The 72,089-nt window shown below is 35.5% G+C and overlaps 1 pseudogene; it reads right to left on the bottom strand.

The window, feature by feature from the left end:
* Positions 1–22,701: 22,701 nt before the first annotated feature.
* LOC150055075 (peptidyl-prolyl cis-trans isomerase A pseudogene) lies at positions 22,702–52,940 on the bottom strand (annotated as a pseudogene).
* Between the last annotated feature and the right edge of the window lie 19,149 nt (positions 52,941–72,089).

The raw sequence follows: 72,089 nt of genomic DNA on the forward strand, positions 1-72,089 counted from the left end.
TATATTTGTAAAATACATGTATAGAGCGAATAAAACTATATATGTGTAAAAAAATGGGAGTGGAAGTGTACCTCCTTTCTAGCAAGCAGGATATCTTTAGCTAAAAGTTCAGTATTCTACTCTCAAAAGGAAAAAGTGCTACATACTATTTCTTTTTTTATTTTTTTATTTTTTGTGTTTTATTCTTTCCACATAATTTTTATTGTAATTAATAGAAGGGTTAAATTGCATTCGCCAGATGGAAGGTGCATTACTTCACATACATTGATACTCTTTCTCATGTCTTGGTCCCCATTTCCCTCCCCCCCCCACCCTCATCTTCCCCCCTTTCCTATCCAATTTCAAATAACCAAATACGCATATATCCAATATATCAGATAACAAAGTGAAATACTGGAACAATATGAGATAACCAAGGGAAAGCAAAAGACATGAGAGATAACATAGTACATTAAGGAAAACAATCACACATTATATGGCTTTTGTTTCTATATCCTAGATGTCCTTTCATTTAGCGTTGTACTATATGACCTTATGTATCTAAGTTTTGCTCTATTGCAAATCTCTGCTAGGAGAGCCCACTCATAGTATACCACACTATTACACCTAGGTCAAAATAGTGACAGAAGCTATAGGTAGGGTTAAAGGGGAAAATATAGAAGTCCAAGGTAGAAAGCTTTAGTTACACTGATAAAGAAGTTTTAGAGGCAGAAGTTTTAGAGGCCTGTAGTTAACTATGCTGTATTGCATACTAAAAAAATTGCTAAGGAATTACACTTTACATTAAGTATTTCTACCAAAAAGTGGTAAAAAATGAAAGGGTGCATAGATTTATGGTATAGATTGTGGCCATGGTTTCATGGTTGTACACTTATATTCAAATCAAGTTGTGTGCATTAAAGGGTGATTTGTTTAACAATAAAAAAGGCAAAATTAAAACTGCAAAGGCTAAAGCACTATCTGAAGTGCATATCATCCTGGGTATTCAGTCAAAGAAATGGTTGCATCTGCATGATGGAGTAAAGATTGTTTAGTGAAGAATATATTAGACATAGCTCTTGAAGCTGGTGGGAAGGAACGTATGGCAAAGGCGTTTTTTTTTTCTTTTTTAAGAAGTTATTGGCTTATGTAAAAATATATGTTGGGAGGGAGGCCAGAAGTAAATATAGGAGACAATCCAATTTAAATATAAGCTATTATAGAAGAGTGTAAAGTATCCCATTAGGTAAATTTCTAAGTATAATTTGGGGCAACATTATTTGATGTATTAAGCTGTAAAATAGGAAATTTGCATGTTTTCTGCTACATCAACAAGGCATGGGTATTCTCTAAACATGTATTATAAGCTGAGTGATGCCGTTCTAACAGCATTATTGAAAATGGATCAAGCAACTTTTCACAGAGCAAGACCGAAAAAAGGCAGAAATAATGAAGACAGTTCAGTTAAGGGTCTTTCTCAACTTCTCTACTTCCTCTAAAATTCCCCTGTGCCTTTGGTGAAAAGTAACAGCCTTGCAGCATTTTTTTTTCATTAAAGATTTTTTATTGTGATTAATAGAAGGGTTACATTAGATTCACCAGATAAAAGGTGCATAACTTCACAAACATTGATACCCTTTCTCATGACATGGTCCCCATTTCCCTCCCCCTTCCCCCTGCTCATCTTGATTTCCCCCCTTCCCTTTCCAATTTCAAATAATCAATTAAGCACATATAAAATATATCAGATAACAAGGTGAAATATTGTAACAAAATGAGATAACCAAGTGATGGCAAAACAGATGAGAAATAACATAGTACATTAAGAACAACAGTCATTCATTATATGGCTTTTGTTTCCTTTTCCTGGAGGTCCTTACATTTAGTGTCATACTATTTGGCCTAATGTCTCTAGATTTTTGTTCTATTGTAAATCTCTGCTAGGAGAGCCCAAGGTTTCTACTGATTATGACAAATGAAGGAGACTATTGGGCCTATGTTCCTTTGAATCTGGCTTACTTCACTTAATATGATTTTTTTCTAAGTCTTTCCATTTCCTTACAAATGGGGTGAACCGGATGTCCCTCAGTTGATGAGTGGATAAACAAGATGTGGTATTTATACACAATGGAATTCTATGCTGCATTCAGAAAGAAAGACATCACCCCTTGCAGCATTTTTATGGAGCTAAATGGCATGCGGAAAATAATGGAGTTCACAGAGTAAACAGTAAATTTGAGGATTCCTGTAATTTATCAACAATTAGGAAAGTTTGGTAAAACTACAAAGTGCAGTTTATTTTGTGAACTTGAAGGTTGTTTAAAGGGAAAAAAATAAAAGTAACATCTGTTAGTGAGGTTATAAGCAATGAAGCTGTCAAGAATCGCATGAGGGTATAAATATTTTATTTCTAATCTTAAGAATAGGTAAGTAGAAACATACTATTAGAGAAAAAATGTCTTAGTTAAATGCTACTAGCCAGTAAAGAAGAGCATTTGTATTAAGGAAGCAAAGCTTCAGATTCTGTGTTTTATTAATGTTGAGATGTTCCGTTGAAACATAAAATTTTGAAAACCAGAAGGACAAGGAAAGTGATACAGATTAGGGAATTATCCACAAGTGTGTCATTTCAGTCTTTATAAATGGATGGGCTCCTTGAGGATAGAGTAGATTAAAAGATTAAAAGATTGAAAGCAAAATTTAAAGATTTTTTTCTGTATCATGAGATGAGATTATAAAAAGGAGTCAGAGAAGGCCTCAGAGAGATGGAGCAATTACTGAAGTTCAGAAATCCCCCAACACAGCTGTTCAGTTAGCATGCACATCCAGCATACCAGCAGTAGCTCTGCACAATTACTGTATAGCACAGTTTAAAATATAGTTAGAGATCACTGCCAAGTTAAGAGAGACAAACATGAAAACAGTCACCACTCTGCCTTATACTCTATACCAGAGGGGTTTATTCAGATAGAAGATATTATAAGGAATAGGTAGTACCTAATCTCCCAAAACATTCTGAGAAGGCTCCAAAGATTCCAGTGCATACCTCATTGCACATTATGTGCTCAGTTGCTCAAAACAGAGTGGTCCATAGTGGTAGAAAGATTACCATTTGCTAAAGAAAGAGAATGAAGGCAGTCATGCAGTCTTGAAGCAATTCAAATCTTAGAAAATATATGTGAAATTTTTAAAAATGCCCAGCACTAGATATAACACATAAAATATTAGCCAGTCAGTAAACTGAGGACACAAGGATCATTATTCATGATTATCTAGGTATGAAATGTCCCAATATTCTATCACCAAAAATAACAGCAAAAAAGCCAAAAGGTGTTGTGATTCAATTAGTATAGCTCCAGGTGAGTGAGCTTGAAGCCCTGAGTTCAAGTACCTATAGCATGGGAATGGAAAGACATTCAAAAACGTCAGCCAAACAAATTCATCTGACAGTAATAAACATGAGCATTCAATGTCAGATATTAACATATAATTGATTCATTTTTCATCACAATTCTATTACATGAATGTCGCCATTTAAAGAATACAAATACTACAGTGTTAAATGGCTTCAAGAAGTTGCTTCACTGTTGCCTTTGAAATCAGGACTGGTTGAATGCAGGTTCCCTACCATTATCCCTGAAAAATATTGTCAAAATGAGAGAAATCTAAGGCCCTATATTTAAGCAATTAATGGATAGTGAGAAAGAGAACAAGCTCTTTCCTGCAAAGAGAATAATTTCTGGTAAAAATTACCCAAGAGAGTGAAATAAAAACAGAGAATATGAGTGAGCTGTCACAGAAAAACAGAGGTAAGGGTAATGAATAAATATATTCACCCTTAATATGTAAATTACAAAGGAGGCTCAGAATGTAATCACCCATCAATGGGGTCAATACATTCATGGAAGCTGTAGGCTGTGCATGAACCCTGTAATATTTCTTCTTACCTACTCAACTCTGAGATGTAATTTTGAAAGATAACACATCACATGGGATTACTATCATTTTTTCTGAAAAAAATTATTATCATTTTTTTCTGTCTGTGGATATTAATGTCTTCCCTGTGGTGTGACTATACAGGGAACTGTGAAACCCTGAATTGTCTTATGAACTTCTCTTCTTTAGCGGTGTGTAGCTTATTACTTATTTATTTACTTATTTGTGTATTTATTTTATTTAGTCCTCATTCTAAGGCTTGAAATAAAGAGTTTGGTCACTCTCCTTTAGCTCATCCATTTAAGGCTGGTGCTCTAACATTTGAATCACATCTTCACTTCCAGCTTTTTCCTGGTTACTTGGAATCTCACAGAATTTTCTGTTCAGGCTGAGTTCAAGCCTGGACCTTCAAATTTTAGCATTCTATGTAGCTAGGATTATACTTTGCTTGTTCAGATAGATAGATAGATAGATAGATAGATAGATAGATAGATAGATAGATACATAGATAGATAGATAGATAGATAGATTTCCTCAAGGCTTAATTTATTCAAATGCAAAACTGGTGTCTGATTCTTTCTATAATAGCATGATATATGGATATCATGGATATGGATATATGGAGTGTGGAATAATTTTCAGCCCAATTATAGATCTTCTTTGAGAACTTTTTCTTGAAATAATATTTTACATGTACCAGCCTTGTAAGTATGATGTGTTACATGCATAATATGTATAAGACATTGCATGTGCCTTTAAAAACAAGGCTAACTGGGATGGAGTAAAATCTCAGTTATTTTAATTTGCATTTCTTTTTTTTTTCCTTTTTTTGCCAGTCCTGGGCTTAAGCTCAGGGCCTGAGCACTGTCCTTGGATTTTTCTCAAGGCTAGAGCTCTACCATTTGAGCCTCAGCACCACTTCTGGCTTTTTCTAAGTATGTGGTACCAAGAAATCGAACCTGGGTCTTCATGCATGCTAGGCAAGCACTCTACCACTAGGCCAAACTCCCGGCCCCAATTTGCATTTCTTTTATGGCTAGAGATGTTGAGCATTTTTTCATGTGTCTATTAGCCATTCTTACATCCTCTTCAGAGAAATCTCTCTTTAAGTATTTAGCGCACCTTTTTAATGGGATTGTTGTTTCTTTTTTTTTATTGTAATTAGTAAAAGGGTTACATGATATTTGCCAGAGAGAAGGTGCATTAATTCACATACATTGATACCCATTCACATGTCTTGGTACCCGTTTCCCTCCCCCCCACACCCCCCACCCGTCTTGGTTTTCCCCCCTTCCCTATCAAATTTCAAATATCCAAATACAAATAAGTTCAATATATCAGATAACAAAGTGAGATACTATACAAATATGAGATAACCAAGGGACAGCAAAGGAGATGAGAGACAACATAGTACATTAAGGACAACAATCATTCATTATATGGCTTTTGTTTCACTATCCTGGAGGTCCTTTCAATTAGCTTCACATTATATGTCCTTATGTATCAAGAGTTTGCTCTATTGCAAATCTCTGCTACTAGAGCCCAAGGTTTCTACTGATTATGACAAATGAGGGAAACCATTGAGCCTAAGTTCCTTTGAGTCTGGCTTACTTCACTTAATATGATTTTTTCTAAGTCTTTCCATTTCCTAACAAATGGGGCAATGTCATTCTTTCTGACAGCAGCATAGAATTCCATTGTGTACAAATACCACAACTTGTTGATCCACTCATCAACTGAGGGACATCTGGGTTGGTTCCATATCTTTGCTATGGTGAATAGTGCTGCAATGAACATTGTTGTGCTAGTGGGTTTAGTATGTCCTTGTTTCTGGGTGGTTGGGTAAATGCCAAGTAGGGAATTGCTGGGTCATAGGGGAGTTCTATGTTTAGCCTTTTGAGGCACTGCCACACTGCTTTCCATAGTGGTTGAACGAGTTTGCACTCCCACCAACAGTGTAGTAGTGATCCCTCCTGGCCACATCCCCTCCAGCACCTGTTGTCATTCGTTTTCCTGATCTTGGCCATTCTAGCTGGAGTGAGGTGGAATCTTAGAGTTGTTTTGATTTGCATTTCTTTTATGACCAGAGATGTTGAGCATTTCTTCATGTGTCTATAGGCCATTTTTGTTTCTTCTTCAGAGAAGACTCTCTTTAAGTCTTTGGCCCATTTTTTAATGGGATGGTTGTTACTTTGGAGGTTAGTTTTGTAGTGATTCAATTTTTTGAGTTGTTGATATATTTTAGATATGAGGCCTTTGTCCGTTGTTTGGTTGGTGAAGATCTTCTCCCACTCTGTAGGCTTCCTGATTAGTTTACTAGCTATGTCCTTTGCCATACAAAAGCTCTGCAGTTTAATGCAGTCCCACTTATCCAGCCTTTCTCTGATTTGTTGTGATTCTTGGTCTTTATTAAGAGAGTTTCGACCTGTGCCAAGGAGGCCTAGTGTATCTCCTATTCCTTCCTGTAGAGTTTTCAGTGTGTCAGCTTTTACCTCCAGGTCTTTGATCCATTTGGAGTTAATTCTAGTGCAAGGTGACAAAGAAGGATCCAGCTTTAGTTTTCTGCAGGTGCTTAACCAGTTCTGCCAGCACAACTTGTTGAAGAGGCTGTCTTTCTTCCATTCTATTTTTTTGGCTCCCTTGTCAAAGATTAGGTGGCCATAGGTCTGTGGTTTAATATCTGGGTCCTCAGTTCTATTCCATTGGTCTTCAGGCCTGTTCCTGTGCCAGTACCAAGCTGTTTTGAGAATTATAGCTCTGTAATGGAGTCTAAAGTTTGGAATTGAAATTCCTCCAGCGCTGTTCTTTCTGCTAACAAGTGTTTTTGCTATACGGGGTCTTTTATTATTCCATATGAAATTTTGGATTGCCTCTTCTATTTCTTTAAAGAATGACATTGGGATATTGATGGGTATTGCATTGAATTTGTAGATAGCTCTTGGCAAGATTGTCATTTTCACAATGTTGATTCTTCCAATCCAGGAGCATGGGAGGTTTTTCCATTTCCTTAGTTCTGCTTTAATTTCCTTTTTTAGGGTTTTAAAGTTTTCATCAAAAAGGTCCTTTACATTCTTAGTTAAGCTAATTCCTAGGTACTTTATTTTCTTTGAGGCTATTGTGAAAGGAGTTTCTTTCCTGATTATTGCCTCGTTCCTCTCACTGTTGGCATAAAGGAAGGCAGTTGATTTTTGAGGGTTGATTTTATAGCCTGCTACTCTTCCAAAGCTTTGAATCAGCTCAAGGAGCTTGGGAGTAGAGTCTATAGGATTCTTTAAATACAGAATCATGTCATCTGCAAAAAGGGATAGTTTTATTTCCTCTTTCCCTACTTGGATCCCCTTTATGCTTGCTTCTTGCCTTATTGCACTGGCTAGGAATTCTAGTACTATGTTAAAGAGTAGTGGAGAGAGGGGGCATCCTTGTCTCGTTCCTGATTTTAGAGGGAATGGCTTTAGATTTTCACCATTAAGTGTAATACTAGCAGTAGGTTTCTCATACACAGCCTTTATTACATTGAGGAATGTTCCATGGATTCCTAGTTTCTCCAGAGCTTTTAGCATAAAGGGGTGTTGGATCTTGTCAAATGCCTTTTCTGCGTCTATTGAGACAATCATGTGATTTTTGTCCTTGCTCCTGTTGATGTGTTGAATTATATTAATTGATTTGCGTATGTTGAACCAGCTTTGCCTCCCTGTGATGAATCCAGTTTGATCATAGTGTATAATTTTTTTGATGAGTTGTTGTAGACGGTTGGCCAGTATTTTGTTGAGAAGTTTTTCATCGACGTTCATCAAAGATATAGGTCTATAGTTCTCTTTCTTTGATGAATCTCTGTCTGGTTTGGGGATCAGGGTTATACTGGCTTCATAGAATGAGTTTGGTAAGGAACCTTCATTTTCAATTTCGTTGAAGAGCTTGAGGAGTATTGGTGTGAGCTCTGCTTTGAAGACCTTATAGAATTCAGCTGTGAATCCATCTGGCCCTGGGCTTTTCTTAGGTGGAAGTTCTCTAATTGCCATTTCTATTTCAGAGCTTGAAATAGGCCTGTTGAGTTGGCTTAGTTCTTCTTGGTTCAGTGTGGGTATGTTAATATTGGCTAGGAATTCATCCATTTCATCTAGATTCTCAAATTTGTTGGCATAAAGGTTTGAGAAGTATTCCCTCATGATATTCTGGATCTTGGTAATTTCTGTCGTGATATTACCATTTTCATCTGTGATTTTATTTATTTCGATATGCTCTCTTCTTTTTTTGGTAAGATTTGCTAAGGGCTTATCAATTTTGTTAATTCTTTCAAAGAACCAACTCCTTGTTTTGTTGATTCTTTCTATAGTTTTTTTGGATTCCAAATCATTTAATTCTGCTTTGATTTTAATTATTTGCTTTCTTCTACTGGGATCACAACAAATCAGAGAAAGGCTGGATAAGTGGGACTGCATTAAACTGCAGAGCTTTTGTATGGCAAAGGACATAGCTAGTAAACTAATCAGGAAGCCTACAGAGTGGGAGAAGATCTTCACCAACCAAACAACGGACAAAGGCCTCATATCTAAAATATATCAACAACTCAAAAAATTGAATTACTACAAAACTAACCTCCAAAGTAACAACCATCCCATTAAAAAATGGGCCAAAGACTTAAAGAGAGTCTTCTCTGAAGAAGAAACAAAAATGGCCTATAGACACATGAAGAAATGCTCAACATCTCTGGTCATAAAAGAAATGCAAATCAAAACAACTCTAAGATTCCACCTCACTCCAGCTAGAATGGCCAAGATCAGGAAAACGAATGACAACAGGTGCTGGAGGGGATGTGGCCAGGAGGGATCACTACTACACTGTTGGTGGGAGTGCAAACTCGTTCAACCACTATGGAAAGCAGTGTGGCAGTGCCTCAAAAGGCTAAACATAGAACTCCCCTATGACCCAGCAATTCCCTACTTGGCATTTACCCAACCACCCAGAAACAAGGACATACTAAACCCACTAGCACAACAATGTTCATTGCAGCACTATTCACCATAGCAAAGATATGGAACCAACCCAGATGTCCCTCAGTTGATGAGTGGATCAACAAGTTGTGGTATTTGTACACAATGGAATTCTATGCTGCTGTCAGAAAGAATGACATTGCCCCATTTGTTAGGAAATGGAAAGACTTAGAAAAAATCATATTAAGTGAAGTAAGCCAGACTCAAAGGAACTTAGGCTCAATGGTTTCCCTCATTTGTCATAATCAGTAGAAACGTTGGGCTCTAGTAGCAGAGATTTGCAATAGAGCAAACTCTTGATACATAAGGACATATAATGTGAAGCTAATTGAAAGGACCTCCAGGATAGTGAAACAAAAGCCATATAATGAATGATTGTTGTCCTTAATGTACTATGTTGTCTCTCATCTCCTTTGCTGTCCCTTGGTTATCTCATATTTGTATAGTATCTCACTTTGTTATCTGATATATTGAACTTATTTGTATTTGGATATTTGAAATTTGATAGGGAAGGGGGGAAAACCAAGACGGGTGGGGGGTGTGGGGGGGGAGGGAAACGGGTACCAAGACATGTGAAAGGGTATCAGTGTATGTGAATTAATGCACCTTCTATCTGGCAAATATCATGTAACCCTTTTACTAATTACAATAAAAAATGCAAAAAAAAAAAAGATTAGGTGGCTGTAGGTCTGTGAGTTGATTTCTGGGTCCTCAGTTCTATTACATTGGTCCTCGAGCCTGTTCTTGTGCCAGTACTAAGCTATTTTTATTTCTGTAGGTTTGTAGAAGAGTTTGAAGTTTGGTATTGAAATTCCTCCTGCTCTGTTCTTTCTGCTAAGAATTGTTTTTGCTATATGGGGTCTGTTATTATTCCATGTGAATTTTTGGATTACTTCCTCTTTTCCACTAAAGTATGACATTGGAATATTGATGGGTATTGCATTGAATTTGTAGATAAGCTTTGGCAGTATTGCCATTTTCAAGATCTTAATTCTTCCAATCTAGGATCATGGAGATTATTCTACTTTCTTATATCTGCCTTAATTTCCTTTTTCAGTTTTTTAAAGTTTTCTTAATAAGTCCTTTACTTACTTGGGTTAGTTAATTCCAAAGTATTTTATTTTCTTTGAGGCTATTAGAAAAGGAGTTGCTTTCCTGATTTCAGCCTGTTGTTGGCATACAGGAAAGCCATTTATTTTTTTGCCAGTCCTGAGGCTTGAACTCAGGGCCTGATCACTGGGCTTTTTCAAAGCTAGAACTCTGCTGGAGCCAGCCAGCAGCAAGGCAGGATACCTGATTAGGGGGTGAGGATGAGTAAAGAAAAAGACAAGTCAAGTAATAGATGGGATAGGGAGGGCTACAGCCCAAGATTACAGCCTAAGGCAGTAAGCTTAAGACCACAGCAGTCATTTATTTCCTGTTCTGGTCTTATATAGTCTCTACAAAACAAGAACCGGTCAAGTGTTACTTGGGAGTGGATTCCTTAGGGCTCTTTACATACAGAATCAAGTCTTCTGAAAAGAGGGACAGTTTTACTTCCTCTTTCCCTATTTAGATCCCTTTTATGTTTACTTCTTACCTTATTGCTCTAGCTGGGAATTCTAAATCTATGTTGAAGAGGAGGGGAGAAAGTGTAAACTTGTCCAACCACTCTGGAAAGCAGTATGGAGGTTCTTCAAAGACTAAACATAGAATTCCCCTACAACCCAGCAATCCCACTTCTGGGCATTCACATAAGTGTGCAGAAACACCACCATACTAAAGCTAAAATGATGTTCATTGCAGCATTATTTACCATAGATAAGATATGGAAACAACACAGATGACCCTTAGTGGATAAATGGATCAAGAAGATATGGTATATTTACACCATGGAATTCTATGCTGCCATCAGATAGAATGGCATTGCCCCTTTTGTAAGGAAATTGAAAGGCTTGGAAAAAATCATATTAAGTAGAGTAAGCCAGACCCAAAGAAACAGGCTCCATGGTTTCCCTCATTTGTTTAGGATTTTCCTAACAGAGGACCATAATTGCTCAAAAGCTATATACATCTGTCCGTATATGATGAGACTAAGCAAAATGAACTCCAGGATATCTTTGTGATTGTTGTTCTTAATGAACTATGTGAATTTATTTCTTTTTTCTTATTTTCCCTTTAAGGTTTATCTCATGTTGTTACTTTATCTGACTTTGATATGTTTATTAGTGCATTTGAAAATTGGAAGGTAAGGGAAAAACAAGATGACTGGGAGGGGGGAAAGGGAAAAGTGGGAGAAAAAATATGAATGGGTAACAGTGTTCAAGAAGTAATGTACCCATTACCTAATAAATGTAACTGCAACCCCTCTGTACATCACTTCAACAATAAATTAAATTAAAAAACAGACAGTTAATATCTCCTTGGCTCCCCCCACACCCATCAATCACAGCGATCAGAAAGAAGCAAATCACCTTCACTGAATTCTCTGTAATTAAAAAGACACTGCCAAGAACAGAATTCAGTCCTGAAGGAAAGTTTCTAAGTGTCTACAAAAGCATGTCAACACCGACAATAACAGACTGTAACATGTGAATTGCTTGGGGTAAAGTGGATTCAAATTGTGTCTCCGACATCAAAAAAAAAAAAGCTGCAGAAATATGTTAGAGCTGGTAATTAACCTGCTGCTAAAGTTGGCATTCAATCTCTGCAATCTATTCCTTTTCCTCAAACCCCTAACAGAAACTGTCTGTGAAGAATGCTCCTTTTCTGCTGGGTAAAACACAGCAAGAGTCAGTGCTTTCACAGTTCATCAGAAGGATTGCATCCCTTTCCTTTTTGGAAGGCGTCCAGGCATCATCATGAAGGTGCCTCTCATTGTTAGACTGCAGAAAGCAACATATGGCAGGATGGCTCTAAACAGCTAAAATGGGCTTTGTGCTCAGAAACTTCATTATGGGATAAATAAAATGTGTTTGTGTGTACAAGGTACAGAGTCAAAGAAATCGACCAACTGTGAATGCGTGAACCAATACTAAGTATAATTTTTATTTTTACAGCCAAAATTTTACATAAATTATAATCAATAGAAGCAATCAGATTATTTAATAAATATATTGAGAATAATATGGGTTATATATGACCAAGGAGCCAACCAAAATTGGGCAAATAAAACTACTATATTCCATTAAATAAAGTACAACCATCCACTCAAAGTTTTACTAATGAAAAAAAGGGGACCACCATTACCTGAAAGTTTTATTTATATAACATTATTATGAACTGCATTAACTACTGACACATGATAAATATTATCAAAAACCAATCATCAGTTACAGGGAGCCACTCATCGGTTTATAAGATCAATGAATTTAAAGGGCATGGTTCTGGTTGTCTCTGTCTCTGATCTCTGCTACTGAAACTAGTGTCTCTTTGTTCTAAGCATTTAGAATTATGATATATTTTGGTGGCCAAGTAAATGATAATGTCGTTCTGAACTGCAGGCACATTGCCTCATATGGGCATCAAATTTTTGCTTTTCTCTTTAAATGCCTTTGTTGGCAGGACAGATGAGTGGGGAAAGGAATAAAGGGTGCTCTGCATCCTGTTATAGCAATCAATGTATTTGTGTGTAAATGGCGCCAGTAATGTGCGGGAAAGAGTGGGATTGGGACAGATGAGTATGATGGAAGCTGTGACAGTCGGCAACAGGCAATGTACACATAAATTGGTATGTTGAATCGAAGCTTTCTCATGCAATTACATAAATATAATCAAACGCATTTGCAATAGTGAATTCAGAACTGTTCTCAAACAGTGCATGAAATAAATACATGCCTATATCCATCCCTCTTTCTTGTGCAGGGAAAAAATTAATCATACAATTCATAAAGTCAGATGATGTGTTTTTATTTGGATGCATGGTGACTGGTACCAAAGAACTGAAGCAAAATCATGGCTGCCATAGACTGACACTGTTAACTCATTCAGTGTAACCACCTGTGGTGTAACGAATTGGCCTAGGAATGAACACTGATATTTAACATTGCTCCTCCCTATTGATATAACTAAATATTGTAGTATTGGTTGATTAGAGATAATGACTGGTGGTTTAATCTCTAAGTTGAAATGGAAGTATTTATCTGTAACCCCTCTGTATATCACCTTGACAACAGAATTAAAGATAATGGAAATATTTATTTAGGTATTGTATAAATGTTGAAATGGATATTTTGGCAATGAATCTTAAGATTTCTCACAACTACATATTGATAACTTTAACACAAAACAGAAGTTTAAATAAATGATAGCAGATAAATTAGAAAAGCTGGAAAATATGGAATTGTAGGTAAAGACATTTATATTAATTGTTAGAACACCTCTATGATGACAATTTAAAGAACCAGGAAACAACCCAAAGAAAATTTGCTCTTATCAATAGTTTAATGAGTGACTTTTCTGTTTGTTGCTTTCAAGCCATTGAAGGGCCTGGCATGTAATAATATGTGTTAGTATTTCCCTGGAAGAAAAATACAGTAACAGCAGAAACCACACAGATATAAACACACACATTTGTTAATATCATTTGAACAAATTTATCAACTTAATAGTTGACAGCATTTTAACTTATAGTTATATAATTGAACAAAGTTTTCATAGATCTAGTGTCTTTTCTTCACCATGTATAATGGTGCTCTTTGATTATATTTTTGATAGCATGAGGAAACAAGATAAATTGGACTCCAGAGCACACACACAATAGCAGCCACACTGTTTAAAAATAAGTGACCCCTTGGGGCTCGGAGCTTGGCCTAGTGGTAGAGTGCTTGCCTAGCATGCACGAAGACCCAACTTCAATTCCTTGGTACCACATACATAGAAAAAAGCTGGAAGTGGTGCTGAGGCTCAAGTGGTAGAGCTCTAGCTTTGAGAAAGTCCAAGGACAGTGTTCAGGCCCTGAGCTCAAGCCCAGGAATGGCAAAAAAAATAAGTGAGCCTGAAGTTTGGTCTAGTAGTAGAGTGCTTTCCTAGCATGCACACAAACCCAGGATCAATTCCTCAGTACCACATACATAGAAAAAACCAGAAGTGGTGCTGTGGCTCAAGTGGTAGAGCTCCATCCTTGAGAAAGCCCAAGGACAGTGCTCAGACCCTGAGTTCAAGGCCCTGGACTGGAAAAAAATTAATAAGTGGGGTCATTATAGCATTTTCATTCCTTATAGCCTAAAAATGTCTTCTCTGAGATACTTTCTCCACAGTTCCTAAAGGGCCAATAAATGAGGAGCACTCAACAGATCTAAACTTATCTAGTACAGGTTTGATTGTGCTCTTGTGCACTATTACTTAAAAATATCTTTCTCAGTGTATGTTCATGCTATTCATTACTTGAAGCAAAGGACATTATAAGTAATGAAACTTTTAAAGATATATTTAAAGTGAACTCATTCTACCTTGTTTTTGTATAAATATTTGAAAGCCAAAAACTATTGGTAAGCAGATGTCTTTTATACTTCTTAAACTTTTTCCAGAGTCAGACTGCACATTTCTATCAATACTTATCCACCTTGCATCAGATTCTGCATGACAAAATGTCCAGTCTTCTCAACTCAAGGCTTCCAAGCCACTGAATACCTGAGACACTGCACTGAGGGTCCTTGTGTTATCTATCTTCTTTAAAATGGGAATCCCAAGAAGGCAGAAGATAAGGAATTTAGAACTCTGCCTATAGCCTGCCTGCAACAGATCCCCATCAGGGATGTTCATCAGAATCCCACCTGTGATGCTAGATGCTCATTGCCAAACTCTTAGCCGAAGATTCCTTTGGAATTATATCCACAGTTGCTCTTGTGATAGAAAATGGCTTCAGAAGCTGTCTTATTGTATTAAAACATTCATAAGAACAATCCATAGTCTGCAGCTGATTTATCATTATTTGACCACCTAAAAAGGATCATAAAATTATCCAACTGAGCATACATCCTTAGCTAAATGATTCACATTCGTAAGAATAAACATCACAAACAAGAGGAAGTGTTCTGAGTTTTTCTTTTTGTACTTATTTGCTTATTTATGAAAAGAATAGTGTCAGAGTTTATTATCTATAGCCTGAAGAAAATGCATGTGAAAAAAAAAAAACAGTTAACAAGAGCAAAAAAATTACAGGCAAACCAGATCACTCAAAAGAACATTTTCCTTCTGAGCCTGGATGTACTAATCTGCCTTTATTGACTCACACCATATGCAGTCTCCATCATTTCTTGTGTGGGTCTGTGTTGTTTACACAAGAACTGAAATGGCAGAGAGCACTTGCAAACCTCAACCAAATTGAATTTCCAATTAGCAGAATTATTTGTAGCAGATTGTTTATGTTTTGTTAATAACACATTTAGTAAAACAATCATTTATATAGTCTTCTTTAAATAATTATGTTTGGCTATTATGCTTTTGTGCTATTTTAAAGCAAAACTATACAGATATTTTCAGCACTTTTCATATCAAACAGGATATTCTGTCAAATTACTTCCTTTTTAGTATTTCAGGATAAGGGAAAACAGGAGAGAGTATCACTAAAATTAATAACTACTCAAGAACTCGTTGAAGGGAACGTAGTTAACCCTTATAAATTACACCTGTTTGTAGAAGCTACTGCTGACACAAAGGCAAGATTTTGTTACATGACTGTATTACCCGTTAATCAAAATTAGACTAAACAGGTAGAAAATGAACTGCAAATATGTGTAGGAGAGAGGGAGGGAAAAAACTGAGTGGAAAAAAAGAAATGCACTCATCACCTGAATTACATAACTGTAACCCCTCTGTATATCACCTGTGCAATAAAAACAAAGATGAGTACATAAATTCAAAAAAATCATCCACATTATAAACATGAATATTTAGTGAATAGAATGATAGAGAAACTATAAGTTGTGCTATAAATGGTATATTAATATTACTTATTTCAGCCGGGAGTTTGGCCTAGTGGTTAAAGTGCTTGCCTAGCATGCATGAAGACCCAGGTTCCATTCTTTGGTACCACATACATAGAAAAAAGCCAGAAGTGGTGCTGAGGCTCAAGTGGTAGAGCTCTAGCCTTGAGAAAGTCCAAGGACAGTGCTCAGGCCCTGAGCTCAAGCCCAGGACTGGCAAAAAAAAAAACCCAAAAAACAAATATTACTTATTTCATTTATGTTGGGACAGTTGAAGAGAACCATTTCATTTTCACATTACTTTTTGACACTATAATAGTGATAAAAATAAACTGAAAAAAATCTTTAAAAAGATTTCATAAAATTGGAATAAATAGGGGCCGGGAGTTTGGCCTAGAGGTAGAGTGCTTGCCTACCATGCATGAAGACCCAAGCTCAATTCCTCAGTACCACATACATAGAAAAAGCCAGAAGTTGTGCTGAGACTCAAGTGGTAGAGCTCTGGCCTTGAGAAAGTCAAAGGACAGTGCTCAAGCCCAGGACTGGCAAAAAAAAATGGAATAAATATTTGAGATTGTTTTTTCTATCTATATGAAAGCCCTGAGGTATACGGAAGGCAAAAGAACTGAGTATCATGCTAGTGAAGATGTCCAAGATATTCTTATTACTGCTATTATTCCTTCTCTGGAGGAAAAGCCATCTTCTCCTAAGCCCCACCCAGACACCTCCCACTTAGTCCTTCAGACACGAATCATTCTTAACCCAGCTCATCAATGAGCATTGCAGCATCCTTGCTACTTTTGTCATAAGACATACATGACATCTGCCACTATTCATTAAATGATTCATTGCTTCTGCTTTCTAATTTTCATTACAAAATGATACAACCCAGGTGTCTTTCTAAATATATCAGAGGTTGAGAGCCTTATAAAGTCAAAAGCTATGAGAATTGTGATATCAGATCTGTTGAAGGAATATTTACTGAGAATATTATTGGCCATTAAAACACCGCGAGATGTAAATGAAGTACTACATATTTTTTTTGTCTTTAAAAAAATTCACATCTATGAAAAGTCTGTTGTTACACTGAGGAACTCTACAATTCTTGTATTACCTACTTTCCCTGTGGTCCTTAGGAAATACAGAATATAAACTAAAGAATTGTGAAAAACACTGTATCTTACATATTTTCTTTATTTCTGTTCTTCCCTTCATTTCATTATTTTTCTAAACATTCGTTTTGCCTCCCTATAGTCTTCCCCTTTTATTTCATCATTATTTAATTATATAATTTATTTTCTCAAACTATGGACTAGTAAACCTCTATTTAGAGAGCAGAAGATCAAGTAGGCACAAGAAGTCTAAATATCTCTAGAAGAAACTAATGTACACCAATGTGTTACAGGAGAAAATATATAGAATTTAAGGAAGTATCTGCTAGAGATGTAGAAAGAAGTATTTTCTGATTATTCTTCAAGTCCCAAATGTGATAGGCCTCTTTCAAAAACTATCTGATCTTCAAAATTGTGCACATTTAAATAATGGCTAATAATCACCTATCTGGCATGTTGACAAAATTTCCTGGATTGGAAGAAAAGTTCAACTAGAAGCCTTCAAAGATCTCTTCATCTCTATGATTCCATAATTTAATATGTTATAGCTAATGAACCATTTGTTAACTCCACAGAATAAATAACTTACGACATATATCTCAATCTTGTCTTCATACCAGGTCTATAAATTAAATTACATTAAATCTATTGGTACCTGATAGTTGGAATAGCGGAAAGGTATAACAAATGGCCCAAGGACTGTGTGGTTTTTAGTGACATTAAAACTAATTTTTTCCTGCCAGGAAGACTTGTTTATAACTTATACCATGCCTTTTAACTTAAGGAATTTAATCAATAACAACATTGGCAACAATTCAATTAAAATCTGAGAGAATTTAAATAGAATATATTGAATATTCAAAATATTAAATATAAATTCTCTAGCCACATAATACATTGTTTTGTAAATGTAAAACAACTTAAAGATTGCACTCAGGGGTTGAAAGATAACTAGATGTAAGTAAACTAAATTGAAATGGCATATTTAATACCTACTCATATCTGTTATATTTTTTCAATACAGTAAAATTAAATGAGCCTGAAGTCACTAAATAATTCACTGAGGTGAATTTTACTAAGTGAATGAATTGCCATCTTGCATATAAATATTTTTAAGTGGACAAATAACTTTATAAGTAGATATTGCCTGCTCTCGTATTTGTGAGATATTTCTCATATCTCAGAAAGATATTACTCACTCCTCTGACTTTTCAGTGGGAATAATTTGAAACAGTAAATATTTTAGAGGTACAGAATGATAATCCAATATCACCAGAGTAAATGTGTGATTTTTATATATTCAAGAGATTGAAAAATTCCATGATCACAGAAAAAGAAAATTCAAAGCCCAATGAAAACTTGGAAATAATCAAATTAAACTGAATTAAAAGAAAAGCAATGAATAAAGGATGATTCAGAGAACGTAACTTAATCAAAACTAAGGGTCAAAGTACCATGTCACTGGAAACATGATATAGCATCATGAAACAAGTATGGCCGACATTATTCACCTAAATTTTATATGATATGGTACTATGGAACATAGTCATTCCCTTAAACTTACCTTCCTGTCACTGCAACAGAAAAATTGAAAAAGAGGAGAAAGATTTACTTTTGACTTCAAGTTGCAGAGGTTTCAATCTATGGTTGGCTGACTCCATTGCTTTAACTCAGTCTGTGATGAGAACATGTGATGGAGAAACATCATGGTGGAAGCACAAGGTAAGAGAAAAGGCTACTCAGCTCATAGCAGCCAGAAAACAGCGAGACAAGTAAGGACTGTGGATAATATTTATCCTTCAAAGCTGCACCCCCATTGACCAAGTTCCTTCAGTTTGCACTACATTCTTAGTTTCCATTCACCTCTCCATAATGACATAGAAGTATGAGTTCATCAATGGACCAATTGATTAAAATCAGAGCCTTCAAGTTCCAATCAATTTCCCCAAATCCCCACCTTTGAACACAGTATACAGACTTCCCTTTGACATATAAATATAGAGAGGAGATTTCGTATACTTGCTATTGCTTGGATAATGCGATGGAGAATTTAAAACTGAGTACGCTAGATATTTTGGGTTAAAAGTAGAAGACTTTCAGTGAAAGACAAATTGAGAATCTTATATGTGATATATTTCTTACAAAGGTTTATTTCTCTATTATCCCATTTAAAAGCAAGCCTAATTTAATTTTACTTGCATAATAGTAGAAATACTTTAGCCTTCCAAATTGTTTAGAGGTGTAATAGTTCCATACATTTCTATAATATAGCCAGACCACAATCCCTCCCTCTCACACATTCACTCATCATCCATCTCCTTCTGAAAACAGTTTCTAGAGTTTTCATTCTACTTTCTTACATTCATATATTTTTGTCCATGTCCATCTTCTTTTAGTTCACCATTTGTCTTCCCCCTTCCAGATGATATCTGTTTGATACCAGTCAAATCTTTTTCATGTTCCTATTAATTGCACAAAGAAACTAAGCCATATGATTCACACATGTATACATTATATCATATTAAAAATTTCTATTTCTCTCTCTTCCCATCCCTCACATCCCCTATTATTCAACAGTTTCTGTAAGTTTTATTCAGCCATCTTTGTACATAAATGAAGTATATTCACTTTCCCTTCTCCCTTCCTCTTTGAAACATTCTTACATTACAGTTTTGGCCTCATATTCCATTACTCAATGCATATTTCCCAGTATACTTGTACTTTTTTGTTTCTTAAAATCTTTGCATTTGAAAGAAAAGACAATTAAAATTAATCTCTGCTTGTTTCTACTCAGCATTTTCAAGTTGAATCTTTCAAATTTAGGTTTTTTAGTATTTATAATACACTGTTGAACTCATTTCATCCAGGTTTTCCATGCAAGACTCTTCATCAAACAACTTCAGGTGGTGGCTGAAGGTGTAGTGAGTGATAAGACAGCACGCTTAGACCACAGGGAAAATATTCAAGAGGAATTTCCTTTCACCCAAATGATGAGAAAGAGGACCATGGTAAGTATAAATGGAAATGAAGAGGGAGTAGATGTTATAATGTGAACTTCATCTAGTCAAATGTCAACTGTAAGTGTATCCTACTAAATTCTCAAAGAAAGAATAGTGTAAGATTCTAATAGCAAGAATGCTTTACACTCTTGGAATGTTTTATTTATTTTTCAACTTCACCACAGTTTTCAGCAGTAAATCAGCAGATCCTTCGAACATGCTCTGTAATCTTACCTTTTGGTTTATATAATCTAAGCATATCTTGTGTTAAAAGGCTATTTTAGCACCCAACTGAGAATTTAATAACATTTATCCAAGCCTCAGTGTCAGGTTAAGATGCCAGCATTATGCTGATACCTATGAAATATTATTTTTTTCACATGAGCTTTGCAGCCAGATAATTTGGCTTCAGGCAATCACAGTATATTCCTCCTTGAGGTTGAGTTTTTCCAAAAGCATCTGTTTGAATTCAAAAGCTGCATTTGTGTGTGAACCATTAACACCATATTTACATTTGCTTTTTCCCTTATGCCATCTGTAAAAGTATACATAAATATATGATTTATATATAAATTATATGCTTTATTTTAAAATATCCTAGATTAATTAATCACCTGGCATGGGAATATATCTGTTAATTAACTTACTATGAGAAGATCTTCTTGGTGTTGCTTATTAAAAATACTTCAAAAACTCCTTATGCAACATGTATGCAATATACAAGGAAAGTATTTTAATCCAACTAGAATTTAATTCATGAATTTAAACAATGATTAATGAGTTTTGATACCTTACAGAGCCATGATTCATTCCAAAGACCAATTACTTTCTTGTACACTATTACTTATGCTAATGATTTGGGACAAGCAGCATTAATCTAAGCAATCAATTGTTCCTTCATTTTTGCCCCACCCTTAAAAATATTTATTTAAATATCCTCAGTGAAATTCTTGTTTGAGAATCTTGAGCACATGACAGAAAAGATACAGCACTATAAATAGAATGAGTTAGGGGCCTTTGTTGTTGTTGTTGTTGTTAGTTTATTTTTTAAGTAGGATTATTCTTGAAGCTTAGATATTTGTTTACATAAAAGTTATGTTTCTGTAATGAATAAGGACGGGATCAAACATTCAGGTCCATCAGTCTGAGACTGCTCTCCTGAAAAAATATAACTATAAATAAAAAACTATAAATAAATGGAGAATATAACCACAATAATGACAAACTTGGGAAAATGTGTGATATAAACAATGATTTGCTGACATATCATAATATTCAAATATATAGAAAGACTTTTTACATAGAAAGTTGTATATAGAAACTTTTTTGCCATTCCTGGAGCTTGAACTCAGGGCTTGAGCACTGTCCTTGGGCTTTCTCAAGCCTAGAGCTCTACCACATGAGCCACAGCACCACTTACGGCCTTTTCTGTGTATGTGGTACCTAGGAATTGAACCTGGGACTTCATGCATGTTAGGTAAGCAGAAGGCCAAACTCCCGACCTATATAGAAACCTTTATAATGAAACTTCTGAAAGTATAGAAAGACTTCAAAGAATCTCATGCCTTAGGATGAATACATTTCTCAGTTTGTTCACAATTCAGTGCATTGAGAGAAGTTTCCCAATGTATCACTCTACATGGTCTTTCATCTGCCTACCGGCTTGTTGATTATTCTATTCCCATTATTCTAACTAAACCAATTCTTTGTCCATTGGGGAAAAAAATTAAACATTTGTAAGATGGAACACCTTTGCCACTTATTTATAATCTGGAGAACATATCAATTGGTCATTTTAAGTCTTGATGAGACAATTTTATAATTTCTTTATCTGTGATTTAACAGTGCGATACTGCAATACTCTTAAAAACTACATGGTTGGGGTTTTTTTTGTCAGGTTATATCTTATTCATCTACCAGTGACTTTAGTGGCCTTTGCTAAACTTGTCATAACTTTTTACCATCTCTTTCATCTTGTGACTTCATCCTTTTTGTTTTCAAATTCATTTCACACTCCCTTCAAACTCTAACACTATCATTATACTGTAGTATTTGCTTCTAATCAAGATTTATTGTTGATCCCTTGGGACTTGAACTCAGGTCCTTGAGTGGTTTTATTTAAGGCTAGTGCTATACAATTTTCAGCCACAGTTCCAGTTCCAGTTTGTAGGTGGCTACTTGTCAGATAAGAGTCTCACAGACTTTCTTCTGAGCTGGCTTCAAACGGTGATCCTCAGATCTCATTCTCCTGAGTATCTAGGATTACAGACGTGAGCCACCACTTCTGGCTTGAGATTTAATTCGGCATTTTTGACTGCCCCCCTCTCCAAAAATGAAGCCTTCATTTTATTGCTTTTCTGCTTGTAGTGAAGAAGCACAAAATTTTATTCCCACTAAGTCTCCAAATTTCTATCCATTTCCTGGGTTTTTCTCACACCCCCATTTGGGAAAATGACAGCGTATTTGTTTCTATCTTCATCTCTTCTTCATAATTCCATCACAAATACAATCAAAAGCTATGATACTTATGTTAAGAAGTCATGTAATTATATTCTGCTATTTTCTTTCTTTTGTTTTGTTGTTTAGTTTTTATTCATAATCATAAACTTAACTCTGCAATCCAGCTAGACTTGGGAGGGGAGTAAGGAAAACATGGAACCCGAAAAAGTGCCGTGAGAGCATAGAGTACAGGGTATTGCAAGCAGACGGGCTGCAAGGGTGTTCTCCTGAGTTACAGAAAGAGTGGTCTGATGGTTAAGATAAACCAAGTCAAATGTCTTCAGTCGGTCATAGTGACCTTCTTGCTGGTCTTGCCATTCCCAGACCCAGAGCCCTGCATGGCTTCCACAACTTTCATGCCCTTTTTCACCTTCCCAAAGACCTCACGCTTGCCATCCAACCCATCAGTCTTGACACTGCAGATGAAAAAAGGGGAGCCATTTGTGTCTGGTCCAGCATTAGCCATGGACAAGATGACAGGACCTGTGTGCTTCAGAATAAAATTCTCAGCCTCAAATTTCTCTCCAGAGATAAGACTTGCCACCAGTGCCATTATGGCATGTGAAGTCACCACCCTGGCACATGAATCCCGGCATGATCCTGTGAACGCAGGAACCCTAATAACCAAATCCTTTCTCTACAGTCCTCGGAGCACGAAAAGTTTCTGCTGTCTTTGGAACTTTGTCTGCAAACAGCTCGAAGCAGATGGGGCCCAAGAGCTTGACGTCGGGGGCAAAATCGAAAAAAAACCAAACATGGTGTGGTTGACCGAGGGTGGTAGCCGGTAACCACGAGCCACAGCAGCATCTGCAAAGCCTACTCTGCTATTTTCCAACCTAGTTTTAGGCTTAAATAGCTACTTTCTGCACGTGCCTTCAAAATTACTGTGGTCTGCAGTGTTTGTTCTTTTTTCAATTACTTTTGCACTAAGAATCACAGGATAGTATTTCTTAAACCTCTTTGTAAGAAAAATTTAAATCTTAGAAGTATGTACCTAACAAAAACTATGGTGCAAGCCGCTTATGGTCATTTTGATAGCTTCATGGGAGTAAACTTCCAAGGAAGTTATCTGTTCAGACACAACATAGCCTTGATTAAGTCTCAAAATGTTTTCGCAACTGATCATTGGGCTCCAATTTATGTATTATTTTCTAGTATAGAAATATAAAGCATATTTTCTTATGTTACCTAGACATTTTCTGTTCATAACTTCAAACAGGAAAAATATACTTCGAGGCAAGGAGATATGAATTTTAAGTCTCAGAATATACAAAATGGCAAGGAAATTTTATACATAGCAACCAAGCAGAAAGGAAACCAATTAACAGAAGGAAAGAATTCAGCACATCTTTTGTGGTTTAATGTTAGGTTTTATAACAATAAATCTAGTTTCACAAGGAATTACGAACAGAGGCTATCAGCTAACAAAAATCAAACACAGAAATGACTAATTGCAAGTAAAATTTGGCCTTTTCATGTAGCTAGATGAAGCTAAAATAGGAAGGCATTTAAATTCAATTAAGGCTGACATCAAACCTGGCAAATCTTCCATAGGTACGCTGTTGAGGTGATTACTAAATGAAGTCATTTTATTCTGAGTATACTGTGTCTTCAGCCTGGAGTGTAAATCTCAGAGGGCATATAAATTCTTTGCAGAACACAGAACCCTAGAACATGTCCCTTTTTGTCAGTTATCATTGATATTATCACTATGATACAACTCAAAATAAACTGGTTTAAAATTTTACGAATTCATTCTGCTAAGGGATTTCAGATCAATTAGAAGTCACTTTGATCTCAATAATCTATTTGTCTCAGCTTTGGTCAAGTAGCTTTACTGCTGACTCTATTCACCAGTGTTTGGGAATAGGCTAATGAATGGTTAATCCAGCACAACCTCATTTCTCATAAATGTATTTTTTTTACCTCTCAAGTAAGAGAAATGTTCTCATAGTACAGACAGGGAGGAAGAAGTTACTTTCTTGAGACCGAGACATGAATTGGTTCATCTTTAATTTCACTGCAACATAGAAATCAGAAGACAAAGTTTAATTATAAGTGCAGGAATAACCACTACCTATCTGCTGAGAAGAACAGAAAATTCAGGAAAGCATATAATTATGTATGGAAATGAAAAAAAATGTTTTGTGATCACCATCATTTTTAAACTCTGATATACTGATACGTTGCTGTAGCTGTATTGCATTTCAGCTAAAAACAAATATCAAAGCAAAAATTCAGAAATCCTTAGATTTCTGCAATTTGTTAACAGCTTCTAGACAAACAATATCAAGTTGGTTCTTTGTAACTAATTAATTAAGTCCTGACAAAAGCTTTTGATTTTACAGATATGAGCATTAAAGCAATCACTGTGAAATGACTATTTTTGCCAACTGAAAAGCAGAAAATCAAGTATTTTCTTTGTTTGAACTGAGAAATAAAACCATTACTGGTGATAATTTTAATATCCCCTGACTATGGTATTCAGATTTACTCAGAGCATCAAATAAAGAATTGTATTATTAAAAGCAACCTGTACTAGCTTTTATCATAAGAGCAATGGAAGGATGAAATTAAAGGAAAATAAAGCCAGAATTGTACATATTTTCAGTACGTAATGGAGGGTATAAAGCCCCCCAAAGAGTTAAAGAAGTAAAAAAAACAATGTCACCAAAATAAAATAAAATAAAGCTCAGAGGGACAATCCAGAACCAAGAAACTGTTGAAAAGTACACAAAGGTACTGGCAGTGTATAATAAGTGCATTTGGGAAAATAGAGACAGGTAATTCAAGAAAATTCAGGAAGAGTTGAGAAGGGAAGACAGAATAAATAGATAAAATACTTAAAGCAATATGTGATTTTTTTTTGTTCAGGTTGAAATTTATTTTATTTTACTTTATTTTTTGCTTATGGTTGTTCTCTTATTTTTATCTGAGAAAACATACGTTTCTTTGAGGGAATATATTCAAACATGTATAAAGTTAGATCTCTAAAGAAAATGTATTAAAATTGAACAATCCTACAAAGACTCATGCAGGACAAAAATAGATTAAAAATGAACAGTAGTCTAGGCTACATTCTGTTTAAAATTAGCCAAAACAAAACTGAGAGTTGATAATATTTGTTTCTCATCTTCAAATCTCACCATGAAATTCACTCAAAGGAGAGTCTATAGAAATGCAATCAGAAAATAGGTGGGTAAGCCCAAGAGCAAAGGTGATTAAAAGCAGCTATCATAATCTAGCCATATAGATGTTAGAGAAAGTAAAATAAAAAACCTACAACACACATTAAAGATTTAAAACCCAAATGAAAAGCGATTACAAGCTCACAGAAGAAATAAAATACTCAACTCATGTAGCAATGCAACAAAAGGGAATGGTGAATAAAAGGAAAGAAACTTCCAGCCACATGGGGTTCATACTTGTAATTTGACCTCAGGAGGTGGAGTCCTGCAAGATAAAGGTACAGACTCACCAAGTAGAAAATTCCCAGAGATTCCATCAATTAACTAGCAAAATGGAAGACTAGAGGCACATCTCACGCAGTAAAAAGCCTGCTTGGAACAAGAAAGGTGAATGAGAATGTGAGGATCTTAGTTCAAGGCACACAAAAATATAGAATTCAACCATCACATGAACTATCATATGTTACATAATGTTTAATTGTAAATATAAACACATAAAGACAGATGAGATCTTAAAAAACATGCACTAAAAAAGTAAACATTTCTGATCAATGAGGCACTGAACAATCAATCTTAGACAAATACTGAGAATAATTCCTTAAAAAAGAAAAGAAATAAGATAGACAGAATGAGGGACTTTCCCCCGACAGTAAAAGCAACTGATCCAAAACTCTGTATCAGATATGTCAGTGTTCTCATTGTTTGAAATTTGAGAAAAGTATTCTGATACTACTTTAAAAATACCCAAACTCTGAAGCTAGAACTTCAATAAAACTAGTCATTCTAGTGTATTCATGGCCACTGAAAAGTTTCAGTTTCTCCTTTTCTACATAGGTTTCTAGATTGACTCTGAAAAATTTAGTAGCATTGTTGGCTTGGTCCTTTATCTTTGTATGGTCCATCAAACAGCTTCTTGTTTGCCTTTTCTTGTATTTTATTAGGGAAAATAGTTGCTAATTAGAGTAAGGGGCTAAATTATAGTCTAGACATTGATAAGGGTAGAAATGACAGGAAAACAAAGGTTGTCAGTGAATCATGAGCATCCTCTTTACTTCACTTTCCTGTTTCTCCCTCCTTCTTCCTTTATGTTCCTTGAAATAAGTAGACGTTCTCCTCTACAGACTTCTGCTAATTACTGGTATAACTTTGATGTTATTAAGACCTGATAAATTGACTCATGTTCAAATTTTTATATGGTTAGTAAATTAATATTTTGTTGTGCCCTGCTGACTAACTTTCAAATATTAGGTCCCAAGAGAAATTCTGAAGGGCCGGGAGTTTGGCCTAGTGGTAGAGTGCTTGCCTAGCATGCACGAAGACCTGGGTTCGATTCCTCGGTATCACATACATAGCAAAAAGCCAGAAGTGGTGCTATGGCTCAAGTGGTAGAGCCCTAGCCTTGAGAAAATCCAGGGACAGTGCTCAGGCCCTGAGCCTAAGCCCAGGACTGGCAAAAAAAAAAAAAAAAAAAAAAAAGAAATTTTGAGGTTAGATTGGGTTAATGTTGTAAGTAATAAACAAACTACTTCCACTTGAAAAGAAGACAGTTTAGGCTGTGGTTGCTGATAGACACTCATCTCTACTCCAAATGAACTATGTCTGACAGCAAATGGAAAAAATATGATAAAATTGGAAAGGGCAAGACTTTGTAATTGAAGTAACTAAGGGATTTGGGATTTCAATTTGTACCATTGAATAATATGAAGAGATGATTTTTTTTCATGTTTAGAGTTCTGCAAGACATTTTGGTAATATATTAAGGCATATGTTGACATTTGGGCTTACTGTCTAATCATAGCTCAACTGTATTAAACTACATTGAAAAAACACAATTTAAGAGAGTAAAAATTTTTGTCTCATTCTAGCCCCAAATCAGAAATTTCTGCAGGAAAATCTCAGATGCTCATATATTGGAGCCTAGAGAGAAATATCTAAAAGTAGCAGTTGTAATTATACAAGTATCTTGATAAAGTAGGTATTCATCCAGCATAAATAAGCTGAATTTGAGAGCCTACATGTTGATTTCTGCACGTTTGTCTCTTATTTTCAGTGGGTCAACAGGGCAATAATCTTGAAGGGCTGTGGAAATTTTGCTTCAGCAGAAAATAAGTGACTTGTATTTCATTCCTTGAGATACTCTTTTGGAAGCAACACATTTCTGGTTTCCCTTCTTGTTTCTCCTTATTAGATAATAATGCCAGTTCATATCCATTTTGGATAAATGTAGACTATTTTCTGCTCTTGGATGACTGGAATGGGGCTTTTGAATGTATCAAGACAGCCTACCTGGTATGGTTTATGCTATTTGTTCCTCTCCTGTGCTAGAAAACTTCATCAGGGTCATGTGACTGAAGAAAACCTGTGCTTGAACATCCCCTTGATCTGTTAGAGAGTTGGAGAAAGAAGAAAGAAGAGAAAAAAATCAGGGACTACAAAACATTTTCCTGGGACTATATATTGTGCTACCAGTGATTCACCTCATGATCCAATCATCTCTTAAAAGCTATGTACAGTCATTTCAGATCCAAACCATGAAACTAGGGTGACTAACTCTAATCAACTTGTGGCTTTAGGTAAAGTGCAAAACACAACTCATGAATACACTGAGTTTATATGTATTTGCTTTTAGTATACTTGTATATGTACATATGTGTTTTAAATTTGTAAGAAATACATGAGCTCGGAATTTGTCAGTTGGCCAACAAATTAAAGGGAGCATGGAAAAAAATCAACAAAAGCTCTTTGAAATTCAGAGATGTGAAATATAACTGATTATCATTTTTAGCTAAGAAAAGATTGAGTGAAAAACATGAAGAGCTATAAACTTTCAAGATAGTAGAAAAATCAAAATGGAAGAAAACCATAAATTTAAATGCTTTGTAGTGGTTAATGTTAGTCTATCATACATTGTATTCTTTATTTGGAAAAATAGTCCTGTAAGACACTACAGATTAGTCCTTCTCATAGGAGAATGCTAAATTCAAGATATCTTTAACTAAATCTAAGAAAATGCATTTCATATAATGAATTATATATGTAATACAGATATTTAAGGTCATATTATCTGAAATAGATGACAAGTTTTTAAAGCCTAAGTCATGTGCTGGTAGCTTAAACCTGTAATCCTAGCTACAAAGGAATCTAAGATCTCAGGATTGTAGTTCAAAGACAGCCTGGACAGGAAACTCTGTGAGATAATTATCTGTAATTAACCAGCAAATAAAGCTGGAAGTAGAGATGTGGTTCAAGTAACAGAGTATCAATCGTGGGCAAAAAAAAAAGGCATTGTAAATTAAGTACAGTAAGACAGAACCAGTAGCACAATAAATAATTAAATGAATCCACTTCTGTGAGGACCTAAAATAGTCTAGTTTACAGTGGCAGTGAAATACACATGCCTGTCTAATGGGTATAGAACTTCAGTTATGCTAGTTGAGTAAGTTCTAGAGTTCTGCTGTATATGATAGTACTAGCAATTTACAATAGAACACTGACTTTTTAAATAATGTAGTTACACTCAGAGGTACATAAGGAAATGGGGCAATACTGAATACAACAAGTGAATGGCAAAGGAACTAATACGTAAATTTCCCAGAGGCAACCAAATAGTGTTTGGATTTCAGGTCCAGCATTGTTCTCAAGAGTGCAATACAACCCTTCCCTCATGCATTTTTACCCTTACTATTGCCACTACCACATCTCCTCACAAAACAATAAACAGTATGTAACACTAACACATTGTTTGAATAGGCTTAAAGTGATCCTTTCTCTGAACCCAATATCTAAATAAGATCTGATCACAGATTATGTGAAAAGATGGGATCTTAAAATTGATGCTGTCCTCTAAGCTAAGCAACATGGGCCAAAATGCAATACTGAAGTCTTTCACCTATCTGTTTGTGTCTCTACATTGGACAGTTAATGGATATAATGCTATAACCTAAAAGAAAACAAATATTTTGGTTTGTTTTTTTTTTAGGTTGTGGGACTTGAACTCTGGGCCTGGGTGTTGTCCCTGAGCCCTTCAGCTCAAGGCTACTACTCCCTTATCCCTTGAGCCACAGCACCACTTATGGTTTTCTGGTGATTCATTGGAGGTAAGTCTCACAGACTTTAGTGTCCAGGCTGGATTTGAATTGCCTACCTGAGCCTCCTGAATAGCTAGGATTATAGGCATGAGCCACATCGCCTGGCTTGAAAACAAATCATTCTAACTGCATTTAATAGTTTTTCCCCACCCTAGGGCTCAGCATCAAGCTAAAGAGAGCAACCTTTACCAAACCCAGAAGCTATAAGCATGGTAGGCAGCAGATGTGTTTTCTCTGGCTATACAAAAATTGAATGCTAAAAAAAAAAAAAATCACTGCAGCCCAGCTCTCAAACTTTCCTGAATAGATATCTGTGTAGACCTGCACAATCCAACAAACCAATACAGTCCTGCTATGTTCACAATGCAGTTGTATCTTGCAATAGTTTTTACAGGATATTGGAATAACAGGTCTGGTCTCAACATGAAACTACTTCCCTTAAAGGTTCAAAATTGAACAAAGAAAATGACCCTTTTAAATTTGGGGTATGGCATCTTTTTCTGCAAATAGTATCTCAGAGATTTTGAGATAGTGTTTACCCTAAAGCAATGAGAAATAAGATGAAATCTTAGTCAGACTAGGCTAGGTATTGCCAAGTTAGCAATTTCCAAATCTCACCATAAGAGGAGACAAGTTTTGTTCCTTTTGTGTATGTACAACATGTCAGTGATGATTGACCAAAGAGGAAGACTATACAACACATTGGTCATGGGACTCATGGTCATGCTACTACCTTGGAGCGGGACTGCCTGGTATCACGGCCTTCTTTTCCATGCTGGACAGAGAAGATAATCATAAAAGTCCTACTCTAGAAATTAAGCACAATGCCACATCTTGTTGTAAATCATTGTTCCAAAATAAGGGCAGGAGTCTGGAGAAGAAAATCTCTCCTGTACTCTCAGAAGAATGTGAGAATAGGTAAGAATGTGCTAGAAATGCATGTAACTCAGAACAGATGTCATTGATATAAAATCATGTTATTTTTCCCAATATTTATATGTGTGCCTTGCCTACATAATAATAAAATGAAGCACGTTTTTATCTAGGGAGCTTCATACAAACTAAAATATTAACTAAATATATGTGAGCACTTCTGTAATATTCTGTGGAAACACTATAAGAAATTTAAGATGTATTCATAGGCTTGGGAAAATACTCAAGACTGAACATTAAATTAATTGAAAAACATCAAAGGAGAAGAGAAATACAATGGCACAGAGGGAGCTCTAGAATAGGATCCAAATAAGAAAATAATTAAATTGCTAATATTGAAGATACTTTGGTTTGAACTTTTTCCCATCTTATCCCAGTCTGAAAGCTGATTGGACTGCATAGTAAATCTGTTTTCCATTTGCACTACAATTTGAAAACCCAAATGTTGTATTGCCGATAATTGCGATGTTATAAAAATACATTTATATTAATTTGAATTACAACTGTTCTGGTAGCTAAATAACCTATTTCAAACAGCTTCACTCAGAAAGACTGTTAATAAGTTTCAAATTTGGATCATTCAGTTGGATAAAGATCCAACTGAATATTTAAAAATCAATATATTTAAATGTAGGAATTTTCCTTTAATGACTGGAAGCCAAAAAAAAAAAAAACCTGGTAGGATTATAAAGTATATCTTAAACCTAATTTTTTTTGTTTTTGTTTCTTTGCCAATTCTACAGCATGAACTCAGGGTCTGGGTACTATCACTTAGAGCCACAGCACCACTTTCAGCTTTTTCTGTGTATACGGTACCAAGGAATTTTTCTTGCATGCTAGGCAAGCACTCTATTACTAGGCTATGCTCCTGGTACCCAAAGGTTCTTCTTATGGACCAAAGACCTTTTGAATAATGGAATTTAAAAAAAATTGTATTTATGTCAGGCACAGTGGCTCATGCCTGTAATCCTAGCTACTCAGGAGTCTGATATCTGATTATAAAGGCTCAAAGCCATGAGACTCTTATCTCCAATAAGCCACTAGAAAAGTGGAAGTGGCACTGTGGGTCCAGGGATAGGACAGTAGCTTTGAGCTGAAGAGCTCGGGGACAGTGCCCAGGCACAGAGTTGAAGCCTTAGGACAGACCAAAAAAATGAGATTATAAAGTAGGAGTTGTGCTTGTTTCTAGAAAGCTACAGGTCTATAACATTCCATAATTTTGTTAGAACATTTATATTACAGTACTACTCTAATATTTACATTTTATTACCATGATAATATGTTCTATTTTAAGAATATTAAGTTTATAGTATAATTATAATTTCAAAAAATAATTAGAATAACTCTAAAATAACAAAAATTGTAACATTTTTGATTGGTAAATTCATTGCCCCAAATTACTTAAATTATAACAACAAAATGGCATCATCCACAGACATATCAACAGCTCAAAATGTATGATCATGATCATTTTGTTTTTAGCCATTAATTATATTTTAAACAGAATAAAACAATTCAGTCACTTTATTTATTTTTATTTTTTATTTATTTTTATTTTGTTGGTTGTGGGGCTTGAACTCTGGGCCTGGGCACTGTCCCTGAACTCTTCAGCTTAAGGCTAGTGCTTTACTACTTGAGCCAGAGCACCACTTACTCACATTTTTTTTAACCTACAACTTTCTAGTATTTCCAGAAAAGGCAGACCCTACCTTTACACAGCAGACATGTTAGTAGCTCCAAAATATAGGATTATCATGTTTTTAGCCAATAGTTATAATTCATGCAGAATCCCATTTTGTTAGTCATATTTTATTTTATTTAGTCACATCTTATTTTTACTTATAGTTTACAACTTGCAGAATTCTTCAAATGATATAACTGTAAATTTTATAACTTTCCTATCTTTAGTCTTTTTTTCATATATTTGATTATTTAGTTAAAGAATTTCCTTAAGTTTTACTAGCATGCAAAGGTCTCTACTTCTACTTCATTTCTGAAAACTACTTTTATTGCATGCTACATTCTCAAAATCTAGATTTGACAATGCATGTACAGGTTTCATCAGTTTAAGTATATGGTTTATTATCTTTGGATTCATAATAGTTCATAGTGGTAAATCTGATACAAGATTTTTAATCATTTGTTGGTAGTATTTTCTCTTCTCAATGATTTCTGTTCTGCTTTCTCTTTTTGGTTTCAGGAGTTTGAATACAATGTGTCAGGGTGTGTATATGAGTGTGTGTGTATACATATGAATTCCTTTCTCTATGATTGGCTTTCTTTCAGTAATTAAATTACTGTTCTGTTGAATTCCTTTTCTTTTGGCTACCCAAACACTGAGCTATGTTCATATTTTTTCACAGCAACTAGATGTTATTTCTTATTTTTAAACAAATTTCTAATGATGTTTAGCTTAGAACAGTTCTAAGTCCCATTTGCAAATGTACTAGTGTACTTATCTCTGCATCTAGTGTGTTGATAAACCCAGCAAAAGCTCACTCACCTTAGATCAGATATTTTTTTTATTCAAAGCATTTTAATTGAACTAATCAAATCTCCATTTTATTCCAGCACTTATATTTAGTATTTTAAGATGTTCTCTACAAATTTTACTAGAAGTTTAAACATGCTAACTATAGATATGTTTAACTCTCTGATTGTTCCAGATTCTGGATACTAGGTATGGGTATGAGTATCTATTTTAATGATTTGCTATATTCATAATTATTCATAGACCCCAGACTTTAGTCATAACAAAATAGAATCTAATAACAATAATAGATACAGAAAGCTTATTTTTTGGTAATGGAAGAAAATTGGAAACGATTTAATCAGAAATTGGGCGTAGTTTGTGTTTTGTTTTTGCTGCAGATAACATAGATAGATCTCATTTTCATTTCTTCCTTGATGCACTGACATTAGTTCAGCTTAGTGTGAGGCCTGGAATTCCAAACTATTTTACTTACTATCCTCATTCTTGCACCTGGCCTGGTCTACTTGTGCCATACCTTTTGTTTTCTATGCCAACAATTGTCCTGTTGACAATTACTCTCCCGAGTTTGTAAAGATTCATAGAAGAAAGCTAATAAGTAGGAACACTCCTTTCTCTTAAGTTACTAATATCTAGAATGCCTTGCTAAATTACTCTCTGGTTTTCCAAAATCAGCTTTAAATTTGATTCTTTTATCCAAAGACTTTAATTTAGTTTCTTATATTCAAAATTGGTGAGTTTGTTTAATTACAAAATACAATGAAGGGAAGGGTTTCAATGTTGTGGAATTAACACCATGTAGTAAAAGAATGCATTTTATTGTAATACTTCTATTTTAGTGCCTTTATAATGAATAATGCTTGCAAACACTTCAACTTTTATTTAAAATCCGATTTAAATTTAATTGAAAGAACAATGCTAAACTCCCAATTACAGGCAACAATCTTTTCTACAATATAATCCCTTCCAGGTGCAATCTATGGTATACTTACTGTCACTATAGAACTGTTCATTGATCTATAATGAATTTAGCTTTAGACTTTATTTTTAAATGACAAAATCTTATGTTATATTACGGTTCCTAACCAGAGTCCTACAGAGCCATCAGCATAGTTTAACAAATGTGATTGAGAATATTTTGTTACCTTTAAGGTTTACTTGAGCTTTCCAAAGAGATTGGGAATTTAAAAAAAATAATGATTCTGAAGTCTCCTTCCGGCACTTGAGCAGACAGCGGCTTCTCCGCAACACAGACCTGCCAGCTCCAGACAGAATCAGACAGAGCCTGTGGGAGCCCAGGGCCATCACTGGGCCATGCGGGGTCCTGCCAGCTTCATGGGACCAGAAAACCAGGCAAATTGTGAGGAACTCTGTGGAGACGTTCCCACTTCTGCTTGTGGAACAGCATTGTGAAGGAATCCCCTCCCCCACCAGCCAACAGCAGTGCCATCTTGACTGCTGGCAAAGACCCTGCCAATCCAACTGGAGCCTGAGGAGTGGTGCTGGCAGTGCCATCATTCAAAAGGGCAAAGGCTTTCACAGAGGCAGCTTAGCCTGATGTCTTCCTCCTGTGCTAGCGGAAGTTCCTCCTCCTGGGCGGGGCCACGCTCCTGGTAAACAAAGATGCTGGTGGCTTCACCAGCTTTTTTTTGCCTGCCCAATCAAGCAAACTGATCAGAAACACCGCAAAGCCAAATCACAAGAGAAACAGACTTTTTAAAGTGTTTGGATCCCAAATTTAATGCAGACACAAGTTTCCCACCCCACCCCACCCCAGATAAACAAATTGAAGAACACCCGCCCTTTTTTTTCTTTTTTTACTACCTTTTTTATTTGCATTTTTATGTTCTTATTTTTTTGCCTTTTTACCTCCACCTATTTTTTTTAATGTTATGATTCTTTCCATTTTTTTCCTTCTGCTTTACTTCTGTCATTGTGGCCATTCCTAGAAATATAGTGACAGCACTGGGTACAGACTGGCTACAAATTATATTTTATTAAAACAGTCACCTGATTTTTAATCTATTGGTTCTTAACCATAGTATTTCTTGTTTAAGAACCCACAATTTTGTGGGTCCTCCCCCACCTTTTTTCTTGTTTTTTTTCTTTTACTTTTTAAAATTTTTATCTCTCCTATATGTATCTTCATCTTTTTTATATATTCTTCTTATTACTCTTCTTATTTTTTAATAAGTTTTATCTATTTTCTCTAAATTTTGTACTTTGGTCAGTTATCCTTACGCGATCCCTTTCCTTCATTACTATAATAATCTTACACTCCTACATTACTCTTTCCTTACCTCCCCTCTTTTCTTTCATACTATTTTTCTGTCTTTGATCCACTGTTCATCCTTCATCTTTTATATTGCAAGGATCTACAGTTGATGGTTGTTGAGAAATACTGTATATCTAGGTGTTCAATTATACTGTATGTAGGTCCAGACTGACGTAAATACCATAGAGATTGGATTGTGAGAGGGTTTTTTGGTCATAAAATGGTGATCGGTGGTGGTGTTAGATTTGTCTGTAAGTGCACAAAAAGAGAGAGAGAGTGCTAATACCAATCTAAAATTGTGAACTTCTATTGTCTGGCTAGCTAAAGAGCGCTAGCTTGGTTATATCTTAAAAATTGTAATCTTGTGCAGTGTTAATCTTCCTCCTATTTTCAATGGGCAGAACAAGGAACTCAAGAAAAATGGCAAATCAAGGAATAGCATCTCCTACCCAATATAAACAGGCAATGGAGCAGTTAATGGCAAAACTAGTGAAGAGTCCTCTAAATGCTACACAAGTGCAACTGGTAAACATGATTAATGAAAAGTGTGAAAACATACGGAAAGAGCTACTTGAATGAGAGGAAGCCATATCTAAATGAGATGAAACCATAAAAAATTAGATAAGTGAATGTGAGGAAGCCATAAAGGAGGCCATAATAAAGGGTTTATGTTAACAAGAAGAACTAGTAAATATTTTTCAATTCTAACTCTCAAAATCAATGGACTTAACTCTCCAAATAACAGCATAGACTCCCTAGCAGGATTAAAAAGCAAGATCCATCATTCTGCTATCTTCAAGAGACACATCATGCCCCACAAACAAATATTTTTTTGAAATTCAGAGGTTGGAATAAAGGTTATCAAGCTAACAACCCCCATAAACAGGCTTCAGTTGCCATCCTCATATCAGATAAAATAGACTTCAAATTAAAATTAGTGAGAAAAGACAAAGAAGGTTATCACAAACTAATAAATGAATCTCTCCTCCAGTAGGAGAGATCCTAAATATCTACACACCTAATCCTGGCGCACTGAACTTCATCAAGCAAACTTTACTTTCACTAAAACCACACATAGATCATAACACAGTGATTGTTGGTGACTTTAACACACCACTCTCACCTATGGACACATCAACCAGGCAAAAACTCAACAGAGAAACCTCAGAATTGAACAACTGAATAGACCAACTAGATCTAACAGAAATCTGTAGATTATTCTGCACCAGATGCTGCAATATGCATTTTTTTCAGCAATACATTTTCCAAAATTGACCACATTTTAGGGCATAAAACAAACCTGTGCAGATTCAGAAACACTGAAATTATTCCCTGCATTCTCTCAGACCACAAAGGCATCAAATTGGAACTGAGCACCAATCTCCACCAATGAAAACCCTGTAACTCATGGCGCTTGAACAACACATTGTTGAATCACCAATGGGTCATCGAGGAGATCAGAAGAGAAATTCAACAGCTTATGAAATTTGAGCACACAAAATACCAGCTCCTTTGGGACACAGCAAAGACAGTACACAGAGGAAAAACTATAGCTCTGAGTGATTACATTAACAAATTGGAAAAATTGAAACCAACAATTTAATGTCGCACCTTAAGCTCTTGAAAAAAGAGCAACAAACCAACCCTAATCCCAGTAGAAGGAAGCAAATTATTAAAATTAAATGAATTGGAGTCCAAATAAACTATAGAAAGAATCAACAAAACAAGGAGTTAGTTCTTTGAAAAAAGTTAACAAAATTGACAGACCCTTATCAAATCTTACCAAAAAAAGTAGAGAGCAAACTCAAACAAAATCACAGATGAGAATGGTAATATGACAGAAATTCCAAGATCCAGAATATCATGAAGGAATACTTTTCAAACTTTTATGCCAACAAATTTGAGAATCTACAAGAGATGGATGAATTTCTAGCCAATATTAACATACCCCCACTGAACCAAGAAGACCTAATCCAACTAAGCAAACCCATGTCAAGAACTGAAATAGAAATGGCAATAAGAGACTTCCCATCCAAGAAAAGCCCAGGGTCAGATGGATTCACAGCTGAATTCTATAAGTTCTTCAAAGCAGAGCTCACACCATATTCCTGAAGATCTTCAACGAGATTTAAAATGAAGGCTCTTTGCCAAACTCATTCTGTGAAGCCACTACAACCCACATCCCAAAACCAGGCAGAGATTCATCAAAGAAAGAAATGAATATTGATGCAAAATTTCTCAACAAAATGCTGGCCAAATGTCTTCAGCAACTCCTCAAAAAATTATATACTGTAATCAAACAGGATTCCTCACAGATATGCAAAGCTGGTGCAACATATTCAAATCACTAAATATAATTCACCACATCAACAGGAGCAAGGACAAGAATCACATGATTGTCTCAATAGATGCAGAAAAGGCAATTGACAAGATCCAACACCCCTTTATGCTAAAAGCTCTGGAGAAACTAGGAATCCACAGAACATTCCTCAGTATAATAAATGCTGCATATGACAAACTCACAGCTAGCATTGTACTTAATGGCGAAAAGCTAAAGCCATTTCCTCTAAAATCAGGAAGGAGACAAGGATGCCCACTCTCTCCACTCCTCTTTACCATCATATTAGAATTCTTAGCCAGAGCAATAAGGCAAGAAACAAACATAAAGGGGATCCGAATAGGGAAAGAGGAAGCAAAACTTTCCCTCTTTGCAGATGAAATGATTCTATATTTAAAGAACCCTTTAGACTCCAATCCCAAGCTGCTTGAGCTGATTCAAAACTTTGGCAAGCTAGCAGGGTGTAAAATTAACCCTCAAAAATCAACCCTCAAAAAACAATCTATGTCAACAGTGAGAGGAACGAGGCAACACTCAGGAAAGCAACTCCTTTTGCAATAGCCTCAAAGAAAATAAAGTACCTAGGAATTAACTTAACTAAGAATGGACAGAATCTTTTTGATGATAAATTAAAATCCTGAAAAAGGAAATTAAAGCAGAACGTAGGAAATGGAAAAACCTCCTATGCTCCTGAACTGGAAGAATTAACATTATGAAAATGGCAATCTTGCCAAGAGCTATCGACAAATTCAATGTACTACTCATCAATATCCAAATGACATTCTTTAAAGAAATTGAAGAGGCAATCCAAAATTTCATATGGAATAATAAAGACCCCCCTATAGCAAAAACAATTCTTAGCAGAAAAACAGCTCTATTACAGAGTTATAGTGACCAAAACAGCTTGGTACTAGAATAAGAACCGGTCTGAAGACCAATGAAATAGAACTGAGGACCCAGTTGTTAACCCACAGACCTATGGCCACCTAATCTTTGATGAGGGAGTCAAAAAAATAGAATAGAAGTAGACAGCCTCTTCAACAAGTGGTGCTGGCAGAAGTGGTTAGGCACCTGCAGAAAACTAAGGTTGGATCCTTCTTTGTCACCCTGCACTAGGATTAACTCCAAATGTATCAAAGACCTCAAGGTAAAAGCCGATACACTGAACACTTTACAAGAAGTCATAAGAGATACATTAGGTCTCCTTGGCACAGGTGAAAACTTTCTTAATAAGGACTGAGAAACACAACAAATCAAAGAAAGTCTGGATAAGTGGGACTGCATTAAACTGTATGGCAAAGGACATAGCTAGCAAATTAACTAGAAAGCCTACAGAAAGCATACAATGGACAAAGGCCTCATCTCTAAAACATATCAACAGCTCAAAAAATTGAATCACTGAAAAACTAATCTCCAAAGAAACAACCATCCCATTAAAAGATGCGCCAAAGACTTAAAGACAGTCTTCTCTGAAGAAGAAATAAAAATGGCCTATAGACACATGAAGAAATGCTCGACATCTCTGGCCATAAAAGAAATGCAAATCAAAACAACTCTAAGATTCCACCTCACTCCAGTTACAATGGCCAGGATCAAGAAATCTAATAACAGATGCTGGAGGGGATGTGGCCAGGAGGGATCACTACTACACTATTGGTGGGAGTGCAAACTTGTTCAACCACTATGGAAAGCAGTATGGTAATTCCTCAAAAGACTAAAGATAGAGCTCCCCTATATTTCAGCAATTTGAAACAAGGACATACTAAAGCCACTTTCACAGTGATGTTCACTGCAGCACAATCTACCATAGCCAAAATAGGACCAACCCAGATACCCCTCAGTAGATGATTGGATCAAGAAAATGTGGTACTTATACACAATGGAATTCTATGCAGCCATCAGAAAGGATGACATTGCCCCATTTGTTGGGAAATGGAAGGACTTAGAAAAAATCATATTAAGTGAAGTAAGCCAGACTCAAAGGAACATAGGCTCAATGGTTTCTCTCATTTGTCATAATCAGTAGAAACTTAGGGCTCTTCTAGCAGAGATTTACAATAGAGCAAAACGTAGATACATAAGGCCATATAGTATGACGCTAAATGAAAGGACCTCCAGGATACAGAAACAAAATCACACATATACTAAATGTACTATGTTCTCTCTCATCTCTTTTGATATCCTTGTTTATCTCATATTGTTACAGTATTTCACCTTGTTATCTGATATATTGTATACGTATTTGGTTATTTGTAATAGGATAAGGAAGGTTGGAAAACAAGATAAGGAGTGGGAGTGGGGGCGAGAAATGGGGACCAAGCCATGAGAAAGGGTTTCAGTGTTTGTGAATTAATGCACCTTCTATCTGTGAATATAATTTAACCCTTCTATTAATTACAATAAAAACACAAGGAAAAAAGTTAAACAAAAAATAATGTTTCTATCTACCTGTGGAAGATATATAACTTAATAATACAATTCAGCTTTAATACAACTCCCCTCTTCTCTAAAATAACATAAGACAAAAACAAACTTTAAGCCAATAGCTATCAATTTTCGTGCATGGATTTATTAAGAGATTTTGCGTTTCCATATGTATTCTGAGTAAATTAAATCAAAATCTTTAAGGACAGAATCCAGGCTTCTGGAGTATTTAAAATTGTCAGCACATGTCAATGTTCAACAGATTTGAGAGGCAGTGACTTAAACAAAAATGAAAATAATTCTTAATAATGTGAAAAGCAGGTTAGAGCTTGTATACCACTATAGCTTCAAAGACTCAAGCTCTATTTTTTCCCATCTTTCTTTAAGAGCCTAGCTTATATCATTGAAGTCAACTCAGTGTTTAAACTTGCTAATGCAATTTATGTTCTTGCTTTAGTCAGCCATGAAGAAAGCAAGAAAAGAATAAAAACAATTGATCCTTTGTGAAGTCTTGTCTAATACCTTCAAATGATTCTATTCGTCTCCATTGCTAAACACATGGTGATATTTGAAAATTATAAAACTTTTGAAATCATAGCTGAAATGTCCCTTTCAGTTATAATTTTTGGTCCAATTTGCTATTGCATTCTATTTTCCTCCTCAGTATCTTTACACCAGTGAAATACCACACTCCTATTTTTAATCTCTATTCAATCAACAGAGGAAATGAAAATTGGTTTTTCCAATTTGCCAACATAGGGAATAAGTAGTTAGCAATATAGCTGAAGAAATTTATAGAAGTAGACATAGCTGAAATGTTCTATTATCTTTCAAGGATACAGCCTCTACCCCAAGCAACTAAGTTAATACTCCACAGTTATCTTTGTAGATAGAAGGTTAGTGTCCATTCATGCTTATTTAGTATATAAGCAACATAGTTATCCATCCATCACCACTTATACTTTTACGTATCTCTTTAACATTTTCTATGCAATGAATTTTGAAAGAGTTACATGTCTTTGTATTCATATATTGTTTTTTCATGCAAATCAAAGTAAATAAATAATACATTATCATCAAATTCAAATGTGAACCCTTTTTCTTATTCTTTCTCCAAAGTCATGAAAAGTCTGTTCATTCATTGAAGAGGAAATAGTTCAGTAACAAGCAAGAAAGTAAAAGAGAGATGAAATATAATTCTCTTTTCCAAAAATAATGAAAGTTAAGATTCATTTCCATTTGCTCTTAAAAGAGTTCTGAAAATATTTCTGCATGAGACAATTTCAACCTGAAAAGCTAAGTAAATAAAAGAAATCACTTTAAAGATGAGAAAAATACATATATAACATCTTAAAATTTTGAATTTTTTTTAAAGTGGTAGCTATAAATGCTATAGATTTTCCCAATTTATTGAATTCTTCAAAACTAGAGATCATTTTAAAAATGCATATTATGACTATATGACATACTATCTAAATAATATAGGTGGAAAAATATGAATATTTGACAAGCTTAAAACTAAAATTTTAAACCAGTAGTATAAAAGTGCTTAGTAGCAGGGTACAACTTGACCAGAAACTTCCAAAATCAATACTTAGAAAATAGCAGGAATAACAAGTTTTGTCTAAATAGTAAAAAAAAAAACTTTTGAAGTTCATATTACTGAATTTAACAGTTTTTAAATTTTTAAGTTTTAATTTTTTGTAATATTTTAATGTTTAGATTTTATAATTTTTAATATACCATAATATATTGTATCAATAGCAGTCAGATTAAAAGAAACACTGTGGACTACAAAATTAAACTTCATACATAAAGTTTATGCATCCTCATGTTGGTATGGACTAAGGAAAAATACAATGAAGGAAGTCTTGTTTATATAAGTTTCTCCAAAATATTATTAGCATGTTTTAATCTGTTCTGTTAAAGTCAAATTTAAAGTTATATTTTAAAAACAAATATATATGGCTTATATTTATGATTCTCTAAGAAATCATTTAAACAATGGTAAGCAATGTTTATAAGGTTAATATGCTGTTCTTAATTGAGAGCTTCATACCATGCCTGTACTGGAGCTTGAATTCAGGGCCTCCTATTTCCCATTGCTTTTTTTTTTTTTTTGTACTTTACCACTTAAGCCAAAGTTTCATTTATGGCTTTCTGTTGGTTAATTGGCTATAAGAATCTAACAGACATTTCAGTCTAGGCTAGCTTTGAATGGGGATCCTCCTGTCTCAGCCTTCTGAGTAGTTAAAATTACAGGTATCTGGGCTGGGAGTTCGGCCTAGTGGTTAAAGTGCTTGCCTAGCATGCATGAAGACCCGGGTTCGATTCCTCGGTACCACATACATAGAAAAAAGCCGGAAGTGGTGCTGAGGCTCAAGTGGTAGAGCTCTAGCCTTGAGAAAGTCCAAGGACAGTGCTCAGGCCCTGAGCCCAAGCCCAGGACTGGCAAAAAAAAAAAAAAATTACAGGTATGAACCACTGGAATTTGCAGCTTTAACTTTTTGTTTTTCAATGGAAGACAATCAGGGAAGTTTATGAGATTTTGGCATACAAATTAACCTGCCTTCTTTTCATAGAGATTGGTGGAAAGGTCCTCAATCACAACTGAAATTGACAGCATGGTACTTAGAGGATCCAGAGTCTCAACGATTTTATGCCATTTTTCTCAGTCTCAATTCACAGGAAGTGATGTGAATAGGACCACGTGAATAGGACATCTGTATAGACTGTGAGACACAACACAGACAGAGCTCCTATTAGGGCCCCAAGCACAGTATAATGGTCATAGTCACTGGTGCTCTTTCCTTGCAGTGGGGTGAGATTGGGGAGGGGAACTCTTCCTTTTAGCTTTGAATACTTTAATCTAACCATGTCCTTAAGTGTGTTTGCTCTACAGTTGTCCTTCAAATGATAACCACAAACACAGGGGAGCTAGTATCTTACTTTGCAAATACGCAAAAGTCCCAGAGAAAAATGTCTCCCAGCTCTGTCCTTTGAGCAAATGATTGGTGCCCAATAGCAGATGTGTAATGCTTGTTCTTTCTCGTTTCCTAGTTCTTACACCTCTACTCCTATGCAAACATTCGGTGCTCATTATCACTTCAGTTGCACAGATATTTGAAGATAATCCATCATTTTGAACAGTATTTCTGCCATAAATGTATGGCTTATTGATCCTCAGATCTCAGCCTTCCAAATAGCTATGATTATAGGGATGAGCCACCATCATCCATGAAGGTAAGCTTTCTATAATGTCAGTCTGGCCATTTTACATTCATTTTCCATATAAGCCTTCAAAAAATTAAAAATGGTAACATGACTGATAAAACCCTGAAATTATCCTTGTTTTTCTTTCTCGTAAGATTTGATCCTCATCTTTTTGGTCTTACTGCTCCCACCAGTCCAATCTTCTTCAGGCTGTATGTCCCACTCATTGGCCTGTGCAACTACTGTTCCTTGCCAAATCCAATGCTTCCGTCCTCGTTGGCAATTATTCCCAATTTCCTTAAGTAATTGCCTTAAGTATGCTAAATCCTTGGATATTTTCCTAGGACAAATACTAAACCTTCACCATGTAATATTTGCTTCATCACATAATTATTTAATGTTTGCCTCCCTCAAGAGAATAAAAGTGTTATGAGTGACTAGAAGGACAGAATAATCTCTATTAGATTATTCTCTCTATATGATTACTTCTACCCATCCATACAATGCCCTTGCAGTAGCAATTGGTAACATTATATATAATTCATTAATAATCATATGTATTTGATAAACAAGTCATTAAATGTATACATTTGTTATATACATATATTTAATAATATATCTAATTGTTAGTATGTGTGTATTTAATTACAATTTACTACATGAAGTAAAATTACCACATGAATATAAAAAGAAATAATTTATTTAACACTGATTATTAGTTAAGTAAAATTATAACCACATATTCAGATTTGCAGCTCTTATACATGTATGTGAATATACTTATATATGCTTTATGTATAAAAATGTACACAATTACATTAGTAGACTGGAAACCATGTTACAAATAACAGATTATAATTTATTGAAATCTACTACTCTAAAGTGATTAAAGTAAATACATATACTCTATTTTTAGCTAAGCGAATTTTCTATGATAAATGATTAATCAATAGATATAGTTTTAAAACTAAGCCTATTTCCAATAGAGCTGAGCCTTATACTCTATGCAACACACCCACAAAGCTCATTTTAGAAAATAATGTGTGCTATTTGAAGCACAAATGAATGATTTTAAAGATTAAAATGTATGTGTAAAACTATACTGTAGAGACTCAAAACACATACATTAAGCTTACAGTATCATCATAATGACATAAAAGCCATATAAAACTGAATCATGATGGAGATTTGCAAAATATAATTCTTACACTCCTCAACTTTATTACTGAAGTAAATCAATGGAATTTTCTTTCCCTTCCACAGGAAACACAGTTATAGTCATATTCTCTTACAAATAAGAATTTTCTGTATATTTACAAATCCACAGCTGATACAATAGTTATATTTATGGTTTATTTTCTGCTATAATATATTTAAAATGGATCCTAGATGTCCTCAGGGAGTTATATGTTGTTCTCTAATCATGGCTCTGAATTCTAGCAAGTGACTTTACTCCTAAATAAAACAACATTTGAGGTGCTGATATTTATTATTTCCATTATTACTGATATGGTAAAGAAGTACACAAATAAAAATTGTAGTAATTTGAGTTGTTGTTCCTCTTTGTATGTGGGGAAAAGCTATTGCTGAAATTAAGTAATGTTTACTATAGGAAAAAATAGAATATCAAATACTAAAAATAAAAAATAAGCCAGGCATGATAGTATATACCTGTAACCCCAGCTACTTAGAGGCAGATAGAGGAAGCATCATAGTTTGAGGCTAACTGGGTAAAATGTCATTACAGTCATCTCAACTGGCAAGAGACCTCCATGTCGTAATCCAAGCTATCTAAGAAGCATAGGTAAGATGATCGTAGGCCAAAGACAACCCTGGCAAAAACATGAGACTTCATCTGAAAATATATAAATAAAGCCAACAGACTTGTAAGAATAGCTCAAGTGGTAAAGCATTTGCTGCATAGCAATCATGAAGTCCACCAATTTTGTAAGTGTGTACCATCTCTGGAGCTTTGTCCTTGAGTGTTTGTGCTCAAGTTTAGTACTCTCCCTCTTGAGCCACAGCTCCACTTCCTGTTTTGGGGTGATTAGTTGGAGATAAAAGTCTCACAAACTTTGTCTGTGGTGGCTTTGAATCATAATCCTCAGATCTCAGCCTCCAGAATAGCTAACATTGTAGACATGTGCTATCAGCTCCCAGTACAGATAGATAGACAGATAGATAGATAGATAGATAGATAGATAGATAGATAGATAGATAGAGACATAGAGACATAGAGACATAGAGACATAGAGACATAGAGACATAGATATAGATATATAGATATAGATATATAGATATAGATATAGTGGGTCATTGGGCTTGAACTCTGCCTGGGTGCTGTCCCTGAGCTCTTCAGCTCAAGGCTACAGCCTTGAGCCACGCCCACTCATTTTCTAGAGGATAATCGGAAATAAGAGTTTCAGGTCCTTTTGTGCCCGAGGTGGCTTTGAACCTTGATCCTCAGATCTCAGCCTCCTGGGTAACTAGCATTACAGGTGTGAGCCACCATGTCCAGCTCAAAATATTTAAATTAAAAGTTATTCTTACATTAGAGACTTCTGTAAACAAAATACAATTCTCAATTTTAATGAATTCTACACCAGGAAACCAATTTCAGTAACTGATGGTGATTGTGAATAACTCCATAAGGAGAGGCTGTGGGACAAGGGTCTCATATCTAAAATACACCTACAGATCCAAAAATTGAATGTCTCAAAAACAAATCATCAAAGAAACAACCATCTAATTAAAAGGTGGACTAAAGACTTAAAGAGAGCCTTCTCTGAAGTGGAAATAAGAATGGACTATGGACACATGAAGAAATGCTCTACTTCTCTGGCCATAAAATAAATGCAAATCAAAATAACTTTGAGATTCCAGCTCGCTCCAGTTACAATGGCCATTATCAAGAAATCTAATAACAACAGATACTGGCAGGGATGTGGCCGAAAGAATCACTTACTACACTGTTGGTAAGAGTGTAAACTCCTTCAACCACTATGGAAAGCAGTATGGTGATTCCTCAAAAGACTAAACATAGAGCTCCACTATAATTCAGCAATCCCTCTCCTTTTCATTTACCCAAATGTCCAGAAACAAGGCCATACTAAAGCTACAAGCACAACGATGTTTATTGCAGCATCATTTACCATAGGGAAGATATAAAACCAACCCAGATGCCCCTCAGTAGATGAGTGGATCAAGAAAATGTGGTACTTATAAACAATGGAATTCTATACTGCCATCAGAAAGAATGGCATTGCCCCATTCATAAGGAAATTAAAAGACTTGGAAAAAATCATATTAAGTGAAAAAAGCCAGACCTAAAGGAACATAGGCTCAATGGTTTCTTTCATTTGTAATAATTAGTACACATCTAGGATTCTCCTAGCAGAAGATAACAATAGCTCAAAAGGTATATTGATATGGTCATGTAGGATGAGACTAAAGGAAATGAATTCTAGGATATGAAAATAACAGGTTTATTTTGGTGATTGTTATTCTTAATGTACTGTTATTTCTTTTCTTTTTTCCCCTTATGGTTAATCTCAACTGGTTACTGTATCTGAGGTTGTTACCTGGTATATTATATAAAATTTATTTGTTTATTTGGAATAGGGAAGAGAAGGGGGAAAACAGGATGATTGGGTTGGTGTAGGGGGTGAGAAACAGGAAAAAAGGCATGAAAAGGGTTGTCAACGTGTAAGAAGTACCCACACCCTGACAAATGTAACAGTAACTCTATACATTACCCCAACAGTATAATTTTAAAAAGAAAGAGAGGCTGTGGGATTTTTTTTCAATTAAAAAGTAAATAATCAGGTGAAACTTTGTGAATAGTTGCAATGTTGTTCTTGCTTTTCTAAATCAGGATTCAAATAATGGGTCTTCCTTATTTTAAATGTTTGATGAATGTGATTGTTGCAACAATTAATGGACACAGACTGCTATCCCAACACATGACCTGCTGCAGTGAATACAGTTGGCTCTTCCTGTCATTATATTTCACGTTACACATTTAAAATAATAGCTCAACATTTGACAAAATATATTTGAAAGTACATATATTATTTAAAGAATGTTGAAAGGAATTCTGGTAGAGGTCCTGTTTGAATATCAATGTCTACTAACCTTGTCCCTGAAACTAGCCTTAATTGAGCAGAGAGGAGAAGAACAGAGCAAAAGAAAGTGGATGATGAATATTCATCCGAGTATATGTCCTTACCTACATCCCAAATACTGAAGGATTTACTGCAAGTCAAAATAGCTGGTAATCAAACACCACCGGAAGGTTCTCTGGGAATCTAATTAGAAGAAATTCTCACCATCTCTTTTATCTTTCTTTATGTATGTAAATAATATCTAGAAACTTCAGTAAACCAGGGGAAAAAAAGATGAGAACAATTCCCAATTGCTACCTTTTTCTTATGTACCACATGTAGAAATGGAAAGCTAAATTACCCTGAATGGTTTTCTTTAACATTTTATCATATTAGTAATCTTTGCATCCACAATCAGGTAGAGTGTGAATTTTCCCATTCTAGATGGTAAAGGAAAACTGAGGTCTGGATATCTGGCAGGTTTTGAGGCAGATGGGCTCAATTAACCACAATTTCTATTCTTACTCAGAATTAAAATGATGAGGAAACTCCACTACTAGAAAAAGCTATGTGGCCATCCCATGCTAATGCCACAGAAGCTGTCTTTATCTAAATAATAAAAGTAGGTCAATCTAGAACTATCTGATTAAGCCATGGCTTTAAGACTACAAATGTAGTCTCAGGTTTCGGTTTTACCCCATGGTGAAATGTATCTCCTCTAAACATTGATAGCTGGAGCCCAGAAATCTTTTTGTTGTTGTATTTGCCCATTGTGGAGTTGAAACTCAGGGCCTGGGTGCTGTCCCTGAGCCATTTTCTGCTCAAGGCCAGCACCCTACTGTTTGAACCACAGAACCACCTCTGGCTTTTCCAGAGTAATTTACTGGAGATAAGAGCCTCATGGACTTGCCTTCTGAGGCTGACTTTAAACCATCATTCTTGGATCTCAGCCTCCTTAGTAACTTGGATTATAGGCATGAGCTTCCAGTGCCTGGCCAGACTTCTTATAAATATATTATTACTCAAATATACAGAGTAAGAGAGAGGCTTAAAAGAACTCTAGACTTGCTAGTCTCTAAGCTATCAAAGAGAAAGAAAGCAATTCTTTTTGCAGAAATTTTATTATAGAGGTCTCCATGAATTGCTTTTTAGCAAGAGTTCTAAGACAAAAAAAGAAGCTAACAAAAAAATTACCAAGATGTAAAAACAAAGAGAAGCAAACAAAAACAACAGCAGAATAATATTCAACAGGTCAACTCCTAGAACTATGAGACTATAACAAATAAATATATTTCCTATGTATCAGAAAATAAAAATTCTGGTCAAAATGTACATTCACTGTAAGAGTTTCTAAGAAAGAATGAAAGCGGGTTCTAGACAGAACTAAAACAATTTTTAAAACCTAAATAAAAGTAAAAAAAAGATATAAAACTACAAATAGAAGGATAATTGACACCTGGTTTCTAAATACCAGCAATGGAATCCAGAAACATTGGTAAAAGGAAAAAAAATACTCAAAATACAAGAAATAATCAAACTTCAGTTAATTATAAAACTTATGCTACATGAAAAGCCAACTCTAGTTATATGGCTTTGTATTTCATTTCACTTTTTATTTAATTTTTTCCTTCAACTTTGACTTATACAAATGTCCCAGATTTCGTTCTTTTCTTTTTTGTTGTGTTGGTCATGGGGCTTCAAATTGGGGTTTAGGTGTGTCCTGGGCTCTTTTGCTCAAGCCTAGGGCTCTAACACTTTAAGCCATAGCACCCCTGCAAGTATGCTGGTGGTAAATTAGAGATAAGAGTTTCAGGGACATGGCCAAAACCCTGAGATCAAGTTCCCCAATTGGCAAAAAAACAAGAGAAAGGAAGAAAGAAAAAGAAAAGAAAGGAAGAGAAAGTGAGAGAGAGAAGAAAGAGGGAGAGGGAGTGATGGAGGGAGAGAGGGAGGGAGGGAGAGACAGAGATAAAAGGAAAGAAAGAAAGAAAGAAAGAAAGAAAGAAAGAAAGAAAGAAAGAAAGAAAGAGAATAAAGAAAGAAAGAAAGAGAAGAGAAGAAAGAAATTGAAGAAGTCACCAAATGATTGGAAACATGAATTAAATTCTTTATACCATTAAAATACTAATACTACCACACAGTCATAGATACATTGCAATGTCCAATCAAAGGCAGATAAAACTTCTCATTGGAAACTCCAAATCCTGAACTTGATGACTTGATGTTTTCTCCTGTAATGTCCCAACTTTCCCTTTTCAAAAGTTGATCCTTGAGATACCAGTCCATTTGTTGACATTCTGATAATTGTTATTGCTTTGAGCAATAAAATCTTTTCTCGCTGACCCTGGAAACTCATATCTCTGTCCAGACCATTGAAACCATGACAAGAAAACTTGTTAGTACACTGGTTTATAATTTTAGATTTTTCACAGTTTTTCCAAACCATGGAGAGTTTCACAGATGATGCCTTCAAATATTCGAGGAAAAATAATTTCTACATTTCATAAAATATCCTTACAACGACTAAGTAGTTAAACTCATTTATCAAAATTCAGTCTTTGGTGAAAATTTGACATTGGAATGATTTGGCCAGTGAGCTCAACCAGTCTTTTAAGGATTATTTCTAATTCAAATTAGAGTTTAATGCTTTATGTACAGATGTGATAATTGTACAGTGCAGCTTGTAGAGATTGGTTTGAGAAGCAGGAGAAGAGAAATGAGGAAAAGTGATGGAGGGCTGCATCTGATCAATTTACTCTGTATGCATATATGAACGTGTCAAAATGAAATGTCCTTGTGCTACTAATTGATGTTAAAAGTGTATTCAAACTTTTCTCTACAGGAGAAATGTAGAGCTCTTCATACCAAAGGATAGGGACACAGTAATACCTTTCTCTGTCCTTCTTACAAATAAGACTTTTTCACAGCTGCCATCAGCAACCAGCTTTCACTGATCAAATCCTGGTGGAATTGTCTGAGATATAGATAGTTGTTCATTTTATTCCATAGTCCTCTCTCATTTCCCTTTCTATAAATGTTCATCTTTAAACTGTTGAACATCTGCAAGAAATATATTTTTATTCCTTTTTATTATATTTGCATCATCTTTAAGTAAGGGGTTTCAATTCAACACGTCCATTTTTTTTTACTTTTTATTGTAATTAATAGAAGGGTTACATTATGTTTGCATGATAGAAGGAACATTTCTTAACAGTCATTGCTACCCCTTCTCATGTTTTTGTCCCCATTTCTCTCCCCCAACCCTTCCCCTCATCCTGCTTCCCCCTTCCCTATCCTATTTCAAATAAACAAATAAACATATATACAATATGTCAGATAACAAGGTAAGATGAAAAATTACACAGTACATTAAGAACAATAGTCACACCTTCTGTGGCTCTTGTTCCTAAATCTTGGAGGTCCTTTCATTTAGTTTCATCCTATATTGCCTTATGTATCTATGTTTTTCCCTATTGAAAACCTCTGCTAGGAGAGTCCAAGATTTATACTACTTATGACAAATGAGGGAAACCATTGAGGCTATGTTCCTTTGAGTCTGGCTTACTTCATTTAATATGATTTCTTCTATGTCTTTCCATTTCCTTACAAATGGGGCGATGTCGTTCTTTCTGATGGCAGCATAGAATTCCATTGTCAACACATCCATTTATGAGTATGAAGCATCTCGATCAATGTCACCTCTTACATCCTTCCTCCTCATCTCTTCCAATCCCACCCACGTCTTCAAATTACCTGGTTCCATTTTCACACATATGCATTAAATATCACGACTACATTTTCCCACTTTTTATTCCTCCATACATCTGCTATCTTAACTGTGACCTTGACCTTCAGAGGCCCCCTTGACTTCTCTTGCTCACAACAACTTTTCACAATTTGAGACCTAACTTTAAAAATGCAAATATTGGCAAATTGAATTTCAGAATACATAGGAAGTAGAAGTGTCTGCAAGGAATCAAATTCAGCTTCAGCATAGAAAATTTCAACATAATCTTAGATTTCTATGTTCTCGACTATACAGTGATGACTGAGACAAGTAATCCTTATAAACTCACGAACCCTGTCTGCTCATCCACAGAAGTTAAGATTTTTGTTGTGATAAGAAGAAAAGAGAAGGAACTATACCAAACTGAACTCTACAAGAAAGAATCAAATGAGTTCAGAATAGAGAGAATTAAAAATAAAACCTGGGAGAGACAATTGGAGAATGAGAATTTAGATTCAGAACATCCTCCAAAGGCTTGTGTGTGGAAGTCCTAGTCTCTAGCTGGTCAGACTCTTAGGAGGTGGCAGAAACCTGGGAATAGGAAGAAATAGGATTGTTGAGAGTGTGGCCTTAATGATATATGGGGACTGCCATCTATTGACCTATTCCCACTCCCCCCATCCAGCAGCTATATGGTAAGAAATTTTCCTCATGTCCTTTATCATGTTAAACCTTACCACAATCCCAGAAGCAATGGAAAGCACTAACCATAAACTGAGGCCTCTGAAACCATGAACCAAAATAAACCTTTCCTTCTTCAAGTTGATTTCTTTCAGTGATGAAAAGCTAACAGACGCAGCCACATAATGTATACATATCAAAACACACATACTCACATACACTGTCTTGAAGGCTCTAGTTTAGGATAAATGTAGAAAAATAGAATATAAAGTGCCATGAGAATGAGTTATGATACTGTTTACAAGCTTAAACTTAACAAAAATTTACAGATACTATAAAAATACAGTGAAGTTAATTTTGAGCAAAATAACATGTATAGAATCGCTGGTTAGCTTAAAAATTACATTACAACAGTGGGATTCAAAATAGCATAGTCTGGGAATGAAAGGAAACATAGTCAAATGGAATAGAAGAAGCAGTCTTACATAAGCCAAACAATTTTTGAAAAGTGCAACACATTTACTGAAGAAAATAGTATAGGGAAATAGTGTAGGGAAAATTGTATATTCATACACAAAAGAAAATTGGCCTTTAACAACTTAAAGATTACTGAAGACTTTACTTTATCATCTGAAACTGTGAAACTTATTGGAGAAAATATTTTGAATATTAGAATGGACAATTATCCATTGTTGTGTTGTATCTGACTTTGATACCTGGTATACTATATATACATTTATTTGTTAGTTTGAATCAGGGAAGGGAAGGGGAAATACAAGATGATGAAACAAAGGTCAAAGGGTGAGCCAAGGTGGAGCCCACGAATAATCCCAGGAGCACAGACTCCGGAGAGCAGGCTCTAGGTACAGATCTAATTTTATTTTTGAAAATGCTCTCGCTAAATACAGATCGAGGGGTGGCCGCCCCGTCATCAAACAGGGATGTCCCTGAACGCCACCGTCAGCCAATGGTGTCCTGAGACATGCCCCATTTGCTCCGGGCGGGAGGGGCCAGGTGCCTTCTGGCCCCTGACTGCTTGCAACACTGAGTGTGTACATGCTGAAGCACAGGTGGCAAGCAGCCGGGTTCCTATAGCTACCCCACAGGAAGGGATAACAATGGTCAAGAAGTAATGTATTCATTGCCTTACAAATGTAACCCCTCTATACATTGCCTTGATAATAAAATAATTTTTTTCTTTTTTATTGTAATTAATAAAAGGGTTACATGATATTTGCCAGATAGAAGGTGCATTAATTCACATATATTGATACCCTTTCACATTTCTTGGTCCCCATTAACCTCCCCTCTACCCACCCCCCCTTGGTTTTCCCCCCTTCCCTATCCAATTTCAAATAACCAATATAAATCCAATATATCAGATAACAAAGTGAGATACTGTAACAATATGAGATAACCAAGGGACAGCAAAAGAGATGAGAGATAATATAGTACCTTAAGGACAACCATCATTCATTGTATGGCTTTTGTTTCAATATCCTGGAAGTCCTTTCAATTAGCTTCATACTATATGGCCTTATGTATCAAGGTTTTGCTCTATTGCAGATCTCTGCTAGTAGAGCCCAAGGTTTCTACTGATTATGACAAATGAGGGGAACTATTGAGCCTAATTTCCTTTGAAATTAGGCTTACTTCACTTAATATGATTAATAAAATAAAAATTTAAAAGAACATTAAATTAGACAATATTTTTCAGACAATAACCCATTAGCTTTAAAAACAAAAATAGACAAATGGGATTCCATCAAATTAAATATTTTATGCACATAAAAGGAAATAATCAATATGGTTAAAAGGCAATTTGCTGGAAGGTAGAAAATACCAGCAAGGTGTATAACAAATGCTGGTGGAGCTTTGGTACAAAGAGAATCCTTAAGCAATTCTGGGCAAAATGTAAGTTTGTACAACTATTATGGAAAGCAATATGGAAATTCTTCAAAAAGTATAATTGGAACTATTATATGATTCATCAGTATCACCACTTTGGTACATATCCAAAGAAAATGAAATGTCAAATAATAGGTTTATTGCAGCACTATTCGCAGTTTACAAGAAATGGAAAGTCATATGCCAGTGCCTCACACATGTGCTAGCTAATTTAGAGCTGAAATCTAAGCATTGAAATTCAAAGTAAGCCTGAGTAGATAAATTCATAAAGCAATTATCATCTCCAATTTACTAGCAAAAGTCAGAAATGAGGGTGTGGTTCAAGTGGTGTAGCCAAGCAAAAGCACAAGGCCCTTAATTCAAGCACCAGAACTGGAATTAAAACAATAACTGGAAACAACTCAAGTGTCTATGAACTGATGCACAATTTGGGAAGTGCGGTACATACAAAAAAAAGTAGAGTCCTGTTTTCACAGAAAGCAATTGAAATTCTGAAGATCAAAATGTTAAGTGAGATAGGTCAAGTATGGAAAGGCAAGCAGTTACTCTTTTGTAAAATAGAAAAAAGGTTTATCATGTATAAGTTGAAAGAAGAGCCACTGCCTCTAGGGAGAGAGAGTGGAAAGGGGTAGACAAAGGCTGACTATAGGTAGTAGGTGTTAGATACCATGTAGGAATTCTGATATGTTACTGGACAAAGAGTAACTATATGTAATGTGATTAAGTACTAGGTTTTTCAAAAAGCTAGAAGAAAAGAATTTTAATGTTTTCAGCATTAAAAAAGTGGAAAATGTTTGAGAAATTCTTACCCTGATAATGTGTGTGTACGTGTGTGTGTGTGTGTGTGTGTAAGAGAGAGAGAGGGGGGGGAGAGAGAGGGGTTTTGAACATAGAGGCACAAGAGCCTGGGTACTCTTCCTTAGCATTTTTTGTCTCTTTTGTCATGGAGCTTGAACTCAGGAGACCCTGAGCTCATGCTGTGCCTGAGATCTTTCATTCAAGGCTAGTGCCCTACCACTTTGAGCCACGTGGCCACTTCTGCCTTAGCCTTGTAACTTAAGACTTGGCATGCTACTGCTTGAGCCACACCTCAATTTCCAGCTTTTGACAGGTTAACTGGGGATAGAAATCTCTAAGGCCTTCATGCCAGAGTTGGCCTCTTATTAGCAAACATTCTTATCACTCACACATATTAAAAGATAAACCAGAGACAAAACAAATTCAAATCATGTGCCAATATTCTAGAGCTTAGCCAGAGCCTAATATGACCTGATTTTAATTAATAAGGAAAAGGATGACAACATACCATGCTATTTCATTTATTTAATGTGGATCATGTATACACACAAGATCCAGAACATGTCTAATGTACCTACTAGTGGCACTGCTTGATTTTGTTCTTCACTTCTGACGTGTTTATATCTTTTAACCCAAATGCTTCATCAATGAACTACAATAATTTTGTAAAACCCTGACACAAAAGTAAAAGAAAAATCAGTCTGACTTCAGAGTAGAGAAAATAATTGAGAGAGACAAACTTCAAAGAAGAAAGACTAATTTGAAGCTGTTGTAGTAATTTAGGGATAAGATGATAGATGCTTTAATTCTCAGTAACTGTAGGGATAGGAGGAGAGGCTTGATATGACAGATGATATGGAAGTTAAATCTACAAAACTTGACAACTGAATGGGACAAAGATGAAGGATACAGAGGAGTCTATTACAAATACAGAGAATGGAAAATATTGATAGTTTTAACTAAAAAAATGAAAGAGCCCGATTTGTATTTTTGTTAACAAATCATTCTGATGAAAGTATTTGGGGAAGAGGGATTGAGAAGAGGTAAGAAAACAATTTAAGAGACAAATGCAATATTTCAAATAAAACTTGTTGAGAAGCCAAAGTAATGCAAGTGGAGAAAAGTAATAGCTTATAAATTCTTTGGTAAGATTCATCAATTCTACTAAATTGTTCTTCACTTCAGGTAATTCACATGGAAATGAATGGCAAAACCAGACATAGCCCAAGAATCTGTCTCTAATACTTTTCAATAAATGAAAAAACTCTGCTTTAGACACATGTATAAGTTAGAAAATTCTTCCCTAGTTGACTACTTTGAAAAGAATGAATCATACAATGAGATACAGAATCTCTTCTTTTGGGACCATAATTAAAGTTCAGAAAAACTTCAGAATAACACAATTTATCCTATCAGGGATGTGGACAAGGATAGCAATTAAAATCCTCCAGCTGGATGCTGGCCATGGGGCTTGTTCATTGTCCTTGAACTCATCAGCTCAAGGCTAGTGGTCTACCACCGGAGCCACAGCACCACTTCCAGTCCTTAGGCATTCTCAAGGCTAGCACTTTACCACTTGAGTCACAACCTCACTTCTGGCTTTTTTTCTGTGTATGTGGTAAAGAGAAATCTAACCCAGGACTTTGTGAATAATAGGCAGGCATTCTTATCACTAAGCCATGTTCCTGGACCTGAGAATCTAGTTTTGAAGACAGTCGGGCAAGCAAAATCTGTGAGAAATTTACCAACAATTAATCACCAAAAAATGACAATTGGAGCTGTGGCACAAATAGCTAAAGAGTACTAACCTTGAAGAAAACAAACAAACCAAAGACCTAGGTCCCAAGTTCAACCTCCAAAGAGGGGATGGGGGAAGACACTCTAACATTGAAGTGTTATTTAGCTATTTGTGCACTGAGCTACCCTCTCAAGAGCCAAGAAAATCATTTGCTTTGAACAAAGAGACTGACTCTGCCAGCAGACCCCTACTCCCATGCTCTATTAGTATATCTATGGCTAGCCCAATGCCCACTGACAATCAGTCTCTAACATTGCTAGCATCAGCCACACATCTGGATCACAGTGCATAACTGTTTTGTTGTACTCATATTGTCAACAGTATGGATGTTGGTACACAACTCATCTTAGTGTCAGACTGGAGACCAAACAGCTTCCCATCCTGGGGCGGCAAGCCATGAAGAAAGATCTCATTCTGTGTGGGGACTAAGTGTGAGCCTGGTGAAATCTATTGCCTGGAACGTCCAACATCCTCTAGCCACCTTGCATGACTGTTAATGGAACCTCTAGAACAGTCAGATAGCTATGCAGTATAAAGCCATAAGACTTCTATTCCATCCTAGCATCATCTGTGTCTGGATGCAGAAGTCTCGGGCCATGAATAGACCGAATAGAAAGACAACTGACAGAAACAGAAAATATTTGTAAATTATAAACCTGCAAATGAGCTTCATAATCCAGAATGTATGTGCAATATATAAGGAAACTCAAGTACTTCAATATCAACAAAACCTGATTTTCAAATAGGCAGTATACCTAGGGAGAGAAAGAGAGCTGCATTTCTGAAAAGAAGATATAAAAATGGCCAATAATTACTGGACAAAAAGTGTTCAGCACCATTATTCATCTGGGACATGCAACCCCTCAATGTGATGAGTATATTGTCTTTCTAATAAATTCACTATTTCACCCAGACTAAAGACAACAAATGCTGGAGAGCATGTGGAGAAAAGTACTGTATATCACCAGCAAAAATACATATTACTATAGCCATTATGAAAAATATTATGGAGGGTTCTAAAAAGATCTAAACACAGAGCTATCACATAATCCAGCAATCTCCCTGAGAATGCATTTAAAAAATGAAATAAGTGTGTCCAGATGTTATTTGCATTCCTTCACTAATACGATCAGCCAAGAAATGGAAACAATTTAAGGGACTTGTAACCAATAAATGATAAAGACTACATATTATATAGTGGAATAATATTCAGCCAGAAAAAGTAAGATCCTGTCATTTGTAGTAATACAAACTCTCTAACATTGACTTTTAGTATGGAATGTACAAGTGAGAGTTGTGTAAGAAAGAAAGTCCCCACTGCCTGGCAAGATGGCTCACACCTGTAATGCTACCTACTCAGGGGGCTAAGATCTGAGGATCAAGGTTCAAAGTCATCCCAGGCACAAAAGGACCTGAGACTCTTATCTCCAATTAACCTTTAGAAAATGGGAAGTGGGGCTTGGCTCAGCCTTGAGCTGAAGAGCTCAGGAACAGTGCCCAGGCCGAGTTCAAGCCCCATTACTAAAAAACTAAAGAGCCAGGAGTGGCTCTTTAAAACACTTCCCATGTCTGTGTCTAAGTAAGAGGAACATTAAAATAATTGAATAAATGTGGATCACAAGACATTTAAACAGGCCTAAATAAATAGCTTAATTCAAAGGAATGAGTTCTTCGGATGAAGTTTCCAAATCTTATGTAGAATAGTACAGTTGGCACATTAAGAAATTCCAAACCTATTGACTGTTTCTCATTTAGCTGTTGTTTAAAGTCAACCTAAACTCATGTCAATTTTTCAAAACCTAAGAAAAGGGTTTCTAAACAATTGGAATATTCTTTGCAAAATAAATTATCTATTGTTATTGATTCCCACTGCTTTCAAATACGTTCACAATTCTTAATAATTTAAGTTATCCTAATAATCGGTAGATTAGCTGTGTTCAAGTCTAACCTTGGTGATAAACAAATCAGCGTTAAAATTTAACACAACTTAGAATTCTTACTGTAAATGATTTTATCCTTTATGTTTCTACATATTGTGAGGATTAAAAGAATACATGCTGACATCCTTCAATTACTTTCTTTAAATCATAGACATGAATTTTCTTTCTGTAGGAGATAATCTTTGGGAATGAATATTTATTCCATTCTTCTTGAGTTCAGAAATCCAATAGTCAACTTTTTGGACTGTGTTAAATAGGGCTTATATTGAGAAAACTATTTTATACCTCATTTGCTAGGGAGACAAACTTGAAGGTTCAAAGATAACCTTGTACCTTCTTCTGTTCTTCTGAAATAATGTGTTTTCCACCTTCATGCACATAATGTTTCCCGATTTCAGTGTAAAAGATGTTCAATCTATAGTGAAACTCTCTGGAGAGGGCAAGGGGAAGAGGTTAAAACAAAGATCTAAAGGAGACACAGAAACCTATTCAGACCCAATTCTAATGCCATCTTTAATCTTTGTGTCATCTGTATGAGACATTTCTATTACCACAAACTTTAAAATCTAAAAGGATAAAGAATAATTGGAGTCACATTTCAAAGTATAGTAAACACCTTGGTATATTTGAACTTTAATCATTCCTTGTGAATTGAAATATGCTCCATTTTAGTAAAGAATTCATTGGAAAAGCTCACTTTAGCTATTAGCTGTAGTATTATCTACCATTTACTCATTTTTTTAACTATTGGAAATAGGATTCATCTTTCTCTTTTTGTTCTATCATCTTAGATCAGTAATGGGTATGAGATATAGGAAAGCCATAATAATTTTCCTGGCTCATGAAGTAAATTTCTACAAAAATAAAGGTTCTGATCTGTCATCTAAACATGTCAAGATTTTTCACTCTGAAAGCACATAAGATCTCCAAATGCTCCAAATTGCACATATTTACTGATGGATAATGGAGATATGGAGGGAGACAAAACAGATATTATGGAATTTTAAACAAAAGCATATAAAGAGTGATTGTTGTTCTTAACGTACTATGTTATTTCTCCTCTCTTTTGTTGTCCCTTGGTTATCTCATATTGTTACAATATCTTACCTTGTTATTGATATATTGTATATATGTTTATTTGTTTATTTGAAATAGGATAGGGAAGGAGAAAAACAAGATGATTGGGAGAGGTGGGGGTTGGGAAACAGGGACAAAAACATGAAAAAGGATAGCAATGTTTGTGAAGTAATGCACCTTCTATCTGGCGAATATAATGTAACCCCTCTATTAATTACAATAAAAATATATATTTTAAAAGATTTTTCATCTTCTTTTACATACAAGTTCTCCCTATGTCTTTACTTTCTTTTGGCTCTACAGTGGTGAGCTATTGTTAGGCATGAATCCTTTGTTAACATCCTCCTCTACAACTTCTTGTTACACAATTGACACTATCATTTTGTTCTTACAAAACTCTATTAGTGAAGTAATGTTTTTCATATCACACTTCACTTACCATGGAAATTATCACTTATACTTAAGATGTGCATTACCATTATGGGTCCTGTTAATTATTTGTTCTTTTATTTATTGTTATATTTATTTATTTTGTGTGTGGGGGGGATTAATGAGGGTAGGGTGTACTGAGGCTTGAACTCAAAGTGCGTGCACTATTAGCTTTTTCATTCAAAGCTGGTACTCTAGCATTTGAGCCACACACAGCTCTATCTTGGCTTTTCGTGTGTGTGTGTGGCTAATTGGAGATGAGAGTATCACAGACTTTCTTTCCCAGGTTGGTTTTGAACCATGAACCTCAGATATCAGTCTCCTGAGTATCTAGGATTATAGATATAATCTGTTTTCCCTCTCTGGACGTGCTCCTCTGGACATGTCCTCAATGGTGTTAGTGACTGGTTTTTGGACTTGAATATGTAGGTTATCAAACTTTGACTCTATTGCTCTAAAATTAATAGAAGGGTTACATGATATTTGCCAGATAGAAGGTGCATTAATTCACATACATTGATACCCTTTCACATGCCTTGGTCCCCATTACCCTCCCCCCAACCCCCCTCTTGTTTTCCCCCCTTCCCTATCCAATTTCAAATAACCAAATACAAATATATCTGATATATCAGATAACAAAGTGAGATACTGTAACAATATGAGATAACCAAGGGACAGAAAAAGAGCTGAGAGATAACATAGTACCTTAAGGACAACAATCATTCATTATATACTGCACTTATTTAGGCTGGGAACTGCAGTGGAGTTGAAGGAGGATCTCTTACATTTCAAAGCCCATGGAGATATATATATTTTTTTGCCAGTCCTGGGCTTGAGCTCAGGGCCTGAGCACTGTCCTTGGACTTTCTCAAGGCTAGAGCTCTACCACTTGAGCCTCAGCACCACTTCCGGCTTTTTTCTATGTATGTGGTACCGAGGAATCGAACCCGGGTCTTCATGCATGCTAGGCAAGCACTTTAACCACTAGGCCAAATTCCCAGCCCCACCATGGAGATATTTTTTAATATTTTTAAATTTAATTTACTTGTAAAGGGGATGGCAGAGTAGTTACAGTTACATTAATAAGGTAATAAATACATTTCTTGTCGAACATCGTTACCTCCTCCCTTGTTTTTCCTACTTCCCCTTCCCTTGATTCCCCTCCCTCTCAAGTTGTAGAGTTAATTTCCAACATAGTACCTCGTGAATATCGCTGTTGCATTGGTTCCTCCTTTGTGGTTGTCTCACCATTTTATTCCTTTTATCTTTCCCAAATCAGATAGAGTTATACACAAGACCCCCAAAGCAAAGATAATGAAATCAAGAACAGTGACAACAGAGGAAAAACCAAAGGGAAAAGGAAAGGAAAAAAGATATAACTTCATACAGTATATATTTTTTATAAAAAAGAAACATTAAAACAAACCTCTATTTCCATACCTTGGAGTTCATTTCAATTACCCTCATTTTATATGTACATAGTTATTGAGCCATTGTGATCCTCTGCCAGGACTCTCTTAGAAATAGACTATTCATTACAAATGAGGGAAAGCATGGAACATATGTTTCTTTGGATGTCTTACTTCACTTAATATCATTTTTCCAGACTTTCTATTTTTATAAATGGTGTCATGTCATTCTCCCTAATAGAAGCATAGGATTCCATTGTGTACATATATCATATTTTCTTGATCCATTCATCTACTGAGGGGCATCTGAGATGGTCCATATCTAGTTGGGGAAATAATGCTGCAGTGAACATAATTGTGCTGGTAGCTTTAGTACGACCTTGTTTATGATCATTTGGATAAATGCCCAGGAGCAAGATTGCTGGATCATAGGGGAGCTGTAAGTTTAGTCTTTTGAAGAAGCTCCTAACTGATTTCCAGAGTGGTTGAATCACTACCAGCAGTGTAGTAGTGATCCATTTGGCTACATCCCCACCAACATCTGCTGTTATTAGTTTTCTTGATAATGACCATTCTAACTGGGGTGAGGCAGAATCTCAATGTTGTTTTGATTTGCATTTCTTTTATGGCCAAGGGGTGAATGTCCATTGGCAATTCTTATTTCATGTCCAGAGAAAAACCTTTTAAATTATTTAATCAACTTATTAATGGGTTGGTTGTTTCTTTGAGGAGCAAGCTATTCCCAATCGACTATTCTAACACTGAAACAATAGGCATTTACTTCCACTGCCACCTCATAACTGGTCATTTGTTTGTCGTACTACCTCAGCTTTCAAAGTTGGCAATTGTGTAGAGAAGGCCAATTATGTGTATCTATTCGGCAGAGAATGTGAATGACTGCTACGACATTGTGACAAAAATACTTAAAAGGAATTCCAACTATTAAGTATATAAAATGATTCATGATAAGTGGTCTACTGTTAAAAGTAGAATATTTATATTCCCTCAGGGTCCATATGTATCTAAAACATCTGGATTAAAAGAAAGAAAAAGTATGGTAAGCAACTGAAATTTCTCCAACTGTTTCAGAATGCCTTTTCTGGATTCACTTCAATAATTTTCTCTCAATCTGTCCCGTTTTGTCCTAGCCCACCCACACAGTTCAAACCAAATCACCACTGCTTAACAGCAGGCACTTGGAAAGGGAAAATAAGGCTATTTAGAGGGCACATGGACAAAAGAGAAAAGAGGAGAGATGTCAAGTGTCCACCCTCTGTGTATCGCATGCCTAGTCACTTAAGTAGAAAAGTTGTGCAGGCCTCCCACTCAGAATCAATGCACTGACATGTTTCGCAGCATTCCTCTGGAAGTGCTGCTGCTTTGCATATCCTTGTTCTCTTATCTCAATGGAATCAGAAGGAAAGGCTTGAGTTTCTGCCAAGAACCCCAGTCTAGATACATAGAATCACTAGCCTAATAGGCTCTGAGCCTCCTTTTGATTCTGATCTACTTTCATAATGTGATTTTTTAAATGAACATATCCTACTTACGTTTATGCCCTCAACTCTTATCCAGAAAGACAAGAATTTAGATATCATTGGCTGAACTTTCTGTTGATCATTGTGACTATGTGATGCTATAATTTGTATTCCTTTCATTACCTGAGAGAAGAAACCATATCAAAAGGAACAACCCAAAACCCAAGATCTATGTGTCAGTAAACATAGACCAAATGCATATATTTCCGCTATATGGATAGCTGTATGTTTTCTAGTATTTGTTTCTTCAGATTCCACTAAAATACAAACATCAAATAAGCTGAAAACTCTAAGCAATACCTTAAGGTACAATTTTACTGAGTAATCGTGAAACCAAGTTAAAACAGTAATAGTATGCCTTGCAATGATATCTTTATAGGAATTTTTTTTTTACTGTTTCAGAATTTTATTCCTCCAGCATTAAAAGTAGCATGCTATGCTTGCTTTTTTAGTGCTCTTTTCCTTAAAATACTAAATAAGTTTAACTCTGTTAAAAATTAGAGAATAAAATCCACTCAGTCTGAAAGGACTACCGGCCATTGATGCTTAAAATGCATTTAGCGTAAATATTGCCTAATTTCACATGGAATGCCACCTATTTATGAGCTTGTTTAGCAAATAACAAGTTTGCAATAATGCCAAAATACCATTAATGTTTGTCCACATATTCCCTAATAAACCATAGCCAGACTATAGCCAATCCTTCACATCCCACATTATGACAAGAGCATTTAATTAAAATGAGTGAGCACAGCATTATAAAATTCACATGGTGAAACATTAAAGCTGTTGACCCTTTGGTTGCTATAAGCCTCTAGAATCTAATTTGCAAAGCAGTGATACTAAGAGCATAAATTTCACAAGGGTCTTTGGAGGATTGCTTGAGCTACTACAAGTGAAGCTCTGAATAGAATAATTAGGCAAATGCTAAAAATGCAAAAATAGTAGATCTTACAATGAATATTTCTTCTATGCTTTCATTAATTCAGTACTAGGCATATACATATATATGTATATATATATATATATATATGGAGAGAGAGAGAGAGAGAGAGAGAGAGAGAGAGAGAGAGATTTTAAAAACTGAGACCAGTATATAAGTCAATTATATAACTTTAGGCAGAGAGTAGTATGTAAAGGTATTTTAAAAGTTGGTCAAATGCTATAGTTGTGATAAAAAAAATTAGTATCGCAAGGTTGCACAAGGTGGCAAGTAGGAAATACCTTCTTCAGATCCAACTCAATCACAAGGATATGGTGGTCATCCATGGACAAAAATGACTTGTGAGAGCTTTAGGTCCCATGCAGAGACAAACAAACCCCCACAGAAGCCAAGATAAGAGAATGCCATTTTGAAAAGGCTGGGCAACTCACACTCAAAAGAGCCTATCTACAATGACGAGATATCATTTGTTTTTTAACTTAACTATAACCCTATTGGACACTGGCCCTGTCACTGGAACCATATGCCAAAGAACATCGGGGAGTTGATCTGACCGTGTTCTCAGAGGCCTACTCTCTTGGCCTGGATGTGGCTGATCCCTGAGGCAGCCCTGAACTGGCTGCAGTTCCTCTCCAAAAGTCCAAATACAGCTCTACCTATGGAAGGATCCAAAGTGAGGCAAGGTGAAATACTGTAACAATATGAGATAACCAAGGGACAGCAAAACAGATGAGAGATAACATAGTACATTAAGGACAACCATCATTCATTATATGGTTTTTGTTTCTATATCCTGGAGATCCTTTCATTTAGTGTCATACTATATGGCCTTATGTATCTTAGGTTTTGCTCTATTGCAAATCTCTAATAGGAGAGCCCAAGGTTTCTACTGATTATGACGAATGAGGGAAACCATTGAGCCTAAGTTCCTTTGAGTCTGGCTTACTTCACTTAATATGATTTTTTTCTAAGTCTTTCCATTTCCTTATAAATGGGGCGATGTCATTCTTTCTGACAGCAGCATAGAATTCCATTGTGTACAAATACCACATCTTGTTGATTCAGTCATCAACTAAAGGGCATCTAGGTTGGTTCCATGTCTTTGCTATGGTAAATAGTGCTGCAATGAACATCATTGTGCTAATGGATTTAGTATGTGCTTGTTTCTGGATGATTGGGTAAATGCCAAGTAGTGGAATTGCTGGGTTATAGAGGAGCTCTATGTTTAGTCTTTTGAGGAGCTGCCATACTGCTTTCCATAGTGGTTGAACGAGTTTGCACTCCCACCAACAGTGTAGTAGTGATCCCTCCTGGCCGCATCCCCTCCAGCATCTGTTGTTATTAGTTTTCTTGATCCTGGCCATTCTAACTGGAGTGAGGTGGAATCTTAGAGTTGTTTTGATTTGCATTTCTTTTATGGCCAGAGATGTCAAGCATTTCTTCATATGTCTATAGGCCATTCTTATTTCTTCTTCAGAGAAGACTGTCTTTAAGACTTTGGCCCATCTTTTAATGGGATAGTTGTTTCTTTGGAGATTAGTTTTGGAGTGATTCAATTTTTTGAGCTATTGATATATTTTAGAGATGAGGCCTTTGTCCATTGTATGCTTTCTGTAGGCTTTCTAGTTAATTTGCTAGCTATGTCCTTTGCAATACAAAACTCTGCAGTTTAATGTAGTCCCACTTATCCAGCCTTTCTCTGATTTGTTGTGTTTCTTGGTCCTTATTAAGAAAGTTTCCACCTCTGCCAAGGAGACCTAGTGTATCTCTTATGGCTTCTTGTAAAGTGTTCAGTGTATTGGCTTTTACCTCAAGTCTTTGGTCCATTTGGAATTAATCCTGGTGGAGGGTGACAAAGAAGGATCCAACTTTAGTTTTCTGCAGGTGCTTAACCACTTCTGCCAGCAACATTTGTTGAAGAGGTTGTCTTTATTCTATTCTATTTTTTTTGGCTCCCTTGTCAAAGATTAGGTGGCCATAGGTCTGTGGGTTAATATGTGGGTCCTCAGTTCTATTCCATTGGTCTTCCAGACTATAAAATATTATATGAAAGGAACTCCAAGAAAAGGAAATAAGAGAATTTTTTAGCTGATGTTTTCACTGTTTTTTTGTTGTTTGTTTTTTTCTTTTATTGTGTTTGTATCTGGAACGTTGGGTGGCACAGAAAAGGTAAAAGAAAAGGTGACCAAGTGCAACAGTGGTACTTAAATAGATACTATATGGGAAATGAACCATGCATCTTGTAGGTAGGAACAGGAGGGAAAAAATCTGAGGAGAGTGAGGGAAGGAGATACATGCTTGAAAAAAAATTGTACTCATTACCTGACTCATGTAACTGTAATCCCCTTTTGTATCGCCTCTACAATAACAATAACAACAAAATAAAATGTGAAACAAAACCAAGAAACTCTATTACAGGAAATACAACATTAAAAAAATGCAAAAGGGGCCGGGAGTTTGGCCTAGTGGTTATAGTGCTTGCCTAGCATGCATGAAGATCTGGGTTCAATTCTTTGGTACCACATATATAGAAAAAGCCGGAAGTGGTGCTGAGGCTCAAGTGGTAGAGCTCTAGCCTTGAGAAAGTCCAAGGACAGTGCTCAGGCCCTGAGCTCAAGCCCAGGACTGGCAAAAAAAATGCAAATGAATGAAGGAAACAATGGAGTAAGCAAGTAAAAATTGTATAAATAAATAGGAACTATAAAAAATGGAAATCCTAGAACTGAAGAGCCATGAAATGGAAAATCAATATGTAGCTTTAACAGGAAACTTGGCCATGCAAAACAAAGACTCACTGAATTCTAAAACAGAACATTTGAAACTAGTCAACAGGAGGACTGAGGCTACTCCATGTCTAGAAAGCATGAAGCCCTAAATTCAATCCCAGAACTAATTAGAGATAGATCTATCTATCTATCTATCTATCTATCTATCTATCTATCTATATATATATATATAAGTTCCAAATATTAGGAAAGAAATGGACATCCAGATTCGTGATGCACAAAAGGTTTCATAAAAATCTCTCAATTTTCACATGATCAAAAATCCAAGAGGATGGGCTGAGAGTGTGGCCTATTGTTAGAGTGCTTGCCTAGCATGTATGAAGTTCTGGATTAGATTCCTTAGTATCACATGCATAGAAAAAGCTCCAAGTAGTGCTGTGGCTCAAGTGATACAGCACTAGCCTTGAGAAAAAGTGCTCAAGAATAGTGCCCAGGCCCTAAGTTCAAGCCCCAGGACTGGCAAAATAATAATAATAACAATAATAACAGACAAGATTTTGAAAACAGCAAGAAATAAGTAACTCTTAATATTATTAAATATACCAATATCAAAGAATATGTTACTTATAGTCATTAATCATTTCCAAATATATAAATATAAATAATAATTATATTGTACTGTTAAGTGTTTATTTTTCTTTTGTCAGTAATAAAAGCCCTTTTACAAAGCCTGTAAAAAATGTCATTCTAAGATCAATTACCCATAGAAAAAAGTGATATTTTCTATTACATTTTTCCATTTTGGTATCTTGTCATTTGAAATTTTATCTTTCTATGAAAGTTCTCCCACATATGTTCTATAAACTGTTCTGCAAAGGGAGTATTTTTATGGATATTTTATTAGATCACTAATCCATTATGATAACCATTCAAGTGAAGTCAATGTAAGAATAAAAATGTTTGGGTAGCTGTCTCAGTGAAGGAGGAGGCTGTGTGAGTATATAATATTTAAAGTGGGCACTAAAAGAAAAATCTCAACTTTTATGACCTTTCTGAAAATTTAACAGCATTTGTGATTATTTGTTACAGGAATATCTACAAAAATAATAATCACATAGAAAGTAAAAATATGTTCTAAAAACTCCACTAAAACATTGTATACACACAATCATATAAAATGAAACTAACTAGAGGCCAGGAGTTTGGCCTAGTGGTAGAGTGCTTGCAGCATGCACAAAGACCCAGGTTCGATTCCTTGGTACCAAATACATAGAAAAGCCAGAAGTGGTGCTGTGGCTCAAGTGATGGAGCTCTAGCCTTGAGGAAAGCCCAAGGACAGTGTTCAGGACCTGAGTTCAGTCCCCAGGACTGGAAAAAAAAATGATACTAACTGAAATGAGCTCCAAGATATGGAAACAAAAGGGTTTGTTGTTGTTGTTGTTGTTGATTATGATGTACTGTGTGAAATTATTTCTTTTTTCTTTTGTTCCCCCCCTTTGGTTTATCATTTGTCTTCATTGGGTTTTCTTTTTCTTTTTATTTCAGTACCCTGTGCCATATATATATGTATATGTATATATACATATATATATCTATGTATATATATATATATGTTTCCCTTTTCTGGGGAAGGGAAGGAGAACAACAAAATGGTGAGGCAAAGGACGAAGAATGGACAGATGCAACAGTAAAACTCACAAGTCACTTGGTTAGACATGAACTTTACAATTTGTGGGGGTCGGGGAGATAGTGGGAGAAAAACAAGAGAAGGGTACAATGTTTGACAAGAAATATACTTATAAAATAGAAAATAAACTAAAATCATGCTATATCATGACAAGTAAGTCTCCTGTTACTGATTAAGCATAGATTTTGAAAATGGTTAAGTCAAATTATAGCCAGAAATAATGTGAATTAAATAAAGATTTGAGGAAATGCTCAAACTCATTTTAAAGGCTAAAGCTAAACAAAAACTGGTCAAATTTCATGCACATCAGATTACTGAAGATTAGAAAAATAGACAGCACAAAGTTTTGCAAAGAACATGGGACTATGGAAAGGAAAGGCAGAGAAAGCCTATGTAAGAAACGGTGACTAAAACTTTTCCAAATCTTAGGAAATATAAAGACAACCAGATTAAGGAAATACAAAGGACTCAAAATAAACTACCAAAAAAGGTTACTCTCAATATTCAAATGATCTAAAAATAAGACACTAATTTTTGAAAGCAGTTACTTATGTTTTTAAGTAACTCTTCTTTTATACTACAGATGGTACTAGAAGATATGGAGACTATTCTCCCAATACACAGTGAGATTAAACAAACAAATCTAAGAACAGACAATTTTCCTATAGGAAATACACCTTAGAGAAATTGCCCACAAGTTCTAAAGCAGAGATTACTGCAGTATTGTTTTATGACTGGAAGCTGGAGGCAGTCTAGGATTAAAATGAGATATGAATATATGTTTATTGTCATTAATAAGGAGTTGTACAAAAAGATTACAATTCCATAAGTCAGGTTATGTAAGGTACAATGCTTCTTGGACAATGTCAACCCTTCCTTCATTCTCCCCTCCCATCTCTTCCCACAGGTTATAAAGTACATTTTATATATAGCATATGTTGGGTACAATGACTTTATTTGCTCACCCTTTCCTCGCTATACCTGCATACCTCTATAGCTTCCCCCAAAGATTTTTCCATTTCCTACTATTTGTTGTTCAAGTAAGTTACACCTTTGAATTCCGCTCCTAAATACATGCTCCTTTTGTCAGCTTGTGTGTAAATACATTGAGCCTTGCATATTTTGCCATGCCTGTAAGGTTTGCTGAAAGGAAACTCCACACAGCTCAGGAAAAGAGGGTTTATTGTGTGAGGAAAGAGCAGACCTCCTGCCACCCAAGATGGAGTCTATTGAGCAAGAGAGCTTATGGCAAGAAGTGAGAGATTATATAGGGGGAGGTGTATAGCCACAGTGGAAGTGGATGTGATCTTAGAGGATGGGATAAACCTCAGACTGGAGGACCTCCCTCTGGCCCCAGGCATGCCAGTTACCAGGGTTACAGGTGCTGGGCTGGGATTTCCAGGGTGCAGGGGGAAAGAGCCAAGGGAAGAAGTCATTTCTTTCAGGTGGACCTAACAATGCCTAGTTGTATTTTTTATTTGTTATTGTAATTGTAAATGTGATGTGCAGAGGGATTTATTAAAAACCTATACTTTTGCTTATTGTAATCTACTGGTGGGAGAGTGCTTCACTGATTATATAGACAATCAAAACAGACTCGGGATTACCCAAATTTTATAGACTAGATGGTTATAAAATTACTAGACCATATGGACTTAGCTATTGAGCCTTTGTAATCCTCTCCTAAGAATATCCTCCCTTGCTTTCACTATGCATAAGTCTAGATTTTTTCTGTATAATCTATCATGTCCAAGCATATTTTTTGTCTTTTACCATCCAGTGTGTTTATTTTTAGATGTATAAGAACATTCCAGTTACAACACATGAGAGAAACCATACAACCAGTCCTGGGCTTGGACTTGGACTCAGGGCCTGAGCACTGTCCTTAGGTTTTTTTCCTCAAGTCTGGCACTCTACCACTTGAGCATCAGCACCATTTCTTTCTTTTTTCTGTATATGCAGTACCAAAGAATGGAACCATGGTCTTTCATGCTAGGCAAGCACTCTACCATTAGGCCCAACTCCCAGCCCCCTCTTAATATCAATTTTCCCAAGTCTGCTGCTCCTTAGCTCTTTTGCTCAAGTTTAGTACTTTACTACTCTGAGCCACAGCACCACTTCTGACTTAGACTAGTTGTCTTTTAAATCTAAATTCCACCTACATATGAGAGAAAACATGTACCATTTGTTTCTCTGAGTCTGGCTTACTTCAATTTTAGAAGACATGGAAATCTTATAAAAATAAAGACATATACCTATAAAACATAAAAAGAATATATATACCTATAAAACTTAAGGACTAAAAATATTTACCTACAAATTAACATGTATTTTTAAATATATACATATATAAGAAAAGCATCAAAATAAACTAAAATTGTTATTTTCTCATGGTGATTTATGGAATAGTTAATTTAAGATTAAAAGAATACATAAAGCAATAACATTTTAAAGTAGTTGATTTTGATTGCTACATAACAAATTGTTGAATATTTAGAAGCTAAAATCATGCAAATCACTATTTCACAATTTCAGAATGTCAGAAGCTCAAACATGGCTCAGCTGGGATCTCTGGGTTGCGTCTCTCAAGACTGAAATCCAGGTGTCAGCTGCAGCCAAGGTCTCAACTGAGCCTTTGTTTCTTCTCCTAAATTAATATGATTATTAGAGGAATTAATTCATTTTCTTGCAGCTTTAGAATTCATGATGTCCATTCTCAATGGTGTACTTTCAAGGCCATCAACGGAACATCCCTGTGCAACTTCACCTTCTATTAAAGGGTTACCTAATTATATCAGATTCTCTTTTTGTTTATTAAAAATCATGTACTTTTGCTTATAGTAATGTAGTTATTGGCAGGAGAGTCCTTCACTGATTATACACACAATCAAAAAACTGTCAGTATTATCCAAATTGTATAGTGTAGATGCTTATAAAATACATAATAAAAATAATGAATGAGAAAAAACTTTAAACTTGTCTAGCTACACTAATATAAGAAAAACAGATGCTGTAAGATCATTACTAGACATAAGGTGATGACTGTGTTGCAGTAAATGCTTCAAACCACCAGATTTAGAAATTTTCCAAGCCTTGATAAACTTAAATTACACATAATTTTGTCATACTTTGTGATAAAAAGACAAACACTGAAAAATTATCATATTATCCAATTCTATGCTAAAACTGACCCATAATGCTATCTACTAAAATGATCAGAAATAGAAGATACTTAATACTATACTTAATGTATCCATTCTAATGGCCAGGCATTGACCTATGCTTCAAGCTGTGCAACTACTACACGTGGGCTATAAGCTATAGTCTCTTGTTTCCTCAGCCACCAACCTGAAAGCTGTGTTAATGGATTTGAACCTGGTGCAGTCAGAACACAATGTCAAGTATCTATATACCTAATATATCTAAACATATAAAGATTGAAAACATTGAAATTTAAAGGAGAAGTTAGACTCCAATACCCCTGTCCAGGGAACTCTATGTATGGCACTCACTGAACTAGAAGTTGCTCTGGTTGACTGAGTGATAAGTACTGATATTATGGGTGTTTATTTATAAACATTGTACACAGTGACTATGCTAAAACTATGTAAATACTTTGATTCCTCCAATTATAGTCTTACCTACTGTAAGTTCTCATCCTGTAAACTAGTATTTCAGCTTCATAGTCCATTGCAACAATATTTAATTTAAAACATTTGAAACATAAACATGGCAGAAATAAATAAAATATTCTTTTATTATATCTTTATTCCATGAGCTTTATGTTTTCAAAGTTTTGATTTGGTTTAGTTTTGTTTAATTTTTACATTTTAAACTTCTTTGTTTCAAAATTAATGGCTACACAGAAGGGAAATCCCTTCTGAAGCATCCACAGTGTGACTCCTTTCAGGAATATGTCTGTGACAGCTTGCTTGAATAACTTCTTTTCAAAAG

The sequence above is a fragment of the Megascapheus bottae genome, chromosome 14, assembly GCF_031878675.1.
Source record: "Megascapheus bottae isolate mThoBot1 chromosome 14, mThoBot2.hap1, whole genome shotgun sequence".
NCBI classification, from domain to species: domain Eukaryota; kingdom Metazoa; phylum Chordata; class Mammalia; order Rodentia; family Geomyidae; genus Megascapheus; species Megascapheus bottae.